Here is a 69789-nt window from a genome sequence, read left to right as displayed (position 1 = left end):
CCCTTCTCCACAAAAATTTGTGGTGGATGATTATTAACCAATCCTCCATCCTGAGTATTTCCTCTTTGGATAACACCCCAATATCCTCCTTGACTGGTCATTGTTTCACTCAGAAGACCTGGAAACTGGTCATTGAGATATGATTTTGTGTCTTTTGCGTTATGTGGTAACCAAAGAATTGTGAATCCTTATATAGGCATATAGGAAATGACTATGACTTGAATATTCTTATATTTCGCATTTGCTGATTAGATAACAGGTGTATAAGGTATAGTTAATTGTTTTAGATAGACCAAGACCTTATCAATGTCAACATTAAAATACATGAAAAGAAGCAGACCAAACTTTGGAAACTAATCGTAAATATATATTGATCCTATTCTTAAATCTTAGAATGAGAACACAGGTTAATGTCCAGGAATTGCAATTTACTTTAGAAACAAAAAATCTTCATACTCAACGGTCTGAGAGGTTGTTTACGAAATATTAGATTATATTATCAATATTTTATAATATTTTCAAATATTTTGTAAAGATTTTACAAAATAACAAGTCTAGATGCAAAATTTGTAAAATTTTCCAATTTTATAAAAAATAGCTATATATTTTTTGTAAGCTCACATAAATATAAATTTTACTTGAATTTACGTCAAAGTCATGATACGAAGCACATTCTTTTTCATTTTTAACCTTTTTTTTTTTTTTTTTTGGATAGTTACAAAAGTTAATATCTTGATTAAAAGGCACTCAATGGTTAATATTCATGAACTTTTCTTTCATGTAATTTTATAGTTTGAGTAAAATAAATTCATCCTATCTGCAAAGGAAATATCTGTATTTAAAAAAAGGATTAACATGTATATTTTTAGCTTTCTTTTATTATTTTTTATCATCTTTTATTAATCCTTTTTTAATTTATCAAGAAATAATTGTATTATTAAGTAAATTGATATAGTTATTATTTAGATGAAATATAATAGATAACCAATAAAATAAATTTTAAAATAACTTTAAATATAAAAATAATATAACACTATCTTATAGTAAATTTAATTTATATGCATTAAACCGCATAAGGTAAAAAAGTTTACTAGTTAAATTAAAACAACAAACTATTATTTTCTAAGAACTCACAACATTACTTATAGATATATTAAAAAAAAACATGGTGATAAATATAAAACTATCATTAATATGAGGGTTTTCGCTTAATACCATTTCCGACCAAGTGTGAAGACTAAGTAAAAAGAGTTGCATTATAGCTCACTATCATCACTTTCATATTCTAACATATTGTTACGTAAGCATTTAGACCTTAGAAATTATATATTTATTGATACTTAATGAGTAGTAGAAACTTAAAATTTCTTCATTATAAATAATATTTCATAAATTGAAGATTAATTATGCAAATTCACACAGTATATTAAAACTCTTATTATTTTGTGAGTTGGAAATTACAAGCAATGAGACTCATAATTAGGCTCACGTTTTATATATAACAAAAAAATACCATTTATTTCATTCAATTGAAATTATTTAAACATGGAGATATGTATGTTTCAACCTTAAGTATTTCCTTCTTAAGTATTACATCTATCGCGTCTGAGGATAACTATATCCTGCACCTTGTCCCTGGGTATGATTACCCCAGCCTCCACCTTAAGTTCCTCCCTGATTATTGCTCGATCCACATTGCTTGTTTCCTCCTTGCGTGGGTCCTACCAGGATAGTACACCCTTCTCCACATAAAATTGTCGGTCCTTGATTATTACCCCAGCCTCCACCTTGAGTTCCTCCTTGATTATTGCACGATCCACATTGCTTGTTTCCTCCTTGAGTGGGTCCTCTCAAATGAGTAAACCCTTCTCCACGTAAAATTGCCGGTCCTTGATTATTACTCCATCCTTCATATTGAGTATTTCCTTTCGGGTTATTGCCCCAATATTGAGTATTTCCTTTTGGGGCAACTTCATATTGAGTATTTCCTTTCGGGTGTTGCCCCATCCTCCATATTGAGTATTTCCTCCCCAATACCAATATCTTCCATATTGAGTATTTCCTCCCCAATACCAATATCCTCCTTGACTAGCCATTGTTTCACTCAAAGAGACTTGAACTTCGCTAGAATTAATGTTTTTGTGAAATATTTTCCTGTCTTTAGCTTATGTGTTAATTAGAGAACTGTGAATCCTTATATAGGCATATAGGAAATGAACGGTGACTTGGAATACTGTTTTATTATTCATTGCTGATTAGATGACAGGTATATAAGGTATAGTTAATTATTTTAGATAGACCAAGACCTTAACAATATCGATATTAAATATATGACTTTGGATATTAATTGTAAATATATACAATAATTATTTGAATCCATATTTATACAAAAATGATAGTTTATTGTCGGTATATATTTGAATCCATGCTATATTAATGAATTCAATTTTATAATCTGGACAGAATTTTTTATAGCATGGACTAAATCAATTGCAATAAAAATTTTTTAAAAAATTTCTTTCAATTTTTTTTTAATGAATAGTTAAAAATACCGTTTAAAAAAACATTTTATTAATTTAGTCCATTGGAAACAAAAGACATTAGGTAGACTTTTAAACCCAAACATTTGTTAGGGTATGTTAGGCAAGATTAGTTATTTTAAAAGTTGTTTAGTTTGCATTTCATCAAACGCAAGGAGTAACGTTTTGTATTCCGCTCTCTCAAATTTTAAACACTACTATAAACATTAACACCACCGAATAATATAAATAATATGGATAAATTCTATTTATGGACTGTGGCTCAGTTAACAATGCCTGATCATGTGGGAAGAGCTCTCGGTTCAATTCTCACTGAACTCACCTGTAGAGAGGCCGATAAGCGTTAATTGTAACTAAACCTCGAACCGGATTAGACGATCTCTAGTAATAGGTTCTGGATACAAATGGTTTTACATAAAAAAAAACGTTAAATACTGTATAAAAAATTATTGCCGAACAGATTCTTAATAATAAGGTCTGGATATCGATGATTTTACAAAAAATAAAAAATTCTAAACTCTATATAAAAAGTTGTTGCGGAATAGAAGGTTCGTGGTCTTAATAGATTCAGAATTTAACCCAAACGAACCATCTTTTAAAAATGCAATCAACTTTCAGGGTTAATCTAATATTTTCTTTTAAAACTTTTAATACCTCAAGAAGTGGTTAATTTCTTTTGAGTCTGCCGATACGTCACATGCGTTGAAAGGCTTACACGCTTAATTCGTCATGGTTATTTACATGTATTTACATTTAATCTTCAACTAATTAAATGGAGACTCAACTACCCTTTTCAAAGTCTTGTTCACATTATTAATTATTAAAAAATTATTTTTCATTCAGTTTAGTTCATGAATGGATGTATAAATTGAGTCGAGACAATAATTACGTACAAATTAATCCTTTCAAAAGTTTGTTCTAAACTTGATTATTATATATGAGAGTTTATAAAAAATTTTAAAAACTATTTTAAAAATAGAAATGAAATTATACTTTAGGACACCAGAAAAACACCAGAAATTATTACAATATTTGATATTTTTTGTAGACCAAATTTAGTACATAAAATATAAAAGACTTCTATTGCATTTCACGGCAATTACAGTGATATCCAATGGAAATTTAAACAAAAAGTAAGGCAACTTATATATATATATATATCTATATATATATATATATATATATATATATATATATATATATATAATCTATATATATATATCATTAATGGTTAATAGTTTCACTTAAAAATATGTTGTTGTTGACCAAATTAAGAGGGTTTATAAATATTTGATAAACCAATTTGATAGGTAATGTCAAAACTGATAGCTGTAAATATTATAAACACTTGATGAGTAACAGAAACTTGAAATTTCTTCATTAGAGATAGTATTGCTAAATTGAAGATCAATTATGCAAAATACTGTGAAACTCTTATTATTTTGTGAGTCGCATATTATGAGCACTAATGCTCATAATTATCCTCACCTTTCATACATAAAAAAGATAAAATAAAAAAAAAAAAGAAAAACATCATTTATTCCAAGTGAAATTACTTAAACAAACATGCATATTTTTTTCTTTTCTTTCCCGAGTATTACCATAATACCATCATCTTGAGTATTTCCTTCATATAAGTATTATCTCTAGTACCTCCGGCCTCCACCTTGAGTGTTTCGATCCAGGGTATTACCATATCCTGGACTTGAGTGTTTTCCCATCCTCCACCTTGAGTGTTTTGACCCAGCTTATTAGCATATCCTGGACTTTAAATATATTCCAATCCTCCACCTTGAGTGTTGCCCAATCCTCCACCTTGAGTATTCCACCTTGGGTGTTGCCCCATCCTCCACCTTGAGTATTTCCTTCATATAAGTATTATCTCTAGTACCTCGGGCCTCCACCTTGAGTGTTTCGATCCAGGGTATTACCATATCCTGGACTTTGAGTGTTTCCTATCCTCCACCTTGAGTGTTGCCCAATCCTCCACCTTGAGTATTTCTACCTTGGCTGTTGCCCCATCCTCCACCTTGAGTATTTCCGCCCTGGGTATTGTCATGTCCTTCACCTTGAGTGTTTCCTCCCTAGGTATTACCCCATCCTCCACCTTGAGTGTTTCCTCCCTGGGTGTTACCCCATCCTCCTTGAGTGTTCCTCCTTGAGTCGACATTTTTTCTCTCAGAAAAACTTGAACTTCGCTAGACTATTTTGTGAAATATTTTGTGCCTCTCGACTTATGTGCTAATCAAAGAATTGTGAATCCTTACATAGGCATATAGGAAATGAAGTGTGACTTGGAATATTGTTATATTATTCATTGTTGATTAGGTGACATCTGTACAGGTATTGTTAATTATTTAAGATAGACCAAGACTTTACTGATATTAAAAAGTCTTGGATTGCATTCTATGTCAATTAATTGCTATGAGAAGTCATTCTTTATTATATTGCTTCTATCATGATGCAACGTGAGGAAACCGAATTAATTAACGGTAGGTATGTAATTTGTTAAATGGGCCGGTGCATTACTTATTAATTAGCGACTTTTTTAAAGATAGAATTCAACATATGCGTCATAATTTAGATTTTTTTTAGAAATTAAATTTATTATAATAAATCAAGTATTACAAATACTCGATTAGATCAGACTTAAAAATTACTATCATAATTAATAGAAAGTTCGTTGATCCTTTAATAAATTAATGAATTATCGTTATTCTTTTAAATAATAAAACAAAATTAAATAAGCAATATTGGATTTTTCTGCTTAAAGATGACCTTGACCAATATAGGTTTTCATAGTAGCAACTGGTCCTTTAATTGATTTGAACAATAAAATAACTTCTCCGATCTTCTATGCTTGAATTGCTTTTTCAAAAAATTGTTGCATATGATGTACACGGATGAGTTCATGCCACTATGTCTTAATAGCAACAATATAGGAACAAGCCGCACTACCAGGCTCCATTAATTGCAAATACATACTAGTAAAATAAGATCTAAATTCTCTAATCAAATAAAATCAAATATCATCACAAAAAAGGAACTAAATCCTCATGGAAGAAGAGACAAAAGAACTCCAAATATGGAGACAAATTAATAATAAGAAAAAAAACAAAGAAAAAAACATATCTATTAGAAGAAAATAGATCTCAATTTAGTAAAAACAAATACAAAATTAGAAGCGAGAAAAAAAAACATAAAAGTAAGGGGCTACTGCTAATTAACAGCGGCAACCCCAAACAAAAACTAAGGTTAGATAACTACAGAGAAAATAGGGGAGAGAAACCCTATCATAATTTAGAATTGGATAGTGCTCAAGTAAGCATACGTACCAATGGAAAGCAAATAACAAACAATCGATAAAATAATTGGAAATTAGGATAACTATTCCTCCTTCCGTTAATTTATTTTAATTTTTAAGTGTCATTTTGAAATTTTATTTGGTTTCAAACATGCTATATTATATATTTCCATATGATACTGATTTTAAGAATGAGCGATTGTTTTTCTCTATTATAGTATGCCAATAATCAAAAATATTTTCTCTTAAAATGGGAAATCATTTTCCTTACATGACTAGTTTTCCTTTGACCGAAAAAAATATTTTCCATTGACTTATTTTTCTGAATGATTGAAACAACGAAAAATTCTGAAAAAAAATATTTTCTATATAGTTATTTTGTGAAAACAAATGAATCCTAAAACAAAATGCGATTAGATTTTTAAGGTTTGAATCTTGATTAGTTATTTACTAAACACAATATGAAAAGCGTTTGAGTGTTTCCAAGGAGAGATGTAAATGCGAGCAGCGAGTCCAACACTAGCAACTTAGGATTTCAATTAGAAAATTTCATATATTACATAGTTAAAAAAAAAAATCAAGATAAATTGAGTATCTATCAGATCTTCCTTCTAAAACTACTCTCTTGCTTGGAGAGTTTTTCTAAATAAATTCCCTCGTAAATAAATTTGTTTAGGCAACAAATTTTGTAGAATTTGAGAGGTTTATATATATATATATATATATATATATATATATATATTTTAATGGTTAAATATTTTCACTTAAATATTTCTTATTATTGACCTAATTAAGAGGTTTATAAAATATTTGATAAACCAATTTCTTAGGTAATGTCGAAACTAATAGCTATAAATAATTATAAATACTTGATGACGAATAGAAACTTGAAATTTCTTGATTAGACATAGTATCGCATAAATTGAAAATCATTATGCAAAGTACAATAAAATTCTTATTATTTTGTGAGTCGCACATTATAAGCAATAAGGGTCATAATTATCCTTACATTTCACACATAAAAAAAAAAAAAACACCATTTATTCAATAGAAATTACTTAAACATAGAAAATAAATATGGATATTTTTTCCTTCCCGAGTATCACCATAACCACCATCATCTTGAGTGTTTCCTTCATAAGTATTACCTCTACCACCTCCGGCCTCCACTTTGAGCATTTCCACCTAGGGTACTATCTCGTCTTTCACTTTGAGTGTGTTCTTCCTTAAGACTGCCTCATCCTCCACCTTGAGTGTTTTCTTCCTTCATGCTGCTCCATCCTCCACCTTGAGTGTTTCTTCCTTCATGCTGCTCCATCCTCCACCTTGAGTTTGTTCTTCCTTAATGCTGCCCCGTTCTCCACCTTGAGTATTTCTGCCTTGAGTGTTTCCTTCTTGGGTGTTATCCCATCCTCCTTGAGTGGACATTGTTTCACTAGAGAGACTTGAAGTTTGCTAGAATGTTTTTGTGCATAATCATGTGCATTTACATATTATCAAGTCTTTAATTTTTTATTTATTGCTAAGATTTAAAAATCCACTAATGAATAACTATCTAAGTCTACTTGTTTATTTTATTAAATGTGAATTCAATCTAAGTCTACTTGTTTGTATAATTCATTGATTCAAATTTATATAAAAATAATTTATTTGACATTAGTGAATTCTCACTTCATGATACGAATAAAATTTGCCTATACCGAGTGTATCTGTTCACACACAGATCAAATCACTTACATTAAAATTTTTTAAAAAATATTTTTTTATTGCTTTTGTCCATTACAAAATGAATTGATATTAGCATTTCGCTAATTTCACTAATTTTATTCATACTAAATTCATCAAATTAAATATGTCTACTAATATTATTTAATAAAAACAAAAAAATAAATTACTTTTATCTTCTGTTTCACTAAAAGAAGACTATTATTATTTGTTGAAAAAAAAGGGATTTGATAATTTCTTACAAAAAAACATTTGATGTAATATTGGTTCTAGGCGTTACTAAAAAGATTATTAATGATCATATGTTGAGTTGTATTTGAAAGAATGTTTGCCTTCCGATCCCTCTTCAATTCCATAGCATGCAATTATTAGATTTATGTAAAGATTAAATAATTCTTCCTTCTCAATATACAATATTTGATTATATAAAAACTAGAAAAAATAGAATAAATATCGAGTAACTACGAGAAGAAATTAGGTAATGCATGTTCTTAAATACTACTATATATAAAAATGGGAATAAATAAGGTAATATTAGAATTGCAACAATTAAACCTTTTAAGTTAAAAGAATTTTTACACGACTCATATTTATGTCTAATTTTATATATAAACAAGATGGTATTGAAGAAGAAAAAAAAAAAAAAGAAAAAATGAAGATGATGAAGAAGGGTGGAAAAAGGAAGAAAGAAAAAAAGAAGAAGAAAGCTAAGTTAAGGAGAACAAAGCTAAGGTAAGGAGACAAAAAAAAAAAAGAATGAGAAGTTAGATGAAAAAAAAAAAAGGTTGTGTTTAAAATCAAAATTTCAGTATTTAGTGACAGAATTTTTTCTCACTAAATGCTGAAATTCTGTTGCTAAATATTATCTTTACCACTTATGTATCCCGCGTAAAATTTTTAAATTTTTTTCGAAATTGATTGGTAATATATAGTAATTGATCGGTACATACTCACAAATTAGTGACAAAATTTTGTCGCAAATTAGTTCGTAATTTGTCATTAGTTTGTCACAAAATTTTGTCATTTTTGCCCATTTATACCGCCTGAAATTAAAATTATTTTTTATCGAAATCGACCAGTAATCTGTCGGTATCTAGCCAGTAATATATCAACAATCAGTTGGTAAACAATTGCTAATCTATCAGTAATTACCAATAAAATCTGTCCGTCGGTAAAATTTGTTGCTATGTGCTGATTTTTTTGCAGTGATATCTTGCATAAAACTTGTTTGTCGGTAAAATTTATCGCCAAATACTGATTTTTTCATAGTGATATCTTGCATATGGTTAATGGTTAAATAGTTTCAGCAAAAGATCTCTTATTATTGACCTAATTAAGGGGTTTATAAATTGGTCGCTAAATTCTGATTTTTTCCTAGTGATATCTTGCATATGGTTAATGGTTAAATAGTTTCAGCAAAAAATTTCTTATTATTGACCTAATTAAGGGTTTTATAAATATATGATAAATCAATATCATAGGTAATATCATAGTTTCACCTAAAAATTTCTTATTATTGACCTAAAAATTGCTTATCATTGACCTAATTAAGGGGTTAAATAGTAGCACTAAATTATAAATACTTGATGAGTAATATATAAAAATTTGAAATTTCTTCATTATAAATAGTATTGCATAAATCGAAGATCAATTATTTGAAGTACACATAAAAAAACATAAAAAAAATCAATTATGCGAAGTAAATTAAACTCTTATTATTTTGTTAGTGGCATGTTATGAGCAATAAGGCTCATAATTACGCCCACTTTTCACACATAAAAAAAAAAAAAAAAAAAAAAAACATCATTTATTCCATCGAATTGAAATTACTTAAATACAGGAAATATGCATATTTCAAATTTGAGTAATTTTTTTCAAATATGCACACAGGAAATATGCATATTCCATCAATTAGTTGTAACGGTTATAATTGTCATAATTTTTTATAATTTAATTCAGAGTATCAAAAGATTTAATTGTACCGCAATAAATTTTAATGAAGTTAAGTTATATTTAATTTCATTAGTTAACCCATCATTGTAGTTTTTAACTTCTTTTAAATAAAAATAATTAATGTAATGGAATTGCATTAACAATTTTATTAATAATTAAATTTTAAAAATAATTAATGTAGCTTTTACATTAGCCAATTTGCTTCTATGATTATATATTTTTATATTTACATATATCGATATAAATAGCCTTTGTTTTTAATAATAACCATTTTGTCCGTTTAATTAAGTATTGTCTACAATCACCGCGTATTTAATAAATTTAGGCAAGAAAAGAATAACAACAATTAAATTTTTTTTTCCATTTTTTGACTATTAAATTTCTTAAAATAACCCAATAATTTCATATAACTAACTCGGAAAAGACTTAATTATAGACGAAAATTTAAAATAAAAGTTTGACCAATATATCATTATAATATGACTTTTAATTAGATCATGACAAACATAAAAAGATAAGATAAAATATTAGATAAAATTACAAATGAATATAAAAAAATTCATTAATCCCCTCCTCATTCTGTCTTGATAAAAGAAAATAAAAATGATAGCTTCCATTGTTTATGTAATTCTAAGAAATGCAAGTCAAGTCTTTTTTTTTTTTAGTTGTATTTTGTTTGACTATAATACAATTCGTTTACTTGTCTATCTTCATTCTTTCTTGAATTTTTTTAGCAATTGTCTCCATCTATGCTTATACCGGAATTTTAATATGCTTTTAATTAGGTATGATAAACATAAATCATCATTCAAGGAAGGGACGCGATGAGTTGTGAACATAATAAATTAGATAAAATAAAATACTAAATTATAAATGAAATAAAAAATCCAACAATTTCCTTTTCATTCCGTCTTGCTAAAAGAAAATAAAGAATGACTTCTTTCATTGTTTATGTAATTCCAAGAAATGCAATTCAAGTCTTTTTTTTTTAGTTTTATTTTGTAAAGTATTTTTTTTAAGTTTTATTTTGTTTTTGTAATGCAATTCAAGAAATGCAATTAGATACAATTCGTTTTACGTGTCTATCTTCATTCTTTCTTTAATTTTTTTTTAGCAATTGTCCTCCGCTCACACTTGTATTGAAATTTTAATATGACTTTTAATTAGGTCATGCCAAACATAAATCATCACTCACCAAAAGGATACGATGAGTTGTGAACGTAATAAAATTAGATAATATACAATATTAAATTCACAATGAATATAAAAAGATTTGAATTCTATCTCCTCCTCTCTGTTTATTTTGAATTCTTATCCTGCTTCTTTATCTTTAATTCTATGGGCTGATACTTATGACATTAGCTTTCCGAGATAGGTTTTGTGTTGTTCTCCTTTTTTACTAAAAAAAAAAAAAATACAAGTTATAACTAGATATACAAAAGTAGAAAGCAAACCAGCAAAAACTAGGAAGTCAAAAAATAGTTGGTGAGCCAATGCAGAATATGGCCTAACTTTGTTTGAAATTCAGCCCTTGAAGGCAATGTTAAAGTCCTTAAAGGCAACATTCCTTCATTACGAAATTTCGAGCGCTTTCTTCAAATATTGGAAAGTAGCTTATTAATTAGAGATAGCCTAATTAGATTCTCTTGTCATTCGGTCTTGATAAAAGAAAATAAAGAATGACTTGTTCCATTTTTTATGTAATTTCAAGAAATGCAATTTGAGTCTTTTGTTTCATTTTATTCTCTTCTCATTCCGTCTTGAATAAAAGAAAATAAAGAATGACTTCTTCCTTTGTTTATGTAATTTCAAGAAATACAATTGGAGTCTTTTTTTTCTTTATTTTTTATTTTATGCAACGAACCATAACACAATTTGTTTTATATGTCTATTTTCATTCTTCCTCTAATTTCTTTTGCAATTGTCTCTGCCCGTGCTCATACCGAAAGTTTAATATGACTTAATTAGGCTGTGACGAACATAAATCATCATTCAAAAAAAGATGTGATGAGCTGTGAATGTAATAAAATTAGATAAAATAAAATATCAAATTCACAATGAATATATAATTCCTTTCCTTCTCATTCGGTCTTGATAAAAGAAAATAAAAAATGACTTCTTCCATTGTTTATGCAATTCCAAAAAATGCAATTCAAAGTCTTATTTATTTTATTTTATTTTATTTTGTTTATGTAACATGTCTATGTTCATTCTTTCTCTAATTTCTTTAGCACTTGTCTCCGCCCACGCTTATACCAGAATTTTAATATGACTTTTAATCAGATCATGACAAACATAATCATCATTCAATAAAAAAAAATGTTATGTGATTAATTATGAACGTAATAAAATTAGATAAAATAAAATATTAATTTCACAATAAATATAAAAAGATTCATTAGTGCCTTCTCATTCCGTCTTGATAAAAAAGAAAATAAAGAATGACTTCTTCCATTGTTTATATAATTCCAAGCAATGCAATTCAAGTCCTTTTTTATTATTATTTTGTTTATGGAATGGTTCATAACACAACTCGTTTAATACTATTGCATTTAACTTACATTCTCGATTCTATTTTTCAGGAAGTAGGTTATCAAACTTCCCTTACACAAGGAAGTAGCTTTCTTAGGATAGCTAAGAAAATTGCACTTCCTAGTTAAATGCATAAATTTTTCAATTTATCATATTATCTAAATCTGCATTTTCATATTAACAAGTCTTTAATTTTCTTTTATTTATTGCTAACTAAGATTTAAAAATCCACTAATGAATAACTACCTAATGTAGACTTGTTTGTATTCTTAAATGTGAATTGATTAATTGTCAAACCAAAATGATAAAAAAACTATAAATTATAATTCATTATTTATTGTTTGTATTGTAATTCATTGATACAAATTTATACAAAAAATAATGATTTGACATTACTCTATTATAATCCACGGATAAATCACAATAAAATTTTTTAAAAATTTCTTCCATTTTACTTTTTCTAGAGTAAATAGTTAGAAATACCCTTATTTTTTCACAAAAAAAATCATTTTTCATTCATTTAGTAGTATTTATTGGTAGCAATTTCTATTTTACCAAACACCATTTATTTATAAATTAACCACCGTTATCACCAGCCACCAACTGTCAGCAATCACTATCATCTGGTATGAATATTATTTATAAATTAACACAACTTGTTTACTAGTATATCTTCATTCTTTCTTTAATTGTTTTTAGCAACTATGTCTCTGCCCATGCTTATATTAGAATGATATTAAGTAAAACTCTCACAACACTGACAACACCATATTTATCTCCACATTTTTATTAATAATACTGTGAATTCTTAGAAAACAATAGTGTATTGTTTTAAAAGTCGTTAGAGATATTTTGTTTTTATTTTTAAAGTTATTTAAAATTTATCTTATTGATTATTTACTATATTTTATCTACAAATACTACATCAATTTGCTTAATAATACAATAATACACTAACTATATCAACACTAATTTAGTTTCATTGAAAAATTTAAATAATTAATATGATAAATAAATAACATATTCATATTCCATTTTCTCTCTTCTTTTTTTTTTAGTCTTTGGCTACCAAAAAAAATATCAATCCAACTTTCTATAAATTAAAAAAATTATAAAAGCACTCTACCCGATAGATTAAAAATAATAAATATAAATATTATTTTGCATATTGAGTGAATCTGTAAAGATATTATCGAAATCCTATTGTCCTTAATCTGATATTTATATATAGTATAAATAATTGCTAAGAATTTAAAGTCCACTGCTATCTAATATTGCTAAGGTTTGTATTATCAAACGTGAATTCATTAATTATCAAATAAATATTTAGAGTTTGGATGAGAGTCGAAATATGCTCCTCAAATTCTAATGTCATCTATGTTATGAAAGTAATATTTCTTCATCTATATATTGCTTACTCGACCTTCCTCCATAGCCAAACTTACCTAACATTGATATATGTTGTTAAGTTTTAAAAGTTCATTAACAAATATCTACCTAATGTCTATTTGTTTGTATTATAAGGCTTATTTCCGTAAAATAACTTGTATTTTATAAAATATTCAACATTTTAGAATTTAGTTTAAAACAAACCACCTTTCACTGGACTAATCCTTGAACAATAATTATTCCTAATTCTTAACTCAACTCAACTCAATGATTATATTAATTATTAGTAATTGGACTAATTAGTCCTTGAACAACTTTCTAAATTACTCTCCATTTCCTATATGCCTGTATAAGGATTCACAAGTCTCTTGCCAAGACACCAAAATATTCATCAAAACATTCTAACAAGTTCCAAGTGAAACAATGTCTACTCAAGGAGGAAACACTCAAGGAGGATGGGGTAACACCCAGGGCGGAAATATTCAAGGCGGAGGTAGCGGCAACACCCAGAGTGGAAACACACAAGGTGGAGGTTACGGGAATACCCAGGGTGGAAACACTCAAGGTGGAGGTTATGGAAATACTCAGGGAGGAAACACTCAAGGTGGAGGCCATGGAACACTTATGGAGGAAACACTCTGGGTTGAAATATGCATATTTTCTATATTTAAGTAATGTCAATTGGTGTGTTTTTTTTTTTTTTTTTTTTTTTTTTTTTTTTTTTTTTAATGTGTGCAAGGCGAGGGTAATTATGAGCATTAATATACTCTGTGTACTTTGCATAATTGATCTTCAGTTTATGCAATACTATTTCTAATGAATGAAATTCAAGTTTCTATCACTTTATCAAGTGTTTATAATTTTTTACTGCTACTAGTTTTGACATTACCTATATTGGTAATTTCATATATGAAATATTTTATAAACCTCTTGATTGGGATAATAACAAGAAATTTTTAGGTGAAAATATTTAACCATTAATCATATGTAAGATATAAAATTAAACATGAGTCGTTAAAATTTCTCTATGATCATGCTTGTACAACAATCTCATACAATATCATTTAGACTGCTATAAAATTTAACGATAAAGTAACTGTTTAAGGGCTAGTCTATTTCTAATTAACAATGGTGATTAATTTCATTGAAAAGATAATTAAAATTTAATATATATATATATAGCCGTTAATCCTTTACATTTGTATAGCATATTAAGAATAAACGTATTGAATTTTTTTTGAAAATGATAAACTTTTTTGAATTTAAAGTCTTATTAAGTTGAGTTAAACTACATACATAAAATTTAAACTAAACTACTTTAAATATATTTCAGACTTTAATTCAACTTGCACATCAAGGCATAGTCTAGTGGTAAGTGTATATACGTTCTGACAATTAATTCAGATTCGAATCCTCCTCCACTAATACTTAAAAAAAAAAAAAAAAAAAAAGAGATTCAAATTTAAATATGTACTAGTTATTTTATAAAATAGAGAATTGTCGACCTAATAAAATTAGATAAGATAATATATTAAATTTGCAATATAAAAAGATTAAATTCGCGATAATAAATTAGTCTATTTAAATTTTAACCAAACTCAAATTTTTCAATTTGTTATTTCCTGAATGTATATTGTTCAATTTCCTCCATAAAAGAAAATAACTATTCATGAACTCCCTTCTCATTTCGTCTTGATAAAAGAAAATAAAGAATGACTTTTTTCCATTGTTTATGTAATTCCAAAGAATTCAATTTAAGTCTTTTTTTTTTTTGAATTTTGTGTATATTATATTTGATCTCTATTAAATATCAAATATTGTAATAATATTAAACTACGTAACTCTTTTTTACTTGTCTATTTGTATTCTTTTGTTTGTTCATATTTTTAGAAAATTATTATATTTATGTCTTATTTTATATATAAACAAGAAGGTATTGAAGAAGAAAAAAAAAGAAAAAAGGAAGATGATGATGAAGAAGGGGGAAAAAGGACGAAAAAAAAATGAAGAAGAAAGCTAAGGTAAGGAGAAAAAAAAATGAATGAGAAGTTAGATGAGAAAAAAAAATAAAGCGTTGGTGCTTAAAATAAAAATTTCAGTATTTAGTGACAGAATTTTTTACCACTAAATGCTGAAATTCTGTCGCTAAATATTATCTTTAGCACTCATTTAAATTTTTTTCGAAATTGATAGGTAATATATAGTAATTATCGGTAAACACCCACAAATTAGTGACAGAAAATTTTGTCGCCAATTAGTTTGTTGTTAAATTTTGTCATTTTTTGCCCATTTATATTGCCTGGAATTAAAATTTTTTATAGAAATCGATCGGTAATCTATTGGTAACTAGTCAGTAATTATCAAAAACCAGTCGGTAAACAATTGCTAATCTATCAGTAATTACCAAGAAAATATGTCTATCGGTAAAATTTATCGCTAAATGTTGATTTTTTCATAGTGATATCTTGTGTATGGTTAATGGTTAAATAGTTTCACCTAAAAATTTCTTATTATTAACCTAATTAAGGGTTTATAAATATATGATAAATCAGTATCATCAGTAATATCATATTTTCACCTAAAAATTTCTTATTATTGACCTAATTAAGATTTAAATAGTAGAACTAAATTATAAATACTTGATGAGTAATATATAGAAATTTGAAATTTCTTCATTATAAAAAGTATTGCATAAATTGAAGATCAATTATGCAAAGCACACAGGGTAAATTAAAACTCTTATTATTTTGAGAGTCGCACATTATGAGCAATAAGGCTCATAATTACGCCCACTTTTCACACATAAAAAAGCAACATCATTTATTCCATCCAGTTGAAATTATTTAAATATAGGAAACATGCATATTTCAAATTTGAGTATTTTTTTTTCATTGGTATTACATCTATCACTTTCGAGAATAACCATATCCTCTGCCTTGATTGTTTCCTCCTTGGGTTTGATTACCCCAACCTCCACCTTGAATTACTCCCTGAGTATTATTTGATCCACATTGAGTACTTCCTCCTTCAGTGGGTCCTATCAGGATCTTAGACCCTTGTCCGCATAGAATGGTTGGTCCTTGATTATTACCCCATCCTCCGTTTTGATCATTTCCTCCCTGATTATTACTCCAATATCCTCCTTGGTTGGCCATTATTTCACTCAGAGAGACTTGACAACTTCGCTAGAATGTTTTGTGAAATATTTTTGTATCCCTCAACTTTTGTGCTAATCAAAGAATTGTGAATCCTTATATAGGCATATAGGAAATGAACTGTGACTTGGAATATTTTTATATTATTCATTGCTGATTAGATAACAGGTGTATAAGGTATATTTAATTATTTTAGATAGACCAAGACCTTAGCAATGTCAACATTAAAATACATGACTTTTGAAATTAATCGTCAATATATATATTGATCTTCTTATTAAATATTTATTCAATGTTACAGCATATATATATATATATATATATATATATATATACCTGAATTTTATTTTTCAAAACTTTTAAAATTAATTTAAATCGAGAAAATCCAGTTTTGAATCCAATGCGTGGACATAGAAATTGGTATAACACTAAAAGAAAATTAGCAAATAGACACGGAAATTCCGTTTCTAAATGAGGAACAGCCGTTAAATGAGACAAAATCGTTCCAAGATAAGACTCGGAAAAATGAATCGGGCCAAGCTCATGATCCAATTCGAGAACTTTTTAATAATTATTTTGGAATATTATATAATTAAAAAAATTATTAGTACTATTATTGTTTAAGAGAACATTTGGTTGAAACTGATTTATATAGTTGATGGCTGTTTCGTATCCAATAACTACTATTTCGTATCCAATAGCTAGTAAGTTGTTCTAATTTTAGTTTTTAAGATAAAGGGTAAGTTGGTTAAATTACACTTGATTTTATTATAATTTAAAAAAATTTATAATTTTCTTATTATCAATGTAAAAATATTAAACTATTTATATTTTAGGAGAGATGGACTAGTAAATAATAAACATGATTAGGCAAAGTAATCACTTTGGTCGATAGCCATCAACAAATAGGCCGAGTCAATTAGGACAAAACAAATAGAGAAAGACTTTGTTTAATAAAAAGACTTTGTTCATGATTAAAAAAAGACTTCGTTAAGTTATCCTTTGCAGAAAATAAAAATCTGGTGTCCTTTGATTAAGGAAGTGCAATTTTTCGGAGAAGTGTATGAAATACTTGTGTTTGACTTATTTTATTGATTCTATTTTTCAAGAAGTAGGTCATCCAACTTCCCTTATACAAGGAAAGTAGCTTCCTTAGGATGGCTAAGAAAGTTGCACTTCCCTAATTAAAATGCAATAAATTTTTCAATTTATCATATTATCTAAATTTGCATTTACATATTAGCAAGTCTTTAATTTTTTTTTATTTACTGCTAACTAAGATTTAAAAATCCACTAATGAATAACTACTTGTTTGCATTCTTAAATATGAATTCATTAATTGTCAAACCAAATAAAAAACTATAAATTATAATTCATTATTTATTGTTTGTATTATAATCAATCAAAACAAAATTTTTAAAAAATTTCTCCCATTTTACTTTTTAGAGTAAATAATCAGAAATACCCTTATTTTTTTAAAAAAATCATTTTTCATTAATTTAGTCTATTACAAACAAATAAACATTAGGTACCCTTATTAGTAGACTTTTAAATTCAAAAGTTTGTTAATGGTTCCAACTTCTAAAATATTCAACGTTTAGAATTTAGTTCAAACAAACCACCTTATAGAAATGCAATCGACTTTCGTGGATCAATCACATCTATTACTTCATAAATCAAACTACATCTTAAGGTTATAAGCTCACTATTTTATAAAATAAATATTATATAATTAATTTGAATCAAAGTTTTGAACATTAAAGTGGTATTTGAAAGTAGTTTTACTTCAAATCTCCACCTATTCAGTTTAACTCAGCTCAATAAGACTTTAAATTCAAGAAATTAATTCTTAATATTGTCATAATTATATAAATTTGTTCTTAATTCTTAACTCAACTCAATAATAATCTAAATTATTCTTAATTATTAGGAATTAGACTAGTCCTTGAACAATTAGTGTAACACCGTGTTACTTCCTCCATTCTAAAATATAGATCATTTTAGGATGACTGTTTTGTCTCAAAATATAAAACCGTTTTGAATATTTTAAGGGTAATAAACCATATCTTTCCAATTTTACCTTTTCTTATATTAGATATAATAATCATCTTCAAATTAAGGGTAATTTAGTCTAAAACAAAATAAGTGATTTTGAAATTAATTTGAATGATAAATTTTACTTTTCTTCAAAGAGATAATGGAGGTTAGTCTGGATAGACATGACTCAGGTTTCTTAAATAATATGTTAAATATTTAATCCATTCAGTGGAGAAAATTTCGGCTTGGAACACTTTACTTTATAGGCCTATACGGCACTGGTCCACCTAGACCAGCGATACCAATATTATAAACAAAAAAAAAAAAAAAAAAGATTTGGAATTGCATCAATTTTGTCAAAACTGACCGAATTATACTTTGGAATTACATCAATTTTTATTATATAAAAAAGTTTTTTAATTTCTTTCTAGAAACTTAAAATGAAAAATATTATACTTATTGGGATTTTTTATTTTCATTAGAATAATTCCCGTCGGAGACTATATTGTTTGTCATGTTTACATGTATTACCTTCGTTTCATAACTTGTTATATTTGAGAAAACAGTTTATTTCAAAAATACTTGTCACATTTTTTGTTTCAAAGAGCAATAAATCTTTTTTTTCCATGTTTACCCTTATATATAATCAATAATTATTATTTCAATATAATGGTTTTCTTAGAAAATTAGTATTAAATTAAGGGTAATATAGTCAATTTATTCAATAATTTATTATAATTTAGACAAATTTAATGGTTTTCTTAAGAAATGTGAAATTTCAAATGCGACAACTATTAAGGAACATAGACAGTAATACATTTCACCTTTCAACTAATTAAATGTAGATCCAGAGTAGTAGGCTCCTAATTATCACTTTGCAAAGTATTGGTCTACTTTTTATACATAATTATCATTAGCATTTAAACTTATAAAGTCAAGTCCACTTTTAAAAAATAATTTTGGACGGCGCAATTAATTTATGAAGTCTAGAGGGGTCGCGGCAAGAAATAAAATTAAAAGAAACGGGTTTAATGTTTCTAAATTACTTAGAAACTGTACTATTTCCGTTTCTAGAGTGGCAACGGACTACAAATCCGTTTCCACTATCCGTTTCTAACTTAAGCGCACTAATTTCGCGCCTATTTTACTAACGGAACATTCCATTCTAAAGGTCCGTTGCTTTCCGTTGCTAGACCATTGCTAGTTCGTTTCTAATCCGATGCTAAATTTAATATAAGATTTTAAGCTATATTCCGTTCTAATGTATTGCTATTTCAGTGTTTTCATCTAGTGGGTCATTTGTTGTCTTATTGACAACTCATTGGACCTTCGGGTAATTTATTAAGAAAATAATAATAATGAAAGAAAATCTATTTGTTTGAGCTGAACCAAAAACTGTTTAATTTGCAATGTATCAAAAATAAATTTTTGAAAAAAAAAGTCTAGTTTTCTAAAAGAAACTTATTTTTATTCATCGACTTGTTATTTAAGAATTTTCTTATCTAATTTTATTATGTTCACAATTCATTTTCCTGAATTTGTCAGGACCCCAATTAAAAATCATATTATAATAGTATATTAGTCAAACTTTTATTTTTCAATTTCCATCTATAATTCTGTCTTTTCTTAGTTAGGTACATGAAATTATTGAGATTATTTTAAGAAAGTTACAAAAACAAGGATAAAAATAAAGTTGTCATTCCATCTCGTTTCCCTCTTTTTGTTTTTCTTTTCTTGTCTAAATTTATTAAATCAGTGATGTAAAACAAAACTTAATTCATTTAAAACAATCACAATCTATATATCTATGTCTATATAAATATATAAAAGGGTATTAAAATTTTAGAATGTTTAAAGTACTGAATTGATAAAGAAAATAATTTTCAAGTACTGAGTTGGCTAAAGAAATTATTTTTAAAAGTTAATTATTAATAAAATCATTAATATAATTATTTTATTAAATAAAGGAGAGTCGAAGTGCATAATTCGCCATGAACTTTCATGCTTTAAACCATTTGTCCCTTGAACTTTGCTATTAACCCTTTATATGCCTCCATTTTCACCATTTAACCTAAAAATTTCTTGTTGTTAACCTAATGAAGAGGTTTATAAATATTTGATAAACCAAGTTCATAGATAATATCAAAACTAGTGGCACTACATAATTATGAATGCTTGATGAGCTATAGAGACTTCAAATTCCTATATTAGAAATACTATTGTATAACTTGAAGATTAATTATGCAAAGTACACAGAGCACATTAAAACTCTTGTTATTTTGTGAGTCCCAGTACATTATAAGCAATAAGGCTCATAATTACGCTCACCTTTCACACACACACAAAATATATATATTTATTTATTTATTTATTCATCCAATTGAAATTATTTAAATATAGAAAACATGCATATTTCAATCTTGAGCGTTTTCTCTATTTGGGTGTTACATCTATCACCTCCGGGGATAACCATATCCTCCACCTTGATTGTTTGCTCCTTGGGTATAATTACCTCTACCTCCGCCTCCTTGGGTATTACCTGATCCACGTGAGAATTTCCTCGTTGAGTGGGTCCTACCACAATAGTACACCCTTCTCACAATAAATTTTTGGTCCCTGACTTTTAAGTGTGGCTAACTTCTTTACACGTTTGTATGAAGAAAGGGATTCGTTCATACCGTCGATATAATAAAAAGACTTATAATTGCATTCCTTGAAATTTCATAAGTCTCATCCATAAAAAACAGTGGAAGAAGTCATAACAATTAAGCTCATCAATTTATATAATATATAGTTTTATTTATTCACGAAAATATATTTCGAGGAGCCTAAAACCACGATGGAAGAGGTCATTCTTTATTTTATTTTATTTATCAAGATGGAAAAGGAAGGAGAGGAGAAATTATCTAGTCAAAAGGTCTGAATTTTAAAAAAAAAAAAAGCTTCAATTTTAATAGTGTAATTTAGAATTTCAATTAAATAATTAAATAATTATTTCACGAAATAACAAATTGAAAAGTTTCAGTCTTAGCACCTTCAACATGTAAAATTATATTTATATTTATTCAACAAGCTAACCACTAAAAGGAAATAATTTTTTAGATTTATGAAACGCAAATATTTTATATATATATATATATATATATGTATATATAGCGTAGAGAATTGATATTCCATTTTATTCGATGTCTATTATATTTTTTACTATTCTGTTATTTCTTACATATTTAAATTTCAATCAAAGTTTAAGACTCCATTTGTTTCCATAAAATAACTTCTAAAAAAACATTTTTAAGTATTTTCCATTGTTTAAGGCGCTCAAGAAAATAAGTCAACGGAAAATATTTTTCTAGTCAAAAGAAAATTAAGGCATTTTTTTAGGAAAATAACTTTTCTTATTCAAGAGAGTAAAACATTTTTTACACATTGACAAACCTTATAAATCTATATTTTTTTTAATTTATTAATCATTCTAATCACTACCACCAGTCACCATCTACCACTGACCACCACCACTGGGAGCTTTTTCATAATTTACATTTTTTTTTTTTTTGCATTCTTCTCATATTTAATAATAAAAATTTGGAATGATAAAATTGCTATTATTAATAATAATTTTATGGGCTTATGAGATAAAAACTTTAATATTTTTAATTAATTTGCAATATTACAACCAAATGACAGAAAATAAGTCATTTGGACATAAAAATAATTTTCAGCAAATTATTTTTCTGAAAGAAATGGAGCATGAACTATATTTCAAGTAGTATTCGAAAGTAGTTTTATTTTGAATTTTCATGTACTCGGTTTAATTCAACTCAAGTTAATAAGACTTCTAAATTCACAAAAAAAAAAAAAAAAAATCTTAACATGTTACACTGATGTAAAGATTTGACAATTATTCTCGGGCAAGCCGCTTTGCCTCTGAGAGCGAGTGAAGATTAGTAAGATTTATGAACCATTAGAACGAACACTTGTCTGGATATCTCGAGCAAGTATAAAAAAATTTTGACAATTATATTAATTTTAATTGTATTTTCAAGGAAATCAATCTCCGTTGTTAGGAATTGGACTAGTTCAGATGAATTGTAGGAGAGTATTATACAAGCATCGTGAATTACAACTTGTACAGAAATTTATGCGACTCATGTTTATGTTTAATTTTATATCTCGGTTAAATAGTTTCATCTAAAAATTTCTTGTTGTTGACCTAATCAAGAGATTTATAAATATTTGGACGAACCGATAGTTATAAATACCTGATAAATAGTCTTGCATAAATTGGATATCAATTATGCGAAGTACACAGAATATACTATATGAGCAACAAGGCTCATAATTACGCTCACTTTTCAACCAAAAAAAAAAAAAAAAAATTTTTTTCCATCCAATTGAAATTATTTTAAACATTAGAAACATATATATTTCAACGCTGAGTATTTCTTTCTTCGGTTTTACCTTTGGGGATAACCATATCCTCCACCTTGATTGTTTCTTCCCTGAGTCTGATTACCCCAACCTCCACCTTGAGTTCCTCCCTGATTATTACCCGATCCACATTGCTTGTTTCCTCCTTGAGTGGGCCCTATCAGGATTGTACACCCTTCTCCACATAGAATTTGTGGTCCTTGGTTATTACCCCATCCTCCATTTTGACCGTTTCCTCCCTGATTATTACCCCAATATCCTCCTTGATTAGCCATTGTTTCACTCAGAGAAACCTGAAAACTTCTCTGGAATGTTTTTGTGAAGTATTTTCGTGTCTCTCGACTTATATGCTAATCAGAGAATTGTGACTCCTTATATAGGCATATAGGAAATGAACTATTGCTTCGAAAATTCTTATATTATCCATTGCTGAATAGATTACAGGTGTACAAGGCATAGTTAATTATTTTAGATAGACCAAGACCTTACCAATGTCAACATTAAAATACATGAAAAGAAGCAGACCAAGACTTTGGAAATAAAAATTATCATTTATTTTTATACCCGGGGTAGTTTTTTAATCAATAAATTTAATTTTTTTGAAATATTTTTGTCAATTTATAAATTTATTAAGCACATTTTTGCGATCTCAATGTTTTCTCTTCCCATTTCACTTTTAATCATATGTTTATACTCGTTAATTTTACTTGTTGCAAGCAAATATAATATAATTTATATAATATATTTTTTATTAATTTTTATTATAAATTATAATATTATCAACAGTTTCTATTATTAAATATAGAAGTTTTGTTATATTTTAATTAGAAATCACAATCCGAGAAGTTTTTCATATCTTAATTAAGAATTGAAATATAAAATGAAAGATAGACTATTATTTTAGAATGAAAAGACATTATTACAATATTTGACATTTTATGAGAAGTCATTCTTTATTTGCTACTATCAAGATGCAATGCGTAGGAAATTAATATTAGTATATAGTCTCAGAAAATCAACTCTACTTTTGATTGGAGTAAGTAGATTAAGAAGTCGGAAAGTGCATGAAATGCTTATATTTAACTTACATTCTCGATTCTATTTTTCAGGAAGTGGGTCATCCAACTTCCCTTACACAAGGGAAGTAACTTCCTTAGGATGGCTAAGAAACTTGCATCATGCAATAAATTTTTCAATTTTATCATATTATCTAAATATAATTAATTTTTATATTATGTATATTATTGTCTTTTACTTTTTAATAGCAATATACTTCTCAAAAAGTTAGATTTTTTACTAAATATATTCAAATTATATTTACTAAAAAATAATTTCCATAAAAGTGTACCTCCCGGAAAATATTCTTCTCAAAAAATAGATCATTTTGAACAAAACAACGCCTCTCTAATGATTAAGAAAAAAAAAAGTTTGTTACATAAATAATTATCACTTAAATATCATAGCTATTACTTAAATGATTAGTTCTCCTAAAAGAAAAAAAAGAAAAAAAAATTAGTTAAAGTCATTGTTACAAAATTCGTAAAATTATACCATAAAGGCATCAACTAAAATAAGGTATTTTGTCTTTTTAGTGTAAAAACCATTTTTCTAATCAAAATGATAAAATCGATATGTATGAAAATATTATCTTATTATAAAATTAAAAAATAAAATAAATTACTCCTCTATCCCAAAATATAAGTCATTTTTAGATGATTATTTTGTCCCAAAATATTAATTTAGCGCTTAAACTTATTTTGATTTTTTGCAAATTAATTAATTGATTCAACTCAACAGAATTGATTATTATCTCTTTTTATTCTGTATTGAAAACGCACTAAGAAAAAAAGAATTACTAATATTTGGTTTTCTAAATTAAAAAATTAGTCAAAAACTGTCAAATTTATTACTCTATCTATTCCATAATTCTTGTTCTACTTCCTTTTTCATTTTCGAAAAATCAATAATATTTGAAATTTACTATTTTACTATTATTTGATATTTTTTTATTTTCAAATACTATAATAGTCAAATTTCTACATTTTTTACAAGCTAACAACCTAATAACTAGTTAACCATCTAACAATTATTATTTTTTATTTTTATTAATGTGGCGTGTGTAAGTGGTGGGAGAAGGTAGCTAAGGTTTACAAAGTGGATCGTTAAAATATTTGTAAATTTTTTATTTCTTAATTAAATATACCAATGGATTTGAAAATTATTATCGACGGAATTTCGGTCGATAAACACTAGGCATTTTTGCTCGCTCTTTCCTCTTCTCTTTCGTGCTCCCCATGTTTCTTTCTCTTTGACTAACGGACCTAATGGAAAAAAGAGCAGAGCCTAGCACTGGTGAGTCCGTTGCCACTGAGGCCAAATTTCAGCGTCGATTCTTTAAGCTCTATTGGTTACTCAGCTCTATTGGTTTTTAGACCAAGAAACTCAGGGGATCGCGTGGTTTGCATGTGCTGGACACATCCAGGGATGAATGCTAGGAAATGGGGAAGGGTTTGAAGCTTAAGCGCTTCAATGGGGGAAAGCTTGCAAAAGCCGTGGAAAACAATATCTTAAGTGTGAATGATACGTGACTCAGCAGGCGGGGAGAAAGACAACTTGGTATCGATAGAGAAGGAGAGGGAAGAAACAAAAGAGTCATATCAAATACAAGGGCTGATGTGGAGGAGAGAGATAAAGTTGCATAAAAAGGCTTTTTATTGTTACAAATTGAAGTTGATATGCAATTAACTACATACTCATATAGTTCAAACTACCTATATTTTTAATCAATAAGAGTTTTTAGTAAGTATATATGTAAATTAAATGAGATAATTCTTATCACTATAAATAAAATCAAATTTCAATTAATCGCTTTTTGTAAAATTATATGCTTGGTTTTCATGAAGGAATGTTTAAATTTTCAAATGAATCATATAATCTTGAATATATATATACACCTATAAATGTGCAACTTATTGCTAAACCGGTTTTAAGATAAAATAGTATTCAAAGAAAGATTTCCTAAAGATTTCAGTAGCTGTCTGAAGATACTAATTGGAGATTTAGGTAATAAATGTGAGTTTCTTATAAGTTTCAGTCAGGTGGCACTAAGTAGGATGATTGACGGTAGAAGTACTATCAGAGCGCCCTAACTATTCCCTTTACTCGGTCTATCTTATTCGCTTTTGAGCCGACTTTTTAGTATTTGGAGTATCTCTTCTGACTCTAGAATCACCAATTCCTCTGTTCTTATTACCCCCTGTTAGATTTCAATTCGAGGACGAATTGTCTTAAGGGGAGGAGATTGTAATACCTCGAATTTTTATTTTCAAAACCTTCAAATTTTTTTAAAAATCAAAAATCGCAAATTTCGGCCGTGTGGGCTGCAAATGTAAAACAAGCTCAATTCGAGCCCAAATTTTCAAATTGGGCCCAAGCCCAAAAATCGAAAACCACAAGAATAATTCAAAAACCAATTGAAAAACCTGCAAACCGAGCAAAGTCAAGCCAAATCGTTGAAATAGGCCAAACCGGTTTGAATCGAACCGGAATGGCCTAGAATTTGCTAGAGACCGCCTTTCTTTTTTTTTTTTTTTTTTTTTTCTTTCTCTCTTCTGCGAGCGGGACCTCACTGCCTCTCCTCCTCTCGTTTTTGCCCGGCTTCAGCGACATCAACTCCCCTCTCTACCTGTCGATTTCTAGTCGCCTGAGCTCAAAATCCAACCAGTCAAACCTCCTTCTCGCCACCGGTCTTAATCTGCCGCTCTCTCCTCTCCACTTCTGGTCTATATAGCACAACAACGAGGGAGATATTGAGCTGCAATTTTTGATTGAGACAGCTACCTCCCTCCCATTCTCCTGGTTTTTCCGGTGAATCCAGTCAAGAGCCGGCCGAACCACCTCTCATGCCGTCGCCAAAACCTCACCCTCCACTGTTCCTCTCTTTTCCGACCAAGCCAGCAACGACAGAAACAGGTTTTGGACAAAGAAGTCGCTGCTGATCTATCCACCCGAAAATTTATGATTCCTGGTGTGTATTTGCAACAAGAACCAGCGCCACCTCACCGTCGCGTCACCGCCGCACATGCTCAAGCCTCCTTCTCCTCCTCTCTGGCGAGCGCAACGATGGCAGAAGTCGCAGTTCTGCTCCATCGCCAGATCGCATCTCCTGCTCGATTTCCGGCAACCTCATCGTTTTTCGACGATCCGCGTTAGCAAGGTGAGTCCCAAAATGCCTTCTTGTTATCTTTAGATAAATAATTAATGGACAAACTGAATTTGAATGAGCCACTTGAGATGGTTAAGATTTAGGTTTTGTCAATTGATAAAATTTGGGGTTTTAGTAATTAATTGCCATATTTTGTAGATATTGATCTCAAAACGAACTTACAGGAAGCATTCTTTATTTTCAGTATATGTTATTTGATCTCAGGCCTGCTGGCCGTCGGCCACCGTGGCCTGTGGCGACGGTGGATGTTTCCGGTAACCGGAAAGTGCTAAATAGGCAGAATTTTGCACTCAACCAGTAGAGTATGACTATATTATTAGATTTGTAATCTGACATTGATTGATATTCAAACTATGTTTGACTTGAATTTATAATTAGGCTTAGAAAATAAGACTGCAGATTAGTTAATCAAGGATATTAGCTAAATAATTACATGAATAATACCTAAGAATGAATTAGTTATACAAAAGTAATGTTTAAGATAGGAATCTATCTCCTTGTGGATCTTTTAGTTATTAAGCTTCAAATATTAGTTAATAGTAATCTTTAGTAATCAAAGCTGAAGTAATGCTTAATTCTATTAGAAAATGGCTTAAGTCAATTTGATTGGGTCTGAATTTATTTGTGATTATTTTCTTGTTTGAATTTTATAGCTTTATATGGATTTTTAATGTTTTCTAAGCATGGAAATTGACATGAATTGGGATAAGAGGGTTTTAATTTTATTTGAAAATAGGAGTGATCGAATAGGCCTAGTTAAAATTTTATGATTCTTGTTAGAGAACCTTGATAGGTAAATACATTTAATTTTGAACTTATGAATGCGAAACATTCAGAATGATTATTATGAATCCAAACGCGAAAGCTAAACTGAAATATTTGAAATAGTAGGTTTAATTCTTGCTAGGAATAGTTAATCGGTATATTTTAAGTTGTAAGTTAAATCTCTTAGTAGATGTATTCTTTAGATTTTAATTTAATAAAAGCATTTGTTCGTATTGGCTAATATAAAATTTAACAAAGGTATAAATATGTGGCTATTATCTTTAAGCAAGAATGAATGAAAGCTTGATAAAGAGTACTATAATAGTTAGACACTACGAAACTATCAAGTGAAAGTAATTGAAATTAACTTAATGATATAAGTTTTATTCGATTATATATATATATATATATATATATATATATATATATATATATCAAAGCTTTCATTCGTGTGGTAACTAGCTATAGAAGCTAGTTATAATTATATAAAGTAAATAATGATCGTCATTATCATTGGAATATGATTGTTGTAAATTAATGGTTGAGTGTTGACATTGTTGTTTTGGAAGGAGGATGGGTTCTAAATTGATTGATTGCCCGATGGATGGGCTATGTGTATTGATTGATAAATATATAATGTTATTGTGATATTTAAACAGGTAGATAATCCTACTTTTAGGGGAGATGCTGTCGAAATTTCGATAGAACCTAGACTAGTTTTAATTCATAACATAATTAATAAGTTTGTTTAGATTAATTCTATAACTTAATGCATAATAAATAGAGTGCTCTAAGTATTTAGTTATTATCTTTATTATTCATTTAATTATTTAAGTATTTAATTATTTTCATTGTTATTGTTTATTATTATCAGTTTTTTATTGTTGTTATTGTTAATGGTATTATTTAATTATTTAATTGCATTTGAGAATGGATGTCTAATTGTGCATTGCATTATGATGTTCAACTGATCAATATGTCTGCATTTGATTGCAATGTTTGATTAATTGTGTTGTGAAAATGCTATGCTTTGTTTGTGTGGAATGGGATGAAGTGGACCACCATGGGTTTGTGAGGACGGTCTGTTATATGGATCCGGTTAGATATGATATTGACCATCGGCCAAAATGGGAGATCGGCGCCCCCTGTGCACCTGATGATATATTATATGGATTCACAGGATGGCTTCTTGTTGTTGCGCACTGATAATCTAGATTTGATTGTAGCCCGCAGGGTGGCCTCCTGTTGTGAGCACTTGATGATCTAGATTGGATGGAGACCACCGGGTTGCCTCCTGTTGGTATGGAAAAGAAAAGAGAGAATGGAAAACAATGAGAGGACTGGTCAGTGAGGATTAGACCAGTTGGCCGTATGGGGGATCGGCTCCCTGGTGCACATGTATGAGAGGGCGAGCCATGTGTGAGGACGGCTCGTTGGGGTTTCAGGTGGTGCCACTGACTAATTTCCACGTGATGTGATTATATGAAGATGTTTATGATTGTGCGTGCTGGTGATATGCCATTTGTGTGACTGGCTGTGAATATAACTAGTCGGATGACTAGATTGATATGTTTCACATTTGTGTGACTGCGTGTGTTGTGCAATAATTATTACTCCTAGAAAACTCACATGTTCTGTTTAAATTTTTTTCAGGAAGTAAGTTTCTCTTTAATTTGGTTTAAGCTATGTTTCTTCGCTACAGAGCTATTAAAAGTTTTCCTAGTTCCATAATTATTTTGTTATGTAACTATATGTATAAAAAGCTATGTATAACAACAGTTAGTGACTCCGCAGTTGTAGATCTTATACATCTAGTCGTGTAGTAATACAGATGAAGTAATTCTGTTAGCCCATATAAAATGTGTTGTACTGTAAATGGGGCTCGAACTGTGTAATGTTGAAAATGATAAATTTGGGCCGAGGTAATAATAAAATTTGAGTATATTTTTTATATTAATATGGCGGAAGGTTTGAAATTTATATTGAGATAATAGATTTTAGTGTTCAGGCTTACTACGGGCCTCGGGGGCCTTAAGCTTACCTGGGCCCTAGTGCCGGTCCGGCCCATGGAGTCGGGTCGTGACAAAGTTGGTATCAGAGCTTAGGTTAGAAATTTTAGGACACAACTGCGGAGCATAGGAAATTTCTTTATGTTGGGATCGGCCGTAACCAACATAAGGAAGGAAACTTTGTGATTTTCCTCCCTAGGGATGGTGGACGCACTAGACCCTATGAGGTGGGAAAATATCACACTTATTATGTAGATTGTAGACTATAGAGGTTCGAAGTGAAAGTTGGGAACAATAGGATAAGTCTATCACAATACTTACAGGGGCCTGAGCTAATATCAATCTTTAGGTTAGGGAATAGAGTAATACCTGGATGGTAGTGGATTGGCCTGATCACCCAGTGCACTACTTTTCATGTGAGCTCTATTCCTATCAGTGAATAGGTAGTGTAGAGAATAAATAGGTTTTCATTTGTATGGTGGATTGATGAACTTTGGGTGGTTAGGAATCGGTATTTTAGCATTCAGCTCAGCTACTGACTTTCTTTAGAATTTATTCAAAAAAAAAAAAAAAAAAAAAATAAAAAACTTTTTAATTGTTTTACTTGATATTTGATATTTAATTTAAAACCCCATTTTGATTTGAATTTAAATTATGTTATGACAAATAATCTGAAATTGATTAATTATGTAAAAAGTTATTTTCGTAAGTTGTCTATTTTTATCACGGGCCAGTTAGGTGAAATAACAAGGTGAGTCGATCATGAGTGTGGTTAGAACTTAAAAAGAATGTTTTGAGAAGAACAAGATAAAAGGTAGTAATAATGGTGGTAATTAGTAGTAATAATTAAGAGGACACAAACGTTGGAAAAGTTTGAGGAGACAACTTTAGTTTAGAAGCTAGGTTGCAAAATAAATGGAAAGAATAACATTAGGAATGGACTTGAATGGTTTAAGGATATAGAAATGGTATATAAACAAAGTGTAATATATGTTAGGAGCAAGTGGTAGACAAATTAGAGTAATTTATAAATATCTTACTCAACTTGAATAAGAGAATATTGATTGATTAAGGACAAATGAGATAGGAAAGTTAAATATAAAGTCGACTCAAGTTAGTGATAGGTAGATGTATGGCTAATTAAGACTTTTAAATAAATGTTTAAGACTATAGTTTAGAAAATTCTAGTCCATGAGAGAGAGAAGTTGTTAGTATATATGCATTAGGCGATAAGATGCTAATGAGATGATTTGATGTGATATTTGGGTGTTAAGATAGCATTAGGTCAGGACTTAAGAAAATTTTTGTAGGAATGAGATAGCTAAGGGCTGTCGTGATCTAGGAGCTATATAACATATGAACTAGTCTATGGTAAAGATATTATAGGGACAATCGAATTTGTATAGATGAGAAACAAAGACAGTTATTTCGAAGTGCCCTATGATATAATAGACAACGGAAGTCGCAGACGATTTTTCTTAAAGTTTTGAATTAAAGTAATAAGTTTTTGAATTTTTAATCAATAAGAGTTTTAGTAAGTCTATATGTAAATTAAATGAGATAATTCTTATCACTATAAAAAAAAAAATCAAATTTCAATTAATCGCTTTTTGTAAAATTATATGCTTGGTTTTCATGAAGGAATGTTTAAATTTTCAAATGAATCATATAATCTTGAATATATATATATATACATATACACCTATAAATGTGCAACTTATTGCTAAACCAGTTTTAAGATAAAATATTATTCAAAGATTTCCTAAAGATTTCAGTAGCTGTCTAAAGATAGTAATTGGAGATTAAGGCAATAAACGCGAGTTTCTTATAAGTTTCAGTCAGGTGGCACTAAGTAGGATGATTGACGGTAGAAGTACTATCAGAACGCCCTAACTATTCCCTTTACTCGGTCTATCTTATTCGCTTTTGAGCAGACTTTTTAGTATTTGGAATATCACTTCTGACTTTAGAATCACCTATTCTTCTGTTCTTATTACCCCTGTTAGATTTCAATTCGAGGACGAATTGTCTTAAGGAGGGGAGATTATAATACCCCGAATTTTTATTTTCAAAACCTTCGAATTTTTTTTAAATCAAAAATCGCAATTTTGGCCGTGTGGGCTGTAAATGTAAAACAGGCTCAATTCGAGCCCAAATTTTCAAATTGGGCCCAAGCCCAAAAATCGAAAACCACAAGAATAATTCAAAAACCAATTGAAAAACTTGAAAATCGAGCAAAAATCGAGCCGAATCATTAAATTAGACCAAACCGGTTCGAATCGAACCGGAATGGTCTAGAAGCCCCAAGATTTTTTTTCTTTTTTCTTTTTTTTCTTTTTCTTTTTTTTCTTTTACTTTTCTTTTTTCCCTTCTTCTTCCTTGCGCTAGCACCAAGCGCGCGACCTCCTCTCCCCCTTTCCTCCTCCGTTTCCGGCCACCTGAGCCGACCGAACCTCCATCGTGCCACCATCGAACGGCAGCGACCTCACTGCCTCTCCTCTTCCCGTTTTTCTGCGGCGCAGCGACCTCACTGCCTCTCCTCCTCTCGTTTTGTCCGACCACCAGAACCAGCGCCACCTCGCCGTCGCGTCACCGCCGCAGATGCTCAAGCCTCCTTCTCCTCCTTCCTGGCGAGCGCAACGATGGCAGAAGTCGCAGTTTCTGCTCCAACCGCCAGATCGCGTCTCCTGCTCGATTTCCAGCGACCTCAATCGTTTTTTCGGCGATCCACGTTAGCAAGGTGAAGTCCCAAAATGCCTTCTCGTTATCTTTAGATAAATAATTAATGGACAAATTGAATTTGAATGAGCCACTTGAGATGATTGAAGATTTAGGTTTTGTCAATTGATAAAATTTGGGGTTTTAGTAATTAATTGCCATATTTTGTAGATATTGATCTCAAAATCGAACTTACAGGAAGCATTCTTTATTTTCAGTATACTGTTCTTTGATCTCAGGCCTGACTGGCCGTCGGGCCACCGTTGCTTGTGGCGACGGTTGATGTTTCCGGTAACCGGAAAGTGCTAAATAGGCAGAATTTTGCACTCAACCAGTAGAGTATGACTATAATGTTAGATTTGTAATCTGACATTGATTGATATTCAAACTATGTTTGACTTGAATTTATAATTAGGCTTAGAAAGTATAAGACTGCAGAAAATTTGTTAATTAAGGATATTAGCTACATAATTACATGAATAATACCTAAGAATGAATTAGTTATACAAAAGTAATGTTAAGATAGGAATCTATCTCCTTGTGGATCTGTTAGTTATTAAGCTTCAATATATTAGTTAATAGTAATCTTTAGTAATCAAAGCTGAAGTAATGCTTAATTCTATTAGAAAATGGCTTAAGTCAATTTGATCTGGGTCTGAATTTATTTGTGATTATTTTCTCGTTTGAATGTTATAGCTTTATATGGAGTTTTAATGTTTTCTAAGCATGAAAATTGACATGAATTGGGATAAGAGGGGTTTTAATTTTATGTTGAAAATAGGAGTGATCGAATAGGCCTAGTTAAAATTATTATGATTCTTGTTAGAGAACCTTGATAGGTAAATACATTTAATTCTGAACTCATGAATGCGAAACATTCAGAATGAATTATTATGAATCCAAACGCGAAAGATAAACTGAAACATTGAAATAGTAGGTTTAATTCTCGCTAGGAATAGTTAATCGATATATTTTAAGCTGTAAGTTAAATCTCTTAGTATATGTATTCTTTAGATTTTAATTTAATAAAAGCATTTGTTCGTATTGGCTAATATAAAATTTAACAAAGGTATAAATATGTGGCTATTATCTTTAAGCAAGAATGAAGAAATGAAAGATTGATAAAGAGTACTATAATAGTTAGACACTACGAAACTATCAGTGAAAGTAATTGAAATTAACTTAATGATATTGTTGTTATGGAAGGAGGATTGGGATTTTAAATTGATTGATTGCCCGACGGATGGGCTGTGTGCATTGATTGATAAATATATAATAATACTGTGTTATCTAAACAGGTGGATAGTCCAATTTTAGGGAGGTGCTGCCGAAATTTCAATAGAAATTAGACTAGTTTTAAGTAATAACATAATTAATAAAGTTATTTAGATTATTCTATAACTTAATACATAATAAATATAGTGCTCTAATTATTTTATGATTATCATTATTATTTATTTAATTATTCAATTATTTATTCATTTTGATTATCATTGTTTATTATTATTATTATTATTATTATTATTATTATTATTATTTATCTTTGTTGTTGTTAATATTATTTATTTAATTATTTAATTGTAATTAAGAATGAATGCCTAATTGTGCATTGCATTATGATGCTCAACTGATCAATATGTCTGCATTTGATTGCATTGTTTGATTACCTGTGCTGTGAATATGTTGTGCCTTGTTTGTGTGGAATTAGGATGAAGTGGACCACCATGGTTTGTGAGGACGGTCTGTGATATGGATCCGATTATGATTTGATATTTGACCGTCGGCCGGGAAAATGGGAGATCGGCGCCCCCTTGTGCACCTGATGATATAAATTATATGGAAATTCACAGGATGGCTTCTTGTTGTTGCGCACCTGATAATCTAGATTTGATTGTAGCCCCGCAGGGTGGCCTCCTGTTGTGAGCACTTGATGATCTAGATTGGATGGAGACCACCGGGTTGCCTCCTGTTGGTATGGAAAAGAAACGAGAAGAATGGAAAAATAATGAGAGGACTGTCAGTGAGGATTAGACCAGTTGGCCGTAATGGGGATCGGCTCCCTGGTGCACATGTATGAGAGGGCGAGCCATGGTGTGAGGACGGCTCGTTGGGGTTTCAGGTGGCTCCACTGACTAATTTCCACGTGATGTGATTATATGAAGATGTTTATGATTGTGAGTGCTGATGATATGCCATTTGTGTGACTGGCTGCGTGAGCATATAACTAGTCGGATGACTAGATTAATATGTGTACCATTTGTATGACTGCGTGTGTTTGTGTAATAATTATTACTCCTTAGAAAACTCACATGTCTTGCTTAAATTTTTCAGGAAGTAGTTTCTCTTTAATTCGGGTTAAGCTATGTTTTCCTTTCGCCGCAGGATTATTAAGAAGTTTTCCCAGTGCCATAATTGTTTTGCTATGTAATTATATGTATGAAGAAGCTATGTATAACAAACAGTTAGTGACTCCGCAGTTGTAGAATTTACATATATTTAGCTGTAAAATTTAACATAGACAAAATAATTCTGTAAGCCCATATTAAAAAATGTGTTATATTGTAAATGGGGCTCGAACTATAGAATGCTGTAGAAGATAAACTTGGGCCGAGAAATAATAAAATATTGAGGTTTATCTTTCATAATAATATGGGCTGAATGTTTAAAATTATATTGAGATAATAAATTTTAGTGTTTCAGGCTTACTACGGGTCTACGGGGGCCTTAGCTTACCCTGGGCCCTAGTTGCCGGTCCGGCACCATGGAATCGGGTCGTGACAATGTTATTTATCTTCGCAATGATTTAAATAATTCTTTTATCGGTTTATAAGATCCTCAGTTATGATATTTATTTGTCAAATTTATAATAAAACAAGTCAAAAAAAAAAAAAAAATTGAAACTTAATATTCCAATTGAAAATGTAAGTTAATATTTTGAAATAAACATGTTTTTAATGTTGGAAACGACATTGTTGGTGAAATCAACAATATTTGGAAGTTACTAGACAAACCAATGCAAGTGTTTGTTCATATTTTGAAGGTTAAGACGTGAAAAGATAACTTTTTGTATAATCATCAGTTATGTGCCATTTTTTATTATTTTCTCCCATGAAACGATACTCATAATATCATTTATTCCAAACATTTTTTTAATAAAAAATGTGGTCGGAATTATTCAATCATTCATATTGGAAATGAATAGAAGTACAGACCGATTCATAAACAAAGCGGAAGTAATTTTTTTAGGGACATTTTTGATGGGTATTCGTATGATATGTACAATTAGATTTTCAATGATGTTGATGATGTTTAAGCATAGTCCTATTCTAGACTTTGTCTATAGTTTATAAACGTCTGATTTTTAACCCAAAAAAAAAAAAAAAAAAAAAAAAAAAAAAAAGGGAAAAGGAGTGCTTGATTAGTGACGATAATTAGGGTAGCTTTCTGTTAATCTCTTAGGGTGAATTTCAAAGAAGAAGGGAAAGAAGAAAACCAATAAATAAAAATTGCAAAAGTTACTGCCTGCCGGTAATTAGCGGTTGAATTGAAGCGATTTTTAAGGCCCAGCCCAGACCTCCTACACATTGGGCCGTGTTTGGCGATGCATGCTGAAACAAGTCATTTGGCCCACTTACGCATTTGTCAAAACAAAAGTTCTACTAAAGCAGGAAAACACTTGCCTACGTCCGAGTATGGCCCATTTTGTATACAATATTTATATTATTATTCAGAGTATTCGTCACTTTATTTTGCTGAAATCATATGGTAAATTTAGGCATATCTTATCATTTAAGTTATTTTTTAAAATTTTGGTAATAATATATGTAAATGATTTATGATTAGTCCAAGATCATGCAATAGTTACATACAAATAACGAGTTACAAGCAAACCCAGTTGGTAATGTGTAGATGATAGCAGAAGAGTAAAACTGTAACTAATCAATAATTGAACGCATAAAACTCTGATAATAGAAAACTAGTTTAAAGTCCGTCAAAGCTTAAACAGTGCACCTTAATAGTGAAAAATCAAAGATGGATCTTCAGTTCATTCTCAATTGCTCAACTTTTGACCGATCGAGTTTGACCAGTTGCAATAAATTGACCCGAGAAAAATCAATGTCTTGCATGGCACGTGACACCACATGCAATCCCATACCTAGCTGGTAAACGTAGAAGACCGGACTCTTAAGACCCACATATATATATATAATCACTCGAAGAGAAACTAACCTGAAAAGATAAAAATAGCACTGCCTGAACCTGATTCATGTCCCTGGCAAAATTTTACTATTTGCATTCACGTGACTGAAAGCCTTTCAACGTCAGAACCCACGTGTTTTGATCCATCTTATGGCTTGTAATTTCCATGATCCCACAATCTATGCATGAAATTTCCGTCCTTGGAAAAACAATTTTTTTTTTTTTCCATTTAATTTTGTTATGAAACACGTTAGTACTGGAGTATTTTATTTTCCAATTATCTTTCCAAGCTGGGGAACTCCTCCAAGAGGTAAAACTAACTATGGACAGCTGTTGCCTCCTGCCATGTGTCAGAGTATTTTATTTATTAATTTCTTTCTTCCATGTAGATTACTCAGTTAGTATAGATAAACTCTTTTAACCTTTGAAAGATTACTCAGGTTAATATAAATAAATAAGTTAGGACATAGAGAGGAGTATATGACTTTAGTTTTTTTATTTCAGGTTACAGATTAGGACAAGGTTCGTTTACCGGTGTATACTTCCCACTTCCAAGTCACTGACTTGCAGATCAAGTTAGACGTGTGTCGTTTTGGAAGCGGGGAATATAGGTTACCTATCATTGTGGAAATTATGAACTGGAGTAGAGCTGTCACTTAATATTAAGACAATATTTGAATCTAATGTAAACATAGTAGTAATTAAGAAGAGAAGTCTTTATGTGACAAGATAACGATAAGACTTGAGATATTCAGAGTTTTGAGTGTGATGTTTATTATCCATTAACAAACATAGAATAACTTGTGGAATAGAGAGACCAAATAAATATACTATATTTTAATTAATTAATCAAAAAGAGAATTAAGGAGGGATTAGAAAAAAAAAAGGAAGGAATGTTTGTTAAACAAACAAGTGAAATTTTATAGCAAGATTGCGATGAAATGAGTAGTCCACATACACCCAGAAACAAGAAAGAAAACCGAAGACATGATTAAAACTTTCAAAGGACAAACCAACCAACCAAGAAGACGACTCATATTTCCACCTTTAGCTACTCTGATGAGCTTGTTTAGCAAGGCAAATATTTCTTTCTTTTTATAAATTAAAAAAAAAAAAAGAACATTCAGAAAGTCATACCGATCTAGGAAAGCGAATTAAGTTTCTTTCAATCTTGGATTGCCATTGGCAGAGAGAGAGGCTGCAAAGATTTGACCGTGGAATGCAACTTTTTTTTAAAAAAATTATATAATTTTTAATTAAAAAAACGAAAGAAATAAGATTAATTTTTGGTTTGGCTTTTGTCTTTGGTATAAGTTGTCAACACGCAAGCATGGGAAGTGTCGGTTCTGCCTTTAATTGTGTCCTCTTCTTCTATTTCTATTAGATTTCTACGGTTTTGACTTTCTTTCTTTCTTATGTTATGGCAGTCTCTTTTTGGACAAAGAGGCTATCCTATTTGGACCCACCACAACATTATTTTCCCTTTAAACGTTGATTTCTCATTTGATATTATATATGATGATTCTTCGTATGGCATTTCAAATTGGAGTGGAGGGAGGTCCATTGATTATTATATTTTTTTCAATTTTACATAATTTTAGGTGTGAATGCAAACTTAGATATATACACGTTGTCTGTTTATATTTGCAATTAATGGAAGTTAATTAATTAATCTCAATTCTGTCTAATTATGAACCAATTAATCCATGGCAAGTCATAGTGATGTTGGCTTCCATGTGGGTATTAAAAAATTATAAATATTAAATCTCTTTTATGATTGAAAATAAAATGAACGAGTGTATGAAAAGTCAAGTCTTTTTGAATCATTACCATTTGGAAAAACCCCATGCTCCCTATCATTTTCACATTCATCAATTTTAATTAAACTTGTCTCTACTTTCTATTTTTATATACTTAGAATAAATTACTTCAGCTTCTCATAATAGCATTTACTGGTGCAATATACTCAATATAATAATAGAATTAATATTAATTAGTAATGGTAAATAATTTTACGTAATCTTGATTATCTGATTCATTTTGATTCTTAAATTATTAATCCGATGGCTCTTAAGTATATATTATAATGAAATAAGATTTTAAATTCTGATAACTGTAGCTTAAAGATTTCTGTCCAACAAAAAAATGAAATTAAAAAAAGGAAAATTGTGTAGTTAGTTAAGACTTTAAATCAATCAAGATTAATAGTATCGTAACAACAGAAACATTGTTCCTAATGAGTGGTTAGCTGCTGTGTATTGGTCCCCTAACTAAAGCAAAGCTGCCTATCATCCATGCTGGACAGCCGCCCATCCTAGCAATCCCTCTTCATTTTTATACGCTGTTGCTACTAAAACCGAAGGAAAATTCACCAACTACGTAGTCTTTAGTTCAGAGTTTTTATTTTATTTTCTTTTTCCTCCTTCTCTGCTTTAAAGAATTGTTTAAAAGCTCATTTTCATTGAATTTCAAACCTTTCATGTCTCCATTTACGCATCTCCTTCATTTACCCCACCTGGGTTTTCCCTCTTCTCCACGTTCTCACATCTTTCTTGATTCTACACTTGTCTCCTTAATTTCAAATCTTTCTTTGTTGGTTGTCCTCAGTTCTCACCATTAATATTTTCTCATATTCTGTTTCTTGCGGGACTTCATTATTTTGGATGTTCAGTGAATTATAATCAAGATCTAGAAGATTCCACCAGTTTCATGGATCTTGAAAGCAAACAATCTCTTCTTCCTCCAATTACAAGTCCTTCTACTGACTCAATCTTTGGACCTCGTAATAGCTTACATTCTTCAGATACAAGTTTTCCTATTATAGCTGTTGCAATAATAGGAATTTTAGCTACCGCTTTTTTGCTTGTTAGCTATTATATCTTCGTAATCAAATGCTGCCTCAACTGGCACCGCATAGATCTTCTGAGGCGATTTTCTTTATCAAGAAACAGAAATAATGAAGACCCATTAATGGGTTATCCTCCAGCAGTGGAGAATCGTGGACTCGACGAGTCAATAATAAGGTCAATCCCGATATTCAAGTTCAAGAAGGAAAGCCATTATAAGAATCCAGTTAGCGAATGTGCGGTTTGCTTGAATGAGTTTCAAGAAGATGAGAAGTTAAGAATAATACCAAATTGCAGCCATGTTTTTCACATTGATTGTATTGATATTTGGCTTCAAAACAATGCAAATTGCCCACTTTGTAGAAATAGCATTTCAAGCAATCCTGCTACTAATTCAAGATTCCCATTTGATCATGTTATAGCGCCAAGCTCTTCGCCACAAGATCCAAATCCTTATAGCGGAAGTTTGATTGGTGGAGATGAAGATTATGTTGTTATTGAATTGGGAAGTAATAATCATAATTCCACAGATCAAACTTTGCTTGCAGCACAGGAAAAGTTGATGAATTCAGGAGAGTTATCGGTCCGGTCAATTAGTACCCCTTCTCCGAGGAGGAAATTGGAGCAGAGAGGAGGAGGAGGATCAACGGCTCAGAAGAAGTCAAGGAAATTTAATAAGGTAACAAGTATGGGCGATGAATGTATTGATATTAGAGGGAAAGATGATCAATTTGCAATTCAACCCATTAGAAGATCTTTTTCAATGGACTCATCGGCAGATCGGCAGCTTTATTTAGCAATTCAAGAAATTTCTCAGAAGCAGAGCTGGCAATTAGTAGGCGAGGTTAGTCCTAATGATCAAGGTTGTAGTAGTAATGTTAATGGAAGACCAAGAAGAAACTTCTTTTCTTTTGGTCATGGCAGAGGAGGATCAAGAAGTGCTGTTTTACCTGTTTATTTGGAGCCTTAAGGCTCAAAAGGTTTAGATTAATTCTTCTTTCTTTTTCAAAGGATATAGTGATTTTAGCTGTGTTTATTAAAGGAGTAGGATTTATTGTGACAGAAAATATTCAATTGAAATCTAAAATTCTAATTTTTATTTGATTCTTGGTTTTTCTTTTTGGCCTGGCCCTGTCTGTTCTTCATTACTAAATTAGTCATTATTACTATGATTATGGTAGGCTGATATTACCATTTCCTTTTTCATTTTTTAATTTGGATTGATTCAAGTGGTTAATCTGAAAAAAAAAATTAAAAATTTTTCTACTATTTTCTTTTTGTTCTTTTTTTGCTAAAGAATGAAACAAAATTTGAAAAAGTAGAGAGAGGTCCCATCTGTTGATTTAGGAGGTACAAAAAGAGGGAAAATTTACAAAAAGAAATTCAAAGAGAAGAAAAAGGGTAACAAAGGAGCCACCTTTTCTTTGATTTAGGAGGGCAGATATAGAGTGAAAGGTCCTTTTCAACTAGTATAATGATGCCAATATCCACCAACTTCCTCTACCAATAATGGTGAAGGATGAAAGTAGATAACTGTATATTTTCTGGTCATGGTTGGTGATGCTTCTTTTACAGTTTTACTAACTCATCAACTTCCGCTCCAGCCTGTAAGAACCATCGGCTAATCTGTCAATCAAAATTATCAGATTTGTCGCCCAATGATAAATGTTCGGTTTTAAATTATATTTTCTTTTTGTTTTAAATCGAACTCGAGCTTAGCTCAAACTTTGAAGATTAGAATTCCACCTTTGGTCAGAACTACAGTAATGAAACAATGGGAAATGGTCATTTATTATTTTTGGTCGAGTCCAACCCAAGGACAATGAAAGATGCAGCTACTTCGAGGTAACAAAAATATGTGGACATTTATGTAGGAAGGGCCACACATTGGTTTCCGATGCGTTTGACAATATAACTACACTAGATAGGCACTAAATTGGTTTTCAGTTTGTTGTTGTCTGGTGGATTTTGAATTCTTGGTTTATTATCAACAGATTCTGACTTTGAAAATATTACAATAACAAGTCTTGCATCTATCATCTGTGTCTGTGTTATGTATGTATGATCCGATGACGTAAAACTTTTGTTCAGCCATGTGCTTTTATGTATGGGCGGCAACGATAGTGCAAGCCTTCTCTGTGGCATGCATTAGGGACCCCATTGGTCTCCATTGCCCTCCTCCGTCTTTTTCGAGAAATAAATCAGTCAATTCCTCCTCCGCTTCTTCTTCTTCACCAAATATAAAATAGATTAAAAAAATTTAAAATTAAATTATATTTTTTTGAAGTAGGCATTTCAGTGATTAATATTTAAAATTTTCAATATAACATATTAAATTTAAATTTAATATTAATAGCGAATAATCTCAAATAAGAAAAGACTCTGTTTTTTCAACTATGAGTTTCACTGATTAAGTGAGTCAAATGAATTCACACTATTATTTATTTTCACGTATTCAGCGTTGGATGAATTAAAAAAGGAAAAAGAGTTTGACTCAGATCTCCGGACGGACTGTGACCTTTATTACTCGAAGTGTCTTTAGATGGACTTAGCTCAGGCCCACGATCAAAGGGCCAACATCTAATGTAAGCCCATTTTATCCAACGATTGGATGCAAATAACAATAACATTACTGCATAAAATGCCACGCCATCAGTAAGCAAGGAAGCAATAAGCACTCAGATCCATGCGAGTATTAGTAGCCCTTATCGACTTTCTTTTTAAGGAAGAGACAAACAAGTATAGGATTATTTAGTTGCTTCTCAGGAGTGCTGAGTTCTTCAAGGGCTATTCTTTCAGTGACCGGTTGGGAAGCAATGTCCCATGTCTAAAGCCCACACGCAGGCATATGATTATAGTTGCGTTTCCAACCGGAATCAAATTAAAAACGATAGTTCTGAAATTATCTTAGCAACTGTATTTCAGCAGTTCAATCTTAATTTTATTTTTTATAGAATTAAAACCAACATGCTATTGTTTACACGTATTAGATTTTGTTTTTTTATTTATTTTTTAGTCTGAATTTAATAAAAATCTATAAACTCATAACTTATTGTCTTATTGGCTTGTAATATACACAATTACACGTTCCTTTTCTAAATTACAGCATAAAGGGTTTACCATTTTCAATAAAAGTATTCGGATAAGCTTTCAAATTAAAAGATTTGGATAATTTGCCTTTATAGTTTTATAAAATATTTTATTGATCCAAAACTAATTTAACACGTAAATTTTAAGTTTAAAAGTTGTTTTATTTTATCCAAATCGTTTTTAGTTCTTTAGCTTTCGCCAGTTTTAAGTTTTCGCTCTCTCTGTCCAGTTCAGACAGCAACTATGAAGATTTTGGTGGCCGTAAAGCGAGTTATCGATTACGCCGTGAAGATCAGAGTCAAACCTGATAAGGTAAATCACCATAACCATCTTCATCAAACTCCAGAAACTTACACTTACTTTAGATGCTTGATTATGTTTTCTAATTTATTTTATTGGTTTAGAGCGGAGTGGAGACCCAGAATGTTAAGATGTCAATGAATCCATTTTGCGAGATAGCTTTGGAAGAGGCGCTTCGAATCAAGGAGGCGCGATTGGCATCTGAGGTTGTCGCAGTGAGCATGGGCTCCGCGCAGTGCGTTGATACGCTGCGGACGGGTCTAGCCATGGGAGCGGATAGAGGGATTCATGTGGAATCTACTAGTGCTTTGTATCCGCTTACTGTGGCTAAGCTTTTGAAGGCTCTTGTGGAGGTCGAGAAACCCGGGCTGATTATTATGGGAAAGCAGGTTGGTTAATGTATTGAATTTTATTTTCTTATTATCTAAGTTCTTGAGAAATTTAATTAATTTTTGTTTTTTGTTGGAGTTATTTTGGAGCTTTACTTGTTATCTAATAGGTGGGTTTTTGGTTTAGGCCATTGATGATGATTGCAATCAAACAGGGCAAATGGTTGCGGGGTTGCTTGGTTGGCCTCAAGGGACATTTGCTTCAAAGGTTAGCCAGATGTATGCCATCATTCAATTGGCACTCTTGAATAGGAGCCTCCTCTGTTAGGTTCTATTTTATTTTTCTTGTGTCTCTTGTTTCTTTGATATAGTTGTATGTTTCTATCGGTTGGCTGTAAAAGAAAGGGTTAACCTTTAAGGTATGCTGTTGTGGCAAATTTGATTTTCCGGAGCTGTTTTTCTATGATTTCCAATTAGTCACTTGTTAGTAAGAATTAATGTATCAACTGTATTTTGGAGCTATTAGTTGGGAATGGGTGATAGCATTGCCAATGCCGTTGAGCAAAGTGAGCGGGCATTAATGCTATGCTTTAGTTAGTGTATGTTCACAAGCATCCCTGCTAAAAAGAGGCAGGCAATAATGCCAAATGTTTCCAGTATAATGCAGCTCTTACATACTTTTGAAAAATGTTCTGTATAGTGTAAATCCTTCTTGGAGAAGACTGGTTATGTCAATGACGTACATGCACAACATAATAAAAGGAAACCAACAAGTTTGATGAATTGAATGCACATTGAAGTTTGTGGTGCTGTTTGATTTTGTGAATGAGTACTGAAAATCTCAACATCCAGTGATATATATTATAATTCAGAGGGAACCTTATAAGTAGGAAACAGTTGAGAAGAGACTATAGGGATGACACAAGATTTTGAAGCATATCTCTCATCATTTTCTTTTTAGAGGAAACTGGTCAACTGGGTGGTATGATGCTTATTATGTTGACAGTTGAAACATAAGGATTATGAAACATCAATTTATGTCTATTAAGAATATTACTAAGTTTCGGATTTGGACTCGAGTTTGTCATTGTTATCGCATAATGTTAGATATTGTGGATTTAGAATGTAAATACTAGGGGCTTCAAGATTCTGCTGCAACTGGATGGCCAGTTGCTGACCTTGGAATTGTATCTTAAAACTAGGCTGGTGAAGGATCTTAGGTTTCGCTCAACTGTTTCACACTACTGAGACGGTTTAAACTTGTCAGTGCTAATGGTTGCTGAATGATTCCATATTATTTTCGTGAAGGGGCAGTAACTTCTATGGTGGACTCTAGAGGAAAGTTCATTTTACATTTTGCCAAACCATGGCGAGTACTGACTATAATATTGTTTCACATTCACTTACCTTCTAATATGCATTTACATCAAGCCTTGAATTGGTGTAGGAAATAGGAACAATATTTTGTGCATTCAAATGATTATTTTTAATTTTGGTTGTGTTTAATTCTCTGTTGTTTTCATAAGAATTCAAATATGTTTTGAGTCCATTCCTTAAGGTTTGACGCTAAAGGGGTGGCTAGTTGGTCTTAGAACTGGATCTTGCTTGTATGTGTATGCTTTGGCTGTTGTTGCTAGTCGCTAGATGGTTTTTGTACGAGGGGGCTACTATTATCCCATTCATGACTTCTATGTATTCTTTGATTCCGTCTCTCTTCTGTTCTCTGTTTTCCAATAACATTGCTGTTTGATAGTAGGTTTTACTTGACAAGGAGAAACAAGTAGCAACAGTAGAAAGAGAAGTGGATGGCGGTCTTGAGACTTTGTGTTTAGACTTGCCTGCAGTAATCACGTAAGTATTTGATTCTCATTTTCTGTTTGTATTCAGTTGTTTTGAACTTGCTAATATGGTTGGGCAAGTTTTGGAAAATACGCCCCTCAGTTGCATACTGTTATGGTGTTTCAAACATGATAGTACTGTAATTTCATCACTGAACTTATCCTATTATCCAATAAATACAACCTCTAAGATGCTAGATGAAATATTAAAATCATTCTCAGTCATATAATAATTCCAAGATAAATTAATTGCTAAAGAAAATGCATTTTGTTTTTGTCTTTCAGTAGCTTATTTTTCTTCAAGCAGGCTGCTGTAATCATCATATTGTGTGCTACTAAAACATCTTATGGCAGTAAATACAAAGCCAATCGACTTCATGCAGTCAGAGAGATGATCTCTGGTGACTGAATTCCTTTATTAACTTCGATGAACGACTCTTTTTAGATCCAAATATGAGAAAAAGAGAATGGTCGGCGTTTTGCATTTCAGCCGTGTTTGCATGTATATTGTGTATAGATGTCATATTTTGATGCATTCAAGTTTATCTCCTCGTGCAGCACTGATCTGAGACTGAATCAACCAAGGTATGCAACGCTGCCAAACATCATGAAAGCAAAATCGAAGGTCATCAAAAAATACACGCCGGAGGAGTTAAAAGTGGAAATTAAATCCGATCTAGAGATCGTTGAAGTTACAGATCCACCCAAGAGAAAAGCTGGGGTTATTGTTTCTTCTGTGGATGAATTGATTGACAAGCTTAGAAATGAAGCTCGTGTCATTTGATTGTTCAATAATATGGCTAATTTATCGATGAAATCCTCTCTGCTAATTATTTGAGGGTTATGAACAGTGGATAGCTAAGCTCCGAATGCTAACTTCACAAATTGAATAAATTCAAATCAGTTGAATGAATTATGTATGTTCGCAAATGTTTATGATTTATTGCTGGGTTAAAAATGCAATAGCATGAGCTTGTGTTAGTAACTTGATATCCCTTCGATTCAAAATTAAAATCTCTTAGTGTTCTAAAATAATAGTCTCATTTGTATTTTTAAAAATATTTTTTTTCTTTTCACTCTCTTACAATCCCGGTTTATAATCATCATGGTTGAATTTATTAGATAATGGAACAAAAATTAAAGATAATTAATTAAGATCTTTAAAGATATACTAATGGAAAAATAAGAAATAATATGAAAAAATTGAAAATTAAAATTTTAGAACGGAGGAAATATGTGGCAAAAGAAAAGGGTAAAAGTGAAAGTCAGTGATGGTGGGTTGGCGCAGACAATTAATCAGTTAACTCGGTCCTCAAAACAAAGCAAAAAATTGACGCGGCGGCGCGCAACCCAATCACGATTGATTCCTTACACGTGTTCTAAATGTATTGGACCTTTCTTTCACCATGCCTTTTTCGGTCCATCCCCAAATTTTAATTTTCAAAACCAATAATCATCTTATCTCTCTTTCTTTTCTTTCTTTTCTTTTCTTTTCTTTTTTTTTTTTTAGGTTTTTAATTAAAACCCATCGAATTGATCAATTTCCCACCAACCTTAGCCCATGGATTCGTTAGAGGACGGCTGTTGCTGGGATTTTCTTGATTATAACTTTATCGACGAAACCGCAACGTCTTCTGATTTCTTATGGCATAATAATCAAAGGTATTTGTTTTTTCAGCTGATTTAGGGTATCTATTTATCGTTGATTTTTCTGCCCTTAAATTAATAAATCGATGTTGTTTCACTTAGTATTTACTTTTATTTTGATTTCATTAGGTTTTTTGCTTTCCCAAATTGAAGTATCAGAAAGTCGAGAAATTTATCATGTCATAAGTTTGTAAAGATATATAGGAATCGTCTCTTTTGTGCTTTTAAAATACTAGTTGGGACATGAATTTTATGAAAATTGATCCAATCGTTGATAATTGCAGTGGCGACAGCGCCGGTGGCGGCGTGGATATTGATTTTTCTTCTTCTGGTACTGTATCTGAAGCAAAACAATTCTCGCGCAAGAGGTATTATTTTTTCATTTCCCTATAATTTACGCTACTAGTTTTTTTTTATTTCAATTTAATTACTTGCTCCTGTTGCTGAAGAATATTATTTGTTAGGGATTAAGAATTTCATAGCCATAGTAGATGTTCTAATAATTGTGCTTTGACTGGGGATGAAGTATGCATAGGGTTTTGGGACTGCTTAATTTATGTGCTGTACATGGAGCATGAATTATACCTATTCTGATTTACATGTTGAATCATAAGGCTTTATGTTCCGATATCTAATATGTTCTATTGGTTGTCTGTCTTCACCAATGAACTTCTGAAGTATTCCTTCATATAATTGAATCACGCTTTTGAAATTGTTGCAATTTTGCAATTAAGACTTGTTTGAATTTGCTCCTTCCTAGTTAGAAACAGTAAGGGGAAAAGGATGAAGTCTCATGTACCAAATACTTATAATTTGTGGTTTCTCACATCTTTTCTTTCAACTAAAGTTGCTTCTGTAATCCTAGGAATAATAAAATTCGAAGTGTCATGCGGCATTTAAGAGGTTTTTTAGTTACTAAATGTGCTAGTCTAATCTTAAGAAAAATTTCCTTTGCTGGTAAATAAAACTACATTCTCACGTTATTCTGCTAGTCGGTTTTCATAATAATTTCTCTCTTAATATTGATATACAGGGGACGCAGCGATTCTTGCAGCAAACCGGTGACCAAAGCTTGCCGAGAAAAGTTACGGAGGGAAAGATTAAATGACAGGTATGCTTCTTGTTGTGTTACAATACATCATGGCTTTGTTTGCTTAAGAATAAACCATTTTGAGCTAAAATACACAAATGAAGGCAACTAATGCAGAAAATTGTAATTTGTCCCAAGAATTTGGAGTGAGTTTTTAGCAAGGTAAATAAGAATTTTATATTTGCAATTTATTGAATAGGATGCTAATCATGTGATGCTATTTTGGAGCTCTGAACTCATTTTTCGCATTTAAATTGTAGAAATAAAAGACAGGATGGTTTTACCATGATTGCAGGTTTCATGATTTGAGCTCTGTTTTAGAACCTGGCAGACCCGCGAGAACTGACAAACCAGCCATACTTGATGACGCTATTAGAGTTCTGAATCAACTGAAAACTGAAGCTCAGGAGCTCAAAGAAACAAATCAAAAGCTTCTAGAAGAAATAAAAAGTCTGAAGGTAGTAATTTTGAAATCATAATGAAGTGCAATGCCAACTGGTTTTTCATTAGCAGTCTTTCGGTGACATGGGGATATTATAAATTAGGCTGTGTAAATTAGTATAGGTTAAAGCCTGGAATTCCTTACTATGTTTCGGATTGGACTACTCTAGTTCTTTCTTTTGGGTGCCAGTTTTTTAAATTTTGTTGCCTCGTAACAGGCTGAAAAGAATGAACTTCGTGAAGAGAAACTCACGCTGAAGGCAGATAAAGAAAGGATGGAGCAGCAATTGAAGGTTATGGCTGTTCCTCATGGATTCATGCCAGCCCATCCAGCAACCTATCATACTGGGGTGAATAAGATGGCAGTCTTTCCAAGTTATGGTCTGATACCAATGTGGCAATTGCCTCCTGCTGCCTGCGATACATCCCGTGACCATGAGTTCTGGCCTCCTGCTGCATAATTTTTGTTTTGTTCATTAATATCGCCATTAGATGTTTTTTCTTTTTCTCCCAAAATAGTCCAATGATTTTTTCCTGTTCAAATGTAAATATGACTGCATTTTTCACTGCCCGACTTTGACAGTTTACTATGACTAATGCATTGTTGGGATTGGCAAAAAATATAGTTCGATGGAAATGATAAAAGCAAGTTAATTATTTATGTACGCTGTTGATGATTGATCTTTGAAGAAATTTCTATTCTCATGTTTCAAAGGAAGTATACATATGGTAACAATATCTCCCCAAGGTTCGCCAAGTTTCACTTTACTTCAAACTGAAGCAACTTTGCATTTCTTGCTCTCTTCTTCCTCATCGTAAGATTGATCTTGTGATTTGCTATGAATTTGTTGTTGGTCACCTTCCTTGCCCCATAACAGCAAATATAATCCTACAATTACAACAGCAGCTCCCAATATGCTGTACAAGCCGCAAAACATTTTGAACATTTTAATGCTTTTATTTATACGCATATAACTGTATATTCAGTTATTTCAATTCCAAATTACCTGCCGAGGTATAGTTTTTCACCAAGAACAAAATATGCTAAAATTGCCACTAATATTGTTGAAAGGGGATTGAACATGGTTACAAAAACTGGTCCTCTTGCTTCTGTGCAAAACAGCTGAACATAAACTATTAAACCTGATACCACAATTCCCTGCCATATAAATAATTCAATTAATTGAATTCAAGAATTAGTGCCGTCGATGATTAATTAATCCAAAATAAAACATTGGGCTTTCTGTACTTACACCGTATACAGCAGACCAGAAATCGATATTGAACCCAATTGTCCAAGCAGCTTTTTTATGTTGTACAATAACGGTAAAGAAAGCTGACTGTGCAGCCCCAACAAAGCTCATCCACGTAGTCAGCGATAGTTGAGCAGGATACTTTTTTAGGGTAAATGCCTAAAAGATAATTGTCAAAAATTTATATATCAGAATAAATTTTATCTGTTTTATTTGTTGATACGAAATGCCATAGTTTCTGTTCTTTCTGTTTAGTTAAGTGCAGCACATTCTGATAAAATAAAAGTAAAGTGTAAAGCTTAACCTGCATAATATACCATATAGACCATGACATGCAGCTAGCAACAGTAAGAATTGAACCCTTTAACCAGCTCTCTTGATTGCTTGCAGTTTTTCCACCAATATGGATTATAGGATCCCAAAGATTTTTCATCACAGGACCTTTATATAATGTCATAATCATTACACCTGCCAAGGAAATTGAAGTTCCTAGAACTTTCGCTATCCCACGAAGATTTCGAAGATTAAGACTCTCCAGCCTGCATAGCATTAATTTAACAATAGTTGGACATATATGCATGTATCCTTAGAATTATGGAATAAAGTTAACTAACCTTAATACAACCGCAATTACAAAAGTCAAGGAAGCTATGGTGTTAACCATTGATGCAAGAAATGTCGGAGAGGTGTATTTCAGGCTTGCAAAATACATGTTCAGAGTCAAACCCACGCTGTAAACATTCAAAAAACGCTATAAATATTGTATTTTTTCAAATTTTATTTTCTTAATTATCCAGATGCATTCATTAATTAAATTATATAAATCAACATATGCTCTTACCCCAGGAGAGAGAGGATGAATATTTCCAAAAATAGAGCTAATGTTAGCTTCGGCCTTTGTTTTCTGCAGGAGAAGAGTTAAGTATAGATATGAGAATCGTAAAATAACATAAAATAAAATTTGCATGAACTATTACCTTTCAAGAAAATAGGCAAAAGGAAGCATTACTACACCAGCAACAATATGTCTATAAGTAATGTAGACATGAGGATTCATTCCATGTTTAAAAGAAGCTTCAGTGATAAAGTAGAGAAAAGTATAGCCAATCTGTGCGAGAACCATAAGCAGGTGTGGCTTAAACCTTGTGTAAAGGTCAGCAATAGACTTGAAATCCATATCAAAATTCTGGTTCTTTCCCTTCAGGAGCACAACCTGCCCATTCATATAGAAGATAATTGATAAATTTTTGAGAAAAACAAAAATGGGTGTTTATTTTGTAGCATGTTGTTGTTAGCATCATGTTCCCAGAATATCATATTCTTTTATTGTTGAATGTTTACCAGATATGGGAAAGAAAATGGAAAGAAATATTTTATGCAGCAAAAATTTTCTGTTTATATTCCATGAGATTAATGTCACCATCACCACTCATCAGCCACTATTGCATAGAGGACATAGAGAAAAGGTAGAAGAAATTAAGCATCTTACATTAATTGCTTGTCATATTTGTACCACCTTAATTATAGTCATAGGCCCTTTGGTTGAGATTTCGAAAACCAATTTTGCATACCAAAGTAAACTTCCCGTTTATGGAATTGGCTTTCAGTGCAACTATTTCAAAAGAAAGAATGTTTTTGGCAAAGGAGTCTCAATATACTCTTTTGAATATAAATATGCATAAATTAGAATGCAATTGTTAATATATTTATATTAATAGTATATTAAATGTATAATTATCGTTTATATAAATAATTAGTAATATATAATATTTGTAATTTCACTCATTTGATCTAGCTAGTTGGGAAACTTGGATAACTTGATTAATCAATGGAAAAAATATATATCCTGTAAAGGAATTTATGCTTTTCTTTTTCATATGTAGCAGCTGACCGCAATGTAATTCTTTATTTGTGATTTCATAAGAGCATTATTAATCTACTTGATAAAATTATTTCCTTATATACACTCTAGAAGAAATTTCATATATTATATGTGTGATCTACAAGAACTTGGAACAAAGAAAGCATCTAATTCTTATAACTATACCTTCGAATTTATTTCTCTTTGATTTTAAAAGTCAGGCAATTCGTGAGTTGTCCTTATAATTATTATATATCAGATTGAAAGTATATATTAGAACGTCACAGAATGATTCTGCCATTAGAAAATGGAATAGAGGCATATATATCGCAAAAGCTAAAACAACACTTTGTTTCTTCAGGGAATGTATAATATTCCTCCTTCGAATTTTTTTCCCCTCCTTGCTGTATACGAAGCTTGGACTAGAGCAGTAGGATAATCGTAACATGAAAAGTTCTAACATCTCTCATTTTAGAATGAATAAAATAAAAATTTCAACACACAACAAAAGTGAAATTTGCATACTTACAGTGTAGAGGATGTCGAGCACGTTTGGCAATCTTCGCATAGAACAAAGAGAAACCAAAAGAAGATGAGAGAAATTGATTAAAGAAGATGAGCGTCTGCTAGTCAGTGGTTTTACACCGAAGAGCTTGTATGCATATAATTTGTAAGGAGTTGTTATGTTACGTGTAAGTAGTAAGAAAAATAAATGACATGCGTGTACATAAGTCATCACTGACTATTATGCATGCCTATCATTTGTCAAATTCTCTAGGTTTGTTTCTTTTTGAGGATGCCATATTTTAATTTAGTGTTGGGGCAAAATAAAGCGATCAGATCCCTTTTTTTCAATATCATATTTTCATATACTATCTCTATTTCACGGTGATTGTCACATTTTAGAAAATAGTTTATTTCAAAATACTTATTACATGGTTTCAGAGATAATAAATTTATTTTTTCACGTTTACCCTTTATATAGGACCAATAATTATTACTTCAATTTAATAATTTTTTAAGAAATTAATATTAAATTAAAAATAATTTATAATTTATATAAATTTAACGGAAATAGTTTCACCAATTAACATACCAGCGATTTACTAGGGCAAAGTCAGAAGTGGGCTACCAACCCACTAACTTGGTGTTGGGAATAAGCATACTTTGATCTGTCTGACGATGAAAGTTAGGGATGAATTTCCTTTTTTCTTGCATTAAGCATCTCAAATATTATATCCCCATATTCCTCAAATTGTCCTACAAAGTTCAATTCACCATATTTTGAGAATGAAAAATACAAGTTGTTTACTTTCTTATTATAGAATCTCGTGCTAGTATTAGTTTTCTCAGTCGCATATTTAAGCTTCTGAATTTTTAAACTTGTAGATTAAATTTTTATTTATCAATATTGAATTCTTCAATTTTTATTTACATAAAAATTAAATTTTAAATTAACTGAGAATAACGGAAAATGGAAATCATTAATGGTAATGGTAAGAAATATATTCGATAATAACGTAATACATAAAAAATAGTCATTACAATTAAGGATTTTACTTCAATAAAAATAAAAATTCAAGAACGTAATGCCAACAAATAAAAGCTTACTTTGAATAAAAACAAAAGAAATCTCAATTAAATCCAACGTGCCTTTTGACATATATAATCATCATTCTCCAATCTCAGTTAAATCCTAGTAGAATAATACAGTCCTACATGTATTAACAGTAAAAATCAGTTTATAAATTGCATACTTGGGAATTAAAATATAGCAAAACATTTCTTGGTTGCACTTGATTTCAACTAGACAAAGATAAAGGTGGCTCAAGATACAGAGAAAAAAACAGGGTAGTTAGATGATAAGACAGTTCTATTTGTTTAAATTGTTTAGTAGGAAGGTCGGTAATGGATAATGACAGAGGAATTGACCTACAGAGAGTATACATAAACAGGACAAACATGATAGTAAGCAAAAAAGAGCAACTTAATGTCTGGTTTTTGGTACAAACAAATGCTAAGAAACAAAAACCTTTCCTCTACTAATCTTATGCAGTTCCAGACATATATTGCCAACCGATAATGCCAAGACAAAACGACTCCTTTGGAAGAAAATGTAAACTTGTTGTAATTATAATACTTTCTATTCAAACATTACAATGTTGTGGAAGTTCCATCTATTGATCAGTGATCACAATCAGCTATCCATTTCTTTTTGTTGCAAAATAGAAAAAGAATAAATCCGAATCCAAATGAATGTAAAATTTGAAACAAATTCTATTTCTTTTTCGTATTGACACTGTAGAATAATGAAAACTTCTATGACACATGGGTTTTTTAGTGTTCAGAAACAAATTCTTTATCACAAGCAAGAAATTGTCTAACCTGCCGCTAGTAGCCATAGCATTATCAGAGATGATATTGCAATGGTTATCCAGCTTAAAAAGGCCAATGCCACAGACACTTCGTACCGTTGGCATTCGCCCAAATAACCACAATTTCCAGCATCATGAAACAAGAGCACTGTGATGCCTGCTGAGGCGGAAGCTGCTGCAAGAGACAATGTTGCCGTTACCTGTTGGAAACGTATGCTGTTAAACAACAACCATATGAACACAAAAATCTTTTGATTTGGTGACCAATGATTAGAGAACAGTAAAGGTTATGGAGGCTGACCCAGTCTCCAACTACAAAAAGGCTGACCAAGATAGAGTTGTGCAGAACCTTCTTCCGGGCCAAGGAATATGCATCTAATAATGCAAGTCCAAAGCTCCATATGACTTGTAAACCCATTGAAGCTATTAGGTAGCTGCAAAAAAAAAAAAAAGAGGAGTAAATTTTTTACATTTCCTACCTTGGGCTTTGCATTCGACTTATTATAAGACTGGGTGCATACATGCAAAATAAGTTAAGTGGCAGTGGAGTATGAATCAGTTATCTAATAATCAACGTTCTTAGCACTTTTTGAAGATGCTGACTGTTGCGTGCAGTGATGTTAATTGGGTAGATTTTTTCCAACTGCAGAATGGGCCTAGCCAAAACATGATTGACCAAATGGTATGGCATGCTTAGAGAGGAAAAATTTGTGGGAATAACAAAACAAGATGACTGGAGCTTGATACAGGATGCGATTACTGTGGTAACACTGAAACGTTAGTCCATGCTCTTGTCGAGTGTCCACGAGTGAGATTTTGTTGGCAGTTTTTCGGTATTCAGCTTACTACTGGGAATTTTCCAAGTTTCTTACAATTGTTGGAACATTTACACAAGGTGTGGGAGCACGAATTTTTTGAAAGTTTTGTTATGGGACTATGGAGTGTTTGGTCAAGCCGTAATGAGCTGAAATGGAATCAAGTGGAAGAAGGACCTTATCCTGTGGTTACTCGAGTCAGAAGTATGCTCGCATCTTGGAAGAAAGCCTAGCTGAAGCTGTCAGGTTCAGGTACAGGTACCGATGCTCCTGCAGGTAGTCAATGGTTCCCACCACCTGTTGGTACTTTTAAAATCAATTTTGATGCTACCCTTTTTCCCTCTGTTGGCCATGGAACTGTCGGCGCTGTCATTTCAAATTGCAACAGGGGGTTTGTATCAGCAGCAACGTCTTCATTGCAAGGTTGTTCTTCTCCAGCAGTAGCAGAAGCTCAGGCGCTAAGAAAGGTGTTGTCTTGGTTGATATCGAGCTACTCCAGCCTGAAGATTCAAATTGAGACCGATTGTCTGCAGGTTTACTGTGCTATGAGAAATTCTGTCCAAGATTGGTCTGAGTTTGGAGTAGTTATTTCTGAATGTAAGCTTCTTTTAGTCCAATTGCCAAATGTCACCTTGGCTTGGATAAGAAGACAAGCAAATGATATAGCTCATGTATTAGCTAAATCAGTTTCTCATGGGGCTTGTTTTCGAACTTGGGATATTGTTCCCATTTGTATTGCTCGTTTTTTATCTTAATAATAAATGATCAATATTAAATGTCAAAAAAAAAAAAAAAAACAAAACAAGATGAAGATAGCACTATGCTGCAGTATAATTCCATGGATTACAGATAAGACTGCATAAAAACATAGCTCAAAGACTACAATAACATAACAGCAAAACTAGGAAGGAAATGGAGGTACTGAAAGAAAGTCAATCAAAAAGCATCTAATAAGAATTAACCATAAGATGAACAATCACAAAATACTTCACCTTCACAAGGATTGCAACTCCAATAGAATTTCAACTGTATTTAACAGATATATTTATGTATAAATATGTTCATTCAAGCAATAGCACACTTTTTTTGTGCTAATGCAGCTAAAAATTAAAAATTCGGAGTCATGAAAACTGTTAACTTTATAACTAATTAGCACCTCCTTCCTTCAAGTTTAAAACAGTCTGCCCCATGCATTTGAGAAGTACTATTGACTAATGATCCAATAGGCTCAAAACAAGAATAGACTAACATAAAAGTAAACCAGAGAGGTATTTCGATAATCAAATGCAGCATTTGGATTTAACATTATTCGACTTCATAGCTTTAGAGTTTTGACATCCTCATTACAAATAAAAAGGCACAATTTCTTTCCTCTATGTTCCTTTTTTTTATTATTGAGATCATCCCTATACACAATAGAAAGAGTCCCAAGTTCAACGGCAAAGAATTTGGGAGCATACATATATTAAGGCCTCGGGTTTTCACTGGAACAATTGTAAATATAGTGCCATCCTCTAAGGGGAAAGAAACTAGCTAGGAACAAAGGATGTTCAAGCTAATTTCAGTAACTTCTTTAGCAATAGAAAAAGGTGCAATTTTTCTCATTTTAATTCTAATAAATTCATAATGTAGCAAATGCCAAATATGATAAACGATTTTTGTCACTAGCAAAAGCCATAGAAGTCACAGTCCCTTCTAAAATTTCCAGTTAATTAATATTTGAATTCATAACTTTTTTTTTTCATAAGAAAAATCTGAATTTCCTCAGCGATCAAGCTAATTGTGCAGCTATGACATTTTAGGGAATGAAACATCATCAAGGAAATAATTATGCATCTTAAATTAAATCATGCATTATTGATTATTGGAAATTTGGAATACAGAAACCTAATTTCGCTGCAGATTGCCCGAGTCAACTTCTCCAAATCTATTAATCGATTGAATTTTATTTGTCAAGACTGAAACGACAAATTTCGATTTCAATGACCCCTAAAGAATGGACTACAACAGCTGAATTCAAAAGCAGCTCAAACATCTAATAATCATATAAGGATGGTCAAAAGAACGAATAATACCAGAAAGCAGTGAAATTGAAGAAAGTGGAGGTGGTGGCCATGGCAGTAATTGAGCCGGCCGCAAAAATACACTGCGAAATCCTCAAAGCAAGCGCGGTCACAGTTCCTGGAGTCCCAGCAAAATCCTTCATTTTTTTTTTTTTTTAAACTTTCCTCTACCAAAACCAGTAAATTTCAGCTTCTGAATTGATCAACGAAAATACCATTTCCCCTCAATCACTCAGGAACTCAAGATGAAACACCTGTCAACTCCAAAGGCCAATCTTTACCGAAATAAGACACAAGAAAGCATGCAGAAGGAGGAGCAAAATGACATACCCAGATAAAAAAAAATTGAATAGTAAAAGAAAAAATTAATCAAAATTGCGAGCAAAGCAAAATATTTCAAGAAAGAGAGAGGGAGAAGAGGACATGAAAAAAGGTTAAAGCAAGAAATGATTATAAAAATGGGGACAGGTAAAGCAAACTGTAGAGAGACTTTGAAACGCAAAAATATAATATAAATAAATAAATAAATAATGAAACTGAATATAATAATAAAGACAAAGAACGGTACGCAATTTCCATGGAAGTATCGAGAGTCAACTTGCGTGAGCAGATCTGGTATTGGCATACTTTACCTGGAGAAGTTGAGCAAGTCATTGAAGTTTGTTATCGACGCCATTTTTGGTCCAATTTCAAAGAAACTGATCTTAATTAATTCGTAATGCGAGGAGAGACAGTTCACTTTTGCTTTTGCAGCGATTTTGGTCATTAAAATACCAGTGTACAACTGCACAGCACACTAATTTTAAAATCATTAATAAAATTTACTTAAAAAATGAATGTTAATTGAAAATTCATATTCACCTCTATTGTTCACTCGATTCCCTTTGATTTATCAAATTTAAGATTTAAGAGGACTTCTGATAGTCATTTTGTGAATTTGATAATTGTCAAACGAACAGTGAGATGTGTTTGATATAAGTTGTTGGTTGTTGACAAAAATCTCAATTAATTACTAATTTCGGCAGTTATATTTCAATCTTTTTACTGTTAATGCCGTTGGTAAATTTTTTTTTTTTTTTTTAAATATTAGGGTTGGTAGTTAGATCCAAGGTCAAATCCTATCTTAAGGGGTTAAAGGAAGGACAGAATCATTATCAATCTCCTATGCGAGCACTGAAAAAAAGGGTAAAGAAAGAACCAATTATTGCTAACAAAGTGTACAAAACATTCTTAAAAAATGGAGACAACGCTTTCAGTCTACGCCAACACAACTTATCTGCAATCTATTTTCCTAATCGCCTTTATTAATAATCACAAATTACTCTTTTTCTTTATTTATTTGCACAGTATATGCTTACAACCATATTGAAAAAATTATTTCTCTCAAAGATCTTTTAATAGTCAAATTATTATTATACATTATTGAGAATCTGGGCCCTAGGAGCAATTAATCAAATCCAATTCAATTATTTATTTAATATTGGGCTTATAATGAGTTGGGCTTACCTTTAACACAAAATGGTCTAAGCCATTTTGGTTGGTTCACCCTTCACATTATATGCCATTTCATTTAGTTGTATTTATTCGATGTGGGATTACCCACATATTCCAACATACATTAATTTGATATCTTTTATACTTATTTAGTATATTTGAAAAATATATTAGTATCTAATATTTATTTATCAATAAGAATTAACATTTTTTTTGAAAATAAATTAATGTAAATTAGAATATAAATATTCATTTATTATGTAAAAAAGGATAAAACATAACCGGTTTTTCAAGTGGTAATCAAATTATTTTATTATCTATATAATTAAGTATTTTCTAATTTGTATATTTTATTACAGTTTAGTTGAATTTGAGAAATTGAAAATGAAACACGAGTTGTCAAAATGGTTGAACAAATGGTTTTGACAATAACCCATACCTGAAATTGAGTTGAAAAATAAGTGATGGAAAATCTAAATTGTGTTTCCCATTCCTTTGTATGACCTACCAACAAATGGGTTTTTATTTTATTCAAGTTCCTTTCTCTTTACGCACCCACTTCTTTTCTCTTTCTTCTTTCTTTCTTTTTTCTAACAGTTAATAAAGCATTTAGAAGGTCCAGACAGAAATCCACCAAAAACCCACAATTTGGTGGTTACTTCTTTTCAAATTGGTAAAATGAATCAATTATCTAATCAGAGAAGCCATTTGATATCGGCATTCTCAAGGAATTTCTTTTGAAAATAGTATCAGAAAATGATATGTTATCAATGATTCCAACACCCGAGCTTCCTTTATTTTTTGATTTTTTTTAATATATTTAATAATCCATTGATTATCAGAATAAAAAAAAATTAATTGTTCTTCTTTTATTTTCGTTGTGCATCTGAGCAATTTTCTTTTTTTAAATACAAACTCAGCGTTTTATTTATTAATTGGAAAATTTCATGGTTCAAATACAACGTGAAACCACATTTATTGGTGACGGTGACACTACACATAGTTTTGTTTAATCCTGGAGGTATTATTAGCAGCTTCAGAGTCTGTAATCATCAAGGCTTGGCTTCTCATGGAGTTTTTTTTAAAGAACCTTGCAACATATTCACTAACCAGGACTTCTTTATATTTCGGAGGATTTTCTTCAGACAACAATTCTTTTATCGGACCATACAATCTTGCCGGTGGAGCTACACGTCCTGCAAAAAACCCTATTACTGAAATTCTTGGACTACGGCTTGGGAGCACTCTGTGCACGTTGCTCTTGAACTTGTCATTTGACACTATCTGAAGAAGGTCTCCAATGTTGACTACCAAGCTTCCAGGAATAGGTCGAACGTCAACCCATTTATTATCATGAAGCACTTGAAGACCACCAGTCTCGTCTTCAACAAGAACAGTCAGGAATGTGTTATCGGTATGCTTAGTTACTCCCATGGCCAAATCGGGTTCAGGACATGCTGGATAGTAATGACAAACAGTGGTACGGCCTTTGTTACACTCTATAGATTTCAAGTACTCAGGTTTCAGACCAAGAGCTTCTGATAATAATTCGAAGAGAGTGTCTCCAATTTTTCCGATTTGATCTATGAATTCAACAGCTTCATCTCTATAAACATAAACAAATAATTAGCTGTGTTAAATGAAAAATTTATGTTACTGGAATCACCTCTACATTAGTTTAATTAAATACCTGAGAATGGCAGGTAACTCATTTGGGTCAATATGGTCTGATCTAAGCATAGAAACAGAAAATGTATCTCTCCAATCAGCTCTTTCAGATTGAAACAAATCGTGGTTGCTGTTAAATCTCACTCTTCGATTTGTATCACGAGAATAAAACTCTTTCTTTACATCAATATCTTGCTCGTTAAATTTCCGTACAGCATTTATCATGTTATTCAGCAAATCTAAGGGTATTCCATGATTTACCACCTGAAAAAATCCCCATTCCTCCGATGCCCTCCGGACTTGATCAACAATCTTCCCACGATTAGAGGTCAAAAGACCAGTAAGTTCGATGACCGGAAGACCAATGTGGGTGGTCCGAGGGTGGTCGAGGTCCTCAGTGAGTTCATCTGACGATCGAACGAACATCTTGGGAATATTTACTACACCAGCATCTACAAGTCCTCGAACACCAAGTTTTGTGTTATCAAAAGACTTAAGCTCTTCCTTACGATCGTAACCAAATTCCATTTTAGTATTGCTTATGATTTCTATTTCTTTCACTCTGTGATAGCTTTCTATGATTACAAATGAATTTATAGAAACTAGTAGTTAATGATTCAATTTTGTCTTGTATACTTAATTTAATCTTTGTTAACTGGTTATTGGCTATGATTCCCAAGTTGAAAGGAAGAGATTTTCTATTTTAAAAGTGTTTTAAGGTAGAATGTAAGCTTACATTTTCTTAATTACATACAGTGAGCAATAAAATAATAAACAAGAAATAGCAGAATCTATATTATAATATAATGCAAGCTGAAACAAAACGTAAAACAAAATCGATTCTCTACATTACAGCAATTGACGTTAGAAATTAGAATCAAAGGCTGGATCCAGTATCCATAATTTCATCCTCCCTTGAATTTACATCAATGCACTTTATCGCGTTTATTATAATTAAAAATTTACAAACTTCATTTTATAAATATAACTGTAAAGAATGACTTACTAGAATCCCAGCTAAGTTACAGTGGAAAGTTGTCGTAGATATCGTGGAATTTTTTAATTCTGTAATTTTTATTAATAAAGTAATTTAAACCATTTAATTTTATTCTAAAGAAGAATTGTAAATTCATAGATTATGTTTTTTTCCAACCAAAGGATGGAATGCGAAATTCCATTGATTTCACGATCATGGATTTACATTCTATAGATATTATAAAATTCATGGATTTCATATTTTATCAATCTAAACTACCTTTAAAAGAATTACATGCTAGAGTTTAATATTTTGATTTTTTTTTTCTTTTTCCTTTTTTGTAGTAAACGGCAAACAAACATGTATCCACCTAACATCCAATACAGCAAGCAATTGACTGAAAAACAAGATAAATAAAATTATTAGAATTATTTTGTTTTTTCTGAGCAGGATTTATAATAAGATTTTCAAACAAGACAATCGAACAAAAGTTGGGGCAAAAGGAGATCCCGTCTGTCCTGTTCCTGATTAACTTACTGAGTTATTCTAGTTTAGTTCTGTGACAAGAAACTATAGAATAAGATTTTTGTTGACACTTGATGCAACAACCCCACCTTGGTTTCGTGGTTTGGAGTTATGATTGAAAAAGAAAAGAAAAGACCTAACCATTGGAACTGTCGAGTATAGACTATGCTACCTAGTTTATGTCTGCAAAAATCAATTACTGCCAAATTAACTATCTTAAATCGGAGCCTTAGTCATTTTTATTTGGAAACATAAACCGAACACAGCAAGGTTTTTTTAAAAAATCTTAAAGATATATTACAAATGCTATTGCTGTTATTAAGGTAACGAATTTTCTTACTCGACTAGTTCAATTACAGTGGCATAACAATACCTCTGGTTATTTATGTTGCAACAAAATGAAACTGTCCTCAGTTAGCTATCAGTATCATCACATTTTGTAGTAATCTAGATTATATTTCTCCTCAAGCGGCCTAGAATAAAATCCGGAAAGATACTCACCTAACGCAACTTCTCTATACCGTGGAGGGTCTGAACAGTTTTTGAATTCAAATATTGGAGAAAAAATATTGCTCTGTATTTTATTTCTCAAGTATCAATGTTCAGCTACAGAGTGAATTTATATACAAAAAGAGAATAATCTAGAATTAGCTAAATGTCTAAATCTAATTGGTAGATAAATTCTGTACATTGGATTATATTGCTGAAATAAATGAATGGAAATGATTGAACCAGCAATGATGGACAATGATTGGCTAATGATTAGTTATTGCTGTTAGGCTCTGTTGGGCTGTGCTGTGGTGATTATTGACAGGCTGTAAGGTGGTTGAGTTAGTTATTTAGGTATGGATTATTCTGTACAGCCCCCCTTCAAGGTGGAGATGGGGAGAGTGATGCCAATCCCAGCTTGAGAATGAAATGATGAAAGGTAGGAAATGGAAGTGGTTTGGTGAAAAGGTCAGCTGGTTGTCGTTTTGAAGAGATGTGGGGAGTAGTTATAAACCCGGAGGATAATTTGGATCTAACAATGTGACAATCTATATCAATATGTTTTGTCCTTTCATGAAAGACAGGATTAGAAGCAATATGGATGGCAGCTTTATTGTCACAATAAAGAGGTATGGGGAGGGTGATAGGTATATGAAAATCCTGAAGAAGGTTGAAGAGCCATTGAATTTCACAAACTGTAGAGGCCATACTTCTGTATTCTGATTCTGCAGATGATCTACTAACAGTTTGTTGTTTCTTGGATTTCCATGAAATGAGAGAATCTCCAAGAAAGATGCAAAAACCAGTGACAGATTTTCTGGTTTCTGCACAAGCAGCCCAGTCTGCATCTGAATATGCAGTAACTTGAAAGTTGTTATTGCTTGGGAAAAATAATCCAACAGATAAGGTGCCAAGAAGATACTTTACAATATGCAGAGCAGCTTTGTAGTGGAAAGAACAAGGACTTTGCATATATTGACTCAACTGCTGTACAGCAAAGGAAATGTCAGGCCTTGTGAGTGACAAGTAAAGTAATCTACCAAGCAATTTTCTAAAGGTTCAGGATCAGGAAGTAAATTATCCATATTAGCTGTTAACTTGGTGCCCTGAATGTATGGAGTTTGTGCTGGTTTGGCTGCAGATAAACCAGTGTCTGAGATGATATCAGTGATGAATTTCTGTTGAGAAAGAATCATTCCATGCTGTGATCTAGCAATTTCAATGCCTAAAAAATATTTGGCTTTCCCAAGATCTTTGATAGTGAATCTGGAATGCAAGGATTGTTTGAGATCACAAATAAGACTGAAATTATTTCCTGCAATTAAACAGTCATCAACATAACTAATAAAGCTAGGAAATTATTTTCAGACCCTTGTGTGAATAAGCAATGGTCATTTGGTGATTGAATAAAGCCCAAAGATAAAAGAAAGGAAGTAAATTCCTTATTCCATTGCCGCCCAGCTTGTTTGAGACCATAGAGGGACTTCAATAATTTGCAAACCTTGCCTTGAGGGACTTTGTGATAGCCTGGTGGGGGTGACATATAGATATCTTCAGTAATTTCACCATGAAGATATGCATTGTTAATATCTAGTTGGTGAATGTGCCATGACTTTGCAGTAGCAATAGATAAGAAGGTTCTGACTGTTACCAATTTAGCAACAGGAGAAAATGTGTCAGTGTCAATTCCAGGGATTTGACTATACCCTTTAGCTACAAGCCTTGCTTTATACCTGTCTATGCTCCCATCAGGATTATGTTTGATTCTGTAGATCCATTTGTTCCCAATTGGTTTTTTCCTTTTGGCAAATCAGTGATGACCCATGTCTGGTTTTGTTCCAGGGCATTAAGTTCAAGTTCCATGGCAGCTACCCACTTACTATCACCTCTGGCTTGACTGTAAGACTTAGGTTCCTGAATATTTGACACTTGAGCAACAAAATTATGGTGAGGTATTGTGGGAGAAAAGGAGAGTAAAGATGTTTGTGTACCTGAGGATGTAGCAGCTGAGGCTATACTGCTGGTATTAGTTGTGGCAACAAAATCATCCAACCATCTTGGCTTTGTATGTTGTCTTGTGCTCCTTCTTATTTGCAAATCAGGTTGAGGAATTTGGTTTGGTTCAAGTGGTTCGTTGGTGATGGTGAGTCTAGTTCTGGTAAGGTATGTTCTGGTGTAAGGTGCTGTGTAGGGGCTTGAGGTGCTGGTGGAGAAGGTGTATCAGTTTGTAAAGGTTGGGAATAAGAAGAAAGATTATGGTGTATTTTGGCAAGGAAGAGTGGGCAACTGATTCTGGATGATTGTTGGAGAAGGGAAATATATGCTCATGAAAGACAGTATCCCTTGAGTGAAAAAGGGTTTTGGACTCGAGATTATATCTATACCCTTTATGTTGGTTTGAGTAGCCAATCAATACTGAAGGAGAAGCTCTCTTTTGAAATTTGGTTTTGTGTGGGGTAACATCTGTGGCATAGCAGAGACAACCTATGGTTTGAAATAGGAAAGGTCAGGGATTTTATTGTATAAGTTTTGATATGGAGAGGTCCAATGAAGGGGTTCTGAAGGTAATCTATTTGTGATATATGTGGCAGTAAGGAGCAACTCAGACCAGAAATGTGTAGGAAGATGAGATTGAAACATTAAGGACCTGGCTACTTGAACTAAGGTTTTGTGTTTCCTCTCAACTCTTCCATTTTGTTGAGGGGAATACACACAGGATTTTTGGTGAATAATGCCTAAATTTTCAAACAAAGAAATGCAACTGGAATTAATAAATTCACTGCCATTATCAGTTCGGATTGCTTTGACTCTTTTATTGAATTGGGTTTGAACAAAGTTAAAAAATGTGGTTAAGGCTTGGTGAACTTGTGCTTTTGAATGTAACATGAAAGTCCAGGTATATCTTGACATATCATCAACAATTGTGAGCATATAGAAAGCATTTGTAATAGATTTGACCCCATAGGGCCCCCAAATGTCAATGTGTAAAAGATCAAAAGCATGAACTGAAATAGAATTACTTGGATAAAATGGTAATCTGGACTGTTTTGAAAGAGGACAAACAGGACATATAAAGGATGAAAAATCACATTTAGGTAAATTTGCAATATGCTGATATCTTTTGAAAGACAAATGTCCTAATCTAGAGTGCCATAAGAAAGCTTTGTGGCTGGGACGATCTGAGTCTTTTGTTGAATTTGATTGTTGCTGGAAAAGTAAAAGAGTCTTTGGTGAAGTAGTATAGGCCTGCCACAACTATACCAGAAGCAATGGTGACCTCAGTCTGCATATCCTGAAAGAAACAGTAATTTGGAAATAAGTGAGCAGATAAATTGCAGGTACTAGTTAAGGTGCTAACACTGATAATGTTACATTTCAAGGAGGGTACATATAGGACATTATGCAATGTAAGCTTAGAGTTTAAAATCACTTTTCCATATTGTGTCACTATTTTAACTGTTCCATCAGGCAGCTTAAGGAATTTGGGTTGTGGTAAGATGTGCAAGGAAACAAAAAAGGTTGAATTATAAGTGAGGTGATCAGTTGCTCCAGTCAATAACCCAGTTACCTTTATCATTAAAATCAATACCAGAGATGAGGGAAAGTAGAATGCTACCTGAGAATTGAACAATATTAGCAGCAGCATCAGATGTACCAGGGTTGTGAGAAATGGATTTGCCTGTGACTGCTCTGTTCACTTCTTGCTGAATAAACTGACTGAGATGAGGACTGATTGTGTCATTAATTGTTGCAGGAGCAGTTGGAGCTGGAATGTCAAGTGGTGATTCTGATGCAACAATATTATGAACGGAAGCAAAATTTGCAGTTTGTTGCTTGCCCTTCCTCTTCTGTGGATCAAAATACCAGTCTGGATATCCAATCAACTTGAAGCAGCTTGTTTTTGTATGTCCAGTTCCTTTACAGTGAGTGCAGTATCTGTCAGCCTTGTTCTGTGGTTCCCTTGTCTTTTCCCTCTGATTGTTTCTTCGATAAGCTACAGTAGGCTGATTGGTTGATGAGTGAGCATTATTGCTGTAGAATTTGATGATTCAATGGGCTGGTGATGAATCTCCCTTTGTTTCTCGACACTCAGGATCATGCTGAAGGCTTGACTAACAGGAGGCAATGGATCCATGATAAGGATATTGTTTCTGGTATTATCATACTCATTGTTGAGTCCCATCAAAAATTGCATTAGTTTATCTTTTCTTTCAAGCTGTGAAAAAGAATGAGCAGCTCCACATGTGCATACAGGTAGAGTTCTAATAGAAGACAATTCATCCCATTTTCTTTTGAGACAAGAGTAATATTCATTAACAGATTTGGTATTTGAACGATATTTGCTAGATCTCTAAGAATTTGGAATTCAAGAGGACCATTAACTTGGCCATAATTATGGGTAACTTCATCCCACAAATCCTTGGCAGTAGGACAGAAAACAAAATTATCAGCTACTTCTTCAGACATGGAATTTAATAGCCAAGATATAACCATACTATCTGTTCTAGCCCAAGTTTCATAATTAACCGCAGTGGTTCAGGACTAGCAACAGACCCAGTAATAAAACCAAGCTTATTCTTTGCCCTTAAAGCAATCTTAACAGATCTACTCCAAGATAAAAAATTACCAGGATTCAGTTTAATGCTCACTAGAGACTGACCAGGAGCATCGGAGTTGACAAGAGTTAACGGATCAGAATCATTAATTTTACCATTATTTGCAGTGGTATTATCATCCATTTTCAAGATAGAACAGAGAACAATGAAAATGCAGCAAGAAGGTTTAATGGAAAAGACAAAGGAATAAATAGAAAAGTTTCTGAATCGAACCTGCAGGCTCTGATACCATGAACAGTTTTGAATTCAAATATTGGAGAAAAAATATTGCTCTGTATTTTATTTCTCAAGTATCAATGTTCAGCTACAGAGTGAATTTATATACAAAAAGATATCTAGAATTAGCTAAATGTCTAAATCTAATTGGTAGATAAATTCTGTACATTGGATTATATTGCTGAAATAAATGAATGGAAATGATTGAACCAGCAATGATGGACAATGATTGGCTAATGATTAGTTATTGCTGTTAGGCTCTGTTGGGCTGTGCTGTGGTGATTATTGACAGGCTGTAAGGTGGTTGAGTTAGTTATTTAGGTATGGATTATTCTGTACAGGGTCGTACTCTGATGTCAACTCCTTGATTGGGCTGTAAGTCCTTAATGGCGTGAAGATACTTCCAGTGAAGAAGCATGCCACAGAAATCCTTGGTCCATCACGGTTAGCGATTACTTTGTGTTCCACACTTTTAAATTTGTCATTTGATATAATCTGCCACCATAAAGTGAATTATTAGAAAAAAGAAAAGATAAGTGTAATACAAGGACAAAGGTGTTTATCTACCCAATAAAAAACAAACCTTAAGAATGTCTCCCATGTTTATTACCAAGCTTCCAGGAATTGGTTGTACATTAACCCATTGACCGTCCTGAAGGACCTGGAGGCTACAAATTTGACTCTGCAGCAGTAGAGTCACCATTCCAGGATCTGTGTGCTTGCTAGCTCCTAGAGTCAGCTCTGGATCAGGACATGCTGGATAATAGTGGCAGCTAAAGGTGTATTCTTCAGCACAGCCCAGTGATCTTCAGTGGTCTGTTTTTAGGCCAAGTGCCTCTGATAGTAACTCGAACAAAGAGTTCCCCAATTTTTTCATATGTTCAGTGTACTCCAATATTGCCCTTCTATGAGTATGACCCAATCATATAACAGAAACATCCATTGAATTTTTCTTTTCTTTTCTTTTGGAAAAATATTAAAAAGTTACAGAGGATATTAAAAGGTTGTTCAACTAAATAAACAGAACAATAGAAAAAATGAAATCAAAAGCAGGGTAGTTCAGGTAACTAGTCAGATTATATACCTGCAAGTAGCTGGCAATTCTTCAGGGTCAAGATGATCGGGCATGGAAATGGTCAACGTGTCCCTCCAATTAGCAAATCTCGAACTATATAGATCATAATTGGAGTTGAATCTCACTTTTCTCGTAAGATCCCGAGAGTAGAACTTCTTCTTGACCTCAAGGTCTTGCTCATTAAACAAGCGTACCCCATTAATCATCTCATCAAAAATACCCAGAGGAATTTCATGATTAACCACTTGGAAAAAGCCCCACTTCCCCGATGCAAGCCTTACTTCCTCTATAATCTCCTTACGCCGCTTGTCCTTCTGGATGTCACTTAAATCAATGACTGGAACTGCCATATCAGCCTGCCGGGAGTGCAACTCCTCGGCAAGATCCTCAGGCGGTCGCATAAATATTTAGGGGATACTCAATAGCATCTACGAATCCTTTGACACCAGCATTTGAGTCATCAAACGCTTTCAGCTCTTTCATTCTTTCAGGATCCAGTTTGGCCGAAGGTCCTCCAATTGCTGTCATACCTATTTTCGGTTTCACAATTTTGCAACACAACTGATTGACGAGCACTGACATTAGAAATGCAGCTTAGAGGGCAATCAACCCCTTTAATGGGCCGTTTCATTCTTATAGACTGGACTACCCTCTAATAGGCCCATTATGTGGCACCGCCTAATACAGAATTTATTATAAACAAAAAATTTAGGCTTTGTAAAAAGGGTGGTTCTTATTCACATAAGGCAATCAAACTCAAGTGTTCAAATTGATCATTATGATTTGCTCAACCGTGATGTAGCAGGAGTTGCTTATAGTAGATTAGTTCACAATTAAAAGAGACCAGAGGTAGAGACAAAATTTACTGTGTAATACTTGTGTCGTCTAATACAAAAGAATCAATAACAAGATTCGGACATACAAAAGATCAAGACAGCATCGTATTGCTGTCCTCAGCTTGGTTTAAAAACAAGAAATAAAGGAGAGAGACAATGTTTCCCCAAATTTCACCACTTTGTCTGATTAATAAATGGAGTACTGAGACAAAGTTCAAAGACAACAGGTCAACATTATATAATACACTCTGCTTGTCCAAGAGTAACGAATGCAGAAAAACTGAGAAATTGTAGACCATGCCTGAAATATATTCATAGTTTGAGATAATGCAATCCAGAATTCCCATCAATTCCTTTTGAGTAGATTTTAGCAACATAATCGCTTGTAGTTTCTTTGTATTTTGGGGGATTTTCTTTTGACAGTAACTGCTTGATTGGCCCATACAGTCTAGAGGAAGTAGTTCCTTGCTCCAAATGTGATCTTAAAAAACAAGCAACTGAAATTCTTGGTCCGACATTCTTTGCCAGTACCCTGTGATATACACTCTTGAACTTATCATTGCTTAATATCTGCTCAACAACAAACGAGACCAGATAAGATAATCTTGATCAAATAAACCTTCCAAATTAAAATGCTAGAGAGATAGATCCATTATAGCTTAAGGATTTACTGTAAGTAGTTTTATCGTTTAGGATCAGAAGTAAATAATACGTGCCTGAGACATATCTCCCACATTTACCACTAGAGCTCCGGGAATAGGAGTAACATCAAACCATTTATCATCATGAAGAACTTGAAGGCCACCTAATTGATCTTGCAAAAGTATTGTAAGGAAACCACTGTCAGTATGTTTGCCAACTCCTAATGTCAAGTTTGGTTCAGGGCATGCAGGGTAGTAATGACCAATAAAATAAAGCCCTTCCGCACAACCCAGATCTTGCAAGTGGTTCAGGTTAAGTCCAAGA

General features: G+C 31.8%; 5 protein-coding genes and 3 pseudogenes across 8 annotated transcripts; 3 read left to right on the top strand and 5 right to left on the bottom strand.

Annotated features, from left to right (window-relative positions):
• Nucleotides 1-39376: 39376 nt before the first annotated feature.
• Nucleotides 39377-40800, top strand: LOC149492197 (RING-H2 finger protein ATL16-like). The gene has a single exon (XM_089716811.1). The coding sequence runs from the start codon at nucleotides 39690-39692 to the stop codon at nucleotides 40794-40796; it is 1107 nt and encodes a 368-aa protein (XP_089572937.1). The 5' UTR covers nucleotides 39377-39689; the 3' UTR covers nucleotides 40797-40800.
• A 1753-nt stretch (nucleotides 40801-42553) lies between these two features.
• LOC149492196 (electron transfer flavoprotein subunit beta, mitochondrial-like) lies at nucleotides 42554-46296 on the top strand. 2 transcript variants are annotated; one of them, XM_089716809.1, is made up of 6 exons: nucleotides 42554-42683; nucleotides 43146-43228; nucleotides 43321-43605; nucleotides 43733-43813; nucleotides 45302-45396; nucleotides 45942-46296. In XM_089716809.1, the coding sequence occupies exons 1-6, from the start codon at nucleotides 42650-42652 to the stop codon at nucleotides 46165-46167; spliced, it is 804 nt and encodes a 267-aa protein (XP_089572935.1). In that variant the 5' UTR covers nucleotides 42554-42649; the 3' UTR covers nucleotides 46168-46296. The 2 variants fall into 2 exon arrangements, with proteins under 2 accessions (XP_089572935.1, XP_089572936.1); XM_089716810.1 differs by having other exon boundaries at nucleotides 42560-42683; nucleotides 43151-43228.
• A 528-nt stretch (nucleotides 46297-46824) lies between these two features.
• On the top strand, nucleotides 46825-49222 carry LOC149492195 (transcription factor bHLH104-like). Its single transcript, XM_089716813.1, has 5 exons — nucleotides 46825-47045; nucleotides 47315-47398; nucleotides 48064-48141; nucleotides 48416-48578; nucleotides 48780-49222. Exons 1-5 carry the CDS (start codon nucleotides 46945-46947, stop codon nucleotides 49020-49022), a joined length of 669 nt encoding a protein of 222 aa, XP_089572939.1. The 5' UTR covers nucleotides 46825-46944; the 3' UTR covers nucleotides 49023-49222.
• LOC149492194 (WAT1-related protein At5g07050-like) lies at nucleotides 49199-52332 on the bottom strand. The gene is made up of 8 exons (XM_089716812.1): nucleotides 52205-52332; nucleotides 50792-51027; nucleotides 50656-50718; nucleotides 50429-50545; nucleotides 50119-50353; nucleotides 49815-49973; nucleotides 49569-49720; nucleotides 49199-49479 (listed from the first exon to the last, which is right to left on the bottom strand). Exons 1-8 carry the CDS (start codon nucleotides 52241-52243, stop codon nucleotides 49332-49334), a joined length of 1149 nt encoding a protein of 382 aa, XP_089572938.1. The 5' UTR covers nucleotides 52244-52332; the 3' UTR covers nucleotides 49199-49331.
• A 1446-nt stretch (nucleotides 52333-53778) lies between these two features.
• LOC149492193 (CASP-like protein 5B3) lies at nucleotides 53779-57929 on the bottom strand. Of its 3 annotated transcripts, none has more exons than XM_089716814.1 (5): nucleotides 57790-57929; nucleotides 57561-57712; nucleotides 56941-57182; nucleotides 54352-54484; nucleotides 53779-54250 (listed from the first exon to the last, which is right to left on the bottom strand). In XM_089716814.1, exons 3-5 carry the CDS (start codon nucleotides 57069-57071, stop codon nucleotides 54056-54058), a joined length of 459 nt encoding a protein of 152 aa, XP_089572940.1. In that variant the 5' UTR covers nucleotides 57072-57182; nucleotides 57561-57712; nucleotides 57790-57929; the 3' UTR covers nucleotides 53779-54055. The 3 variants fall into 3 exon arrangements, with proteins under 3 accessions (XP_089572940.1, XP_089572941.1, XP_089572942.1); XM_089716815.1 differs by having other exon boundaries at nucleotides 57561-57724; nucleotides 57790-57917; XM_089716816.1 differs by lacking the exons at nucleotides 57561-57712; nucleotides 57790-57929 and having other exon boundaries at nucleotides 56941-57407.
• Nucleotides 57930-59104: 1175 nt separating this feature from the next.
• LOC149492192 (1-aminocyclopropane-1-carboxylate oxidase homolog 12-like) lies at nucleotides 59105-60808 on the bottom strand (annotated as a pseudogene).
• Nucleotides 60809-67037: 6229 nt separating this feature from the next.
• LOC105632114 (1-aminocyclopropane-1-carboxylate oxidase homolog 1-like) lies at nucleotides 67038-69051 on the bottom strand (annotated as a pseudogene).
• Nucleotides 69052-69066: 15 nt separating this feature from the next.
• Nucleotides 69067-69785, bottom strand: LOC149492191 (1-aminocyclopropane-1-carboxylate oxidase homolog 1 pseudogene; annotated as a pseudogene).
• Between the last annotated feature and the right edge of the window lie 4 nt (nucleotides 69786-69789).

Source organism: Jatropha curcas, unplaced genomic scaffold, assembly GCF_041381405.1.
Source record: "Jatropha curcas cultivar XTBG-Jc1 unplaced genomic scaffold, XTBG_Jcur_1.0 HiC_scaffold_85_pilon, whole genome shotgun sequence".
Taxonomy (NCBI): domain Eukaryota; kingdom Viridiplantae; phylum Streptophyta; class Magnoliopsida; order Malpighiales; family Euphorbiaceae; genus Jatropha; species Jatropha curcas.
The sequence above is the reverse complement of the archived record's forward strand: the minus strand, read 5'-3'. Positions and strand labels throughout refer to the sequence as shown.

Bases quoted from the DNA above. Each gene is read 5' to 3' on its own strand.
- LOC149492197 (XM_089716811.1), top strand. From the start codon at position 39,690: ATGGATCTTGAAAGCAAACAATCTCTTCTTCCTCCAATTACAAGTCCT.
- LOC149492196 (XM_089716809.1), top strand. From the start codon at position 42,650: ATGTCTAAAGCCCACACGCAGGCATATGATTATA. The intron at 42,684-43,145 runs GTTGCGTTTCCA...CTCTCTGTCCAG, and splicing joins CACGCAGGCATATGATTATA to TTCAGACAGCAACTATGAAG. The intron at 43,606-43,732 runs GTTGGTTAATGT...TTTTTGGTTTAG, and splicing joins TGATTATTATGGGAAAGCAG to GCCATTGATGATGATTGCAA.
- LOC149492195 (XM_089716813.1), top strand. From the start codon at position 46,945: ATGGATTCGTTAGAGGACGGCTGTTGCTGGGATTTTCTTGATTATAAC. The intron at 47,399-48,063 runs GTATTATTTTTT...ATTGATATACAG, and splicing joins AAACAATTCTCGCGCAAGAG to GGGACGCAGCGATTCTTGCA. The intron at 48,579-48,779 runs GTAGTAATTTTG...GCCTCGTAACAG, and splicing joins AAGAAATAAAAAGTCTGAAG to GCTGAAAAGAATGAACTTCG.
- LOC149492194 (XM_089716812.1), bottom strand. From the start codon at position 52,243: ATGCGAAGATTGCCAAACGTGCTCGACATCCTCTACACT. The intron at 51,028-52,204 runs GTAAGTATGCAA...ATGAATGGGCAG, and splicing joins TGCTCGACATCCTCTACACT to GTTGTGCTCCTGAAGGGAAA. The intron at 49,974-50,118 runs GTTAAGCTTTAC...ATTATCTTTTAG, and splicing joins CTATATGGTATATTATGCAG to GCATTTACCCTAAAAAAGTA.
- LOC149492193 (XM_089716814.1), bottom strand. From the start codon at position 57,071: ATGAAGGATTTTGCTGGGACTCCAGGAACTGTGACCGCGCTTGCTTTG. The intron at 54,485-56,940 runs GTATTATTCGTT...TTTTTTTTGCAG, and splicing joins TTCAATTTCACTGCTTTCTG to CTACCTAATAGCTTCAATGG. The intron at 54,251-54,351 runs GTCAGCCTCCAT...CGTTTCCAACAG, and splicing joins TTTTTGTAGTTGGAGACTGG to GTAACGGCAACATTGTCTCT.